General features: G+C 35.9%; 4 protein-coding genes across 8 annotated transcripts in view; 2 read left to right on the top strand and 2 right to left on the bottom strand.

The window, feature by feature from the left end:
* Positions 1–15,671: 15,671 nt before the first annotated feature.
* Positions 15,672–33,278, bottom strand: LOC113227800 (myb-like protein X). 4 transcript variants are annotated; one of them, XM_026460818.1, is made up of 9 exons: positions 33,213–33,278; positions 30,976–31,323; positions 30,606–30,866; positions 29,501–29,572; positions 25,236–25,419; positions 24,047–24,169; positions 20,841–21,035; positions 17,786–17,964; positions 15,672–15,950 (listed from the first exon to the last, which is right to left on the bottom strand). In XM_026460818.1, the coding sequence occupies exons 1-9, from the start codon at positions 33,261–33,263 to the stop codon at positions 15,801–15,803; spliced, it is 1,563 nt and encodes a 520-aa protein (XP_026316603.1). In that variant the 5' UTR covers positions 33,264–33,278; the 3' UTR covers positions 15,672–15,800. The 4 variants fall into 4 exon arrangements, with proteins under 4 accessions (XP_026316603.1, XP_026316606.1, XP_026316605.1 ...); XM_026460821.1 differs by having other exon boundaries at positions 30,750–30,866; XM_026460820.1 differs by lacking the exon at positions 24,047–24,169.
* A 2,506-nt stretch (positions 33,279–35,784) lies between these two features.
* Positions 35,785–37,887, top strand: LOC113227812 (piggyBac transposable element-derived protein 4-like). Its single transcript, XM_026460840.1, has 2 exons — positions 35,785–35,791; positions 36,014–37,887. The coding sequence occupies exons 1-2, from the start codon at positions 35,785–35,787 to the stop codon at positions 37,885–37,887; spliced, it is 1,881 nt and encodes a 626-aa protein (XP_026316625.1).
* Positions 37,888–60,083: 22,196 nt separating this feature from the next.
* On the top strand, positions 60,084–64,430 carry LOC113227817 (nucleolar protein 12). Its single transcript, XM_026460847.1, has 7 exons — positions 60,084–60,696; positions 60,751–61,412; positions 61,714–61,843; positions 62,788–63,001; positions 63,174–63,574; positions 63,737–63,841; positions 64,301–64,430. The coding sequence occupies exons 1-7, from the start codon at positions 60,136–60,138 to the stop codon at positions 64,370–64,372; spliced, it is 2,145 nt and encodes a 714-aa protein (XP_026316632.1). The 5' UTR covers positions 60,084–60,135; the 3' UTR covers positions 64,373–64,430.
* Positions 64,431–65,956: 1,526 nt separating this feature from the next.
* The window catches only part of LOC113227802 (ABC transporter G family member 23), a 148,498-nt gene continuing 142,365 nt past the window's right edge, over positions 65,957–72,089 (bottom strand). The window contains exons 8-15 of one of the 2 annotated variants that reach the window (XM_026460823.1): positions 71,439–71,617; positions 70,591–70,653; positions 70,200–70,355; positions 69,502–69,736; positions 68,219–68,343; positions 67,867–67,991; positions 67,527–67,771; positions 65,957–67,458 (exon numbers count right to left, since the gene is read on the bottom strand). In XM_026460823.1, coding sequence (XP_026316608.1) covers positions 67,136–67,458; positions 67,527–67,771; positions 67,867–67,991; positions 68,219–68,343; positions 69,502–69,736; positions 70,200–70,355; positions 70,591–70,653; positions 71,439–71,617 — 1,451 coding nt within the window. In that variant the 3' untranslated portion in view covers positions 65,957–67,135. The remainder of the gene's footprint in view (positions 67,459–67,526; positions 67,772–67,866; positions 67,992–68,218; positions 68,344–69,501; positions 69,737–70,199; positions 70,356–70,590; positions 70,654–71,438; positions 71,618–72,089) is intronic. The other variant, XM_026460824.1, reaches the window with a different exon arrangement.

Genomic DNA, 72,089 nt, shown 5'->3' with positions numbered 1-72,089 from the left:
GTACTTATGCCAAACGGGTGGAACAGCAATTACAAACGTTCGGACCATTAATGTCCCTCTGTTCATAATTGCCCACTTACCGCCCTTGCATTGTAACTTGTAACACAATGTGTTATAATGTAGTGCAGGGTTCGAAATTATGAAGATATTAATTTTCTTTGACAATTGTCGGATACATTTATCCGTTAATCGTCCATGCTATCCAAACCAAAAAACAGTCAAAAACTAAATAAAAATGTAAAAAAAACTTTCAGAAACCATTTTTTTTTCGACTTTTTTGAGATTTACATTTAGTTCATTTACAGTAGTATCTCGGATACAAACACATGGCATTGGTATATTGTTATTCTAAATAATTATTATGTGTATATAAATGTAATAATGTCATTATACGTAATATAAAGTAGGACGTACGAGTTGTTACCTGCAAATATACATCATTCCAATTAACATTTGTATGGGTGCAATAAGAAATAAATAGCAGTAGAGCTCCTTGTGAAAGCGTCCAGGGAAGTAGATATAAGGGATGTAGGGTATAGGGGGGCAAAATGGGGCACTTAACGTTTGAAGGTCAATAAAACTGACAATGATGTTTCTATATAAACTTATTAATATCATCTAATAATATACAATCACCTTTGAGAATTAGTCTTAAATAGTTAAGTGTTAGGTACATTTGTAACTTAATTAATACGTAAAAATCATAAACCAGAACAAGTAACATCACCCCATCTTGCCTCGCCCATGGGGTAAGATGGGGTACCCTTAAGGGGCAAGATGGGGTGTAAAACAACCATTATAATTTAATAATTAGTTAATAGTCAGTAATCTGACGAAACTCGCATGTGAACGTAGCATCTTCCTCTTCTTTGCCAGCACAACAGCCCATTTATAGCAAGCAGAACAAGCAGCCCAGCCTTGGTTTAAATTCAAATAGCGATCACTACAATACAAACAAGGAGTATTTTCAACACCACTGCCGTTGTTTTCCTTTAATGACATTGTTACTTTTTTCTTTTTGGGTACTCTTCTGGTTTTAGCCGCACATTTTTTTCCAAGTTTTTTAATATTTCAGACAGACAAACTAAGTTTTTCACGACTCGGTCATTCCTGTTACTAATAGCTGTCATGGCGGTACGACATCTGGCGTTAAAGCGATTGTGATTGGTCAATTTGTTTATAATTAAAACCGAGTGCCCCGGCTTGCCCCCCTTTCCCCTACGTTATTCGAGAGCATATGATCCGATAAAGATTGAATGTGTAATAAATGAAAAGTACGTTGGTTTTATTAATCTCAGGTACTATGGCACGGGGCCCCCTTAAGCTGGGGGACCCTAACAAATTGGCGGTTTTGTCACCCTATTGTTACGCCACTGAGTGACATAAGGATCTACTATGTAATATACTAGTTTCATACCTATTAAATAATATAACCGTAATTTCACATCTATTAAGCACACTAACAATTTTAAAGTTTTTATAGTTGTAGATTTGGTAAATACTAAAAAAAATGTTCAGACAGGTACGTACAGACTGTGAATGGTCCGTGAAATTGTTGAACATCACGCGGGACCGTCTACATTGTTCAGATTTTCTGAAAATAAGACTTTTAAGAAAAATGTAATTGAAAGCTATTGTCAAGTACGTTAGGTTCGTTTTTGACCCAGATAGTAACATTTGCTATGTGAAATTGTAAAAAATATATTACCTAAGTAGGTACAGTCAGCGTCAAGATGAATTATTTAATAGATTAATATAACCAAGGAGAACTAAACGTTTAAACTTTACGCCAATGGTTGTCGATCTGGAGCTCGAAGCCGTGAGAAGCTTTCAACATAAGGTCGTTTGTGACCACAAAAATAACCACCAAAAATACCACAAAATCATTAAATTATTTATTTCCAAACACAAAATCGCATTGCCACGCAAGAACAATTAGTTCGATATCTATTGTTATTTTCAACAGTTCTAACCAATAGTAGTCAAGATCAACAAGTTCGATATTTTAGATTTTGGACTGTTCTTATCGCATGCGGCAGAGTTGAACTTAAATCTTACGGAGCCACCAGACTTCAGCCGCGCCGAATAATCTTTAAATGGAATAATTGTAACTTTTTATAAAAAAAAACGAAAAACGAATCATCAAACTCGGTTTACAAATTTACGAGTCATTGCGTAAAATGTTATAAAAAAATTGTTAAATTGAGAACCTCCTTTTTTGAAGTCGGTTAAAAAAGGAAGACGTTGCTTGGGCGTATCGCTTCCGATCAGTTACAATTCCGTTACAAAAATTTGCTTTCTGCGTTTGCGTCCCTCAGAGCCTTAAGTTCAGTTCAAAGATGAAAACGAATGGCGTTAAACTTTAGGTCTCCAACCAAGTCTAATATACCTTCCAAGTCATCATAATATCTGTCGATATAACATAGATGCGCTCGGAATAGCTAACAACACCGATGCAACATCTGCACTGCTAATGCGTCACGCTTCAATTGATTCTTATTTCTCGCTCGGCGAAACTACGTTACGCTCGTAAGAACTTTGCAAGGTTATATCTGCTTTTACCTTTTTTTATGTATATATGTAAGTATGACCGCCAGATAAAATACGATCATTGCATTTGGCTACAGGCTTCAGCTTGTGCTTCATGAAAATTAAGTCTAGGGTTGTAAATTAAACATTTCCATCGATTCCAATGATTTATTAACAAAAAAATTATCATTTCGATATAATCATTCATTATAACTATTTATTCATTTTAGAACTAAATTACACTAAACTTATATCATTACAATAAAGAAATAAAACTATTTCTATTGCAATCGAAATAATATGATCATAAAGATAATACTTAAATTTTAAGTCGAAAGTTCCAATAGAACGTTTTTTTTTTATAAAAATATATCTTAAATGTATAAAATCAAAGGAAATTCAAATTAATATGTATAACGAAACCATTGCACTAAAGGAGATTTTTTAATACACAATTTATTAAGGTCGTATTTAATAGAGCGAAGTTTCTAAAATCCATAAGTATAACTAGTATGCTTCTGTTTTTTCTTAATATTCTTTTAGCCATATACAATCCCAATGTATTTTGTACGTTATTAAAATTCTTAGTTATTCATCATTTCATTACTCTATTTGGTGTCCATACCTTGTAGTTAATATTGAGTTTAGATACGAAATACATTACGTTACAGGTTTTTACAAAAGAAACAATAAACCTAAGTCTTACAGATCGTTCAACTTATCTGTCCTGTACTATGTGGCAAGAAAATGAAGCCATCACATAGATAAACCTATGTCAGTTATTAAGTGCACCATAAATTGATTAACATGTTAGCCGTGTTAGGCTAAATATTCGCCGCGAGCGTTTGCGTCTATAATAGACGAGGTTATAATCAATCTCAGTACAGAGTACTAAAAAAAACCGACGTCAAAAGTTATTCATCCCCTAGTTTGCCATCCTTAGATGTGGAATATTTTCTTCAAATTTAAATGGGACTACAGTCACTCCAATAAAATGGAGACCTACGTCAAAAGCGGTTCACAAATTAGGGCCGGAGTTATCACGTAACATTACAAAAAAATACAGTCGAATTGAGAGCCTCCTCCTTTTTTGAAGTCGGTTAACAAACATATTGAAGATACATAATACATTTATACACAAACTAAACTAGATGCAAACAAATTTTTGCACACATGGATTTAATAAGTCAGTTAATTATTTAAACGCGGTGATAGTTACCTCAAACAAACTTTCGATGTCCTTAAATAAGGTCAGGTCACAATGCAAGCAAAACAGTTGTACAATATAGCAGGGGTCTATAGCCTCTGCCTACAAAACACAGACGTGATGGCTGGCGTGTATGTAAATGTTGTTATGTCATTTGACATGTCAACTAACACGGTCAACGTGTTCGCTAATTTAATGTGTTATTGGCAACATTGTATAGATCATTGTATGTTTCTTGTTTTTTTATGCGACGAGGAACTAGCTCGTCTTATGTGCCCTTACTTAAACTACCGTTTTAGTAATATCCCGTGTAAGAACTAAATGTATTCTAAATGAAAGCTAGTGTCTATACTAGACCTAACTTCTAGATCCAGGTTATATAATAAAAGTTGCATATAACAGAAAACCTGATTTCAAACAAAGTTAATGGAGTTGGATCGGTGGTCAATATTGATTTTGTCATGAAATACCTATTTACCAATAATTATTGCTGCTTGACTTATAAGGTTTAACTATAAAGAACTAACTTCTAATGACGTGAACAGTGATGGCAAAAGTTATTCATAGCAGTACCATTTCAGGGTTACAATTAAACCTTTACTGATAATGTAACTAGTATGACGATCAAAATGAAAAATATTCTTGGCTACGTCATACATTTAAAAACACATATGTGCGTATGTGTTAGTGACAGTAAGGAAATGCAATTTTGAACTACATTTTGCGAAAGAAGTCACTGTTTTATTTAACTACTCAACTAAACAGTGTTTCGTGTATGTCTCGGCTTTCATACAAAAGTTATAGTATGTTCAAAAGTAAAATTTTTCTATAGTGTCTTTTTTGAAGATGTATTAAAATGACAGTTCATTACGCAAAAGTGTTGCCAGCTTGCAAGCAGCTAGTGGTTGCGGTCGATAAATATTCTATCGACTAACGATATAGTCACGCTTATGCAATAAATAGCCGAACTTGTTTCATTCTAAATACTGTATTTAGAACTACGTTTATGAAAAATACAAAGAGAAGACATATTTTAAAGTTTTTCATTTTAATTCAATATAGATAAACAAATCCAGCTATTCTTGTTAAAATGTATATGAATAAAAATTCATCTCGATACTAGTGCAACAACGTAATTAATCATTAGAACGTCGTAACATTCACAAATCAGTTTTTTTTTCACAATCTATCGATAAAACTATCGACAACAACTACATAACTATTTAAAATTTTATGAAAACTGGCAACCTCACAAATCGACCCCTCCTACGTAAAGTATCGTATGTCGAAATTGCCAAGTTTACAGGGCAGCATTTTAAAGTTTTGAATTCACTGAAACGAGCATAACACGTGACTTTGGCATTTCTCAGTTTTATTCGGCAAAGTTAGCTCCTTTAAAACTCGTTCTCGAATAAAACTGAGAAATGCTAAATACAATAAGTTATGCTCATTTCAGTGAATTCAGAACTTTGAAACGCCCCCCTGTAAACTTGGCAATTTCGACATACGATACTTTACATAGGAGGGGTCGAAATGTCCTTTTACTCCGTCTTCATAAAAGGCGAACAGAGTGTTAACATGTTAACACTACGATTAATCTTAAGTCTTCAAATTAGACGTTTGTAGAAACGCTGCAGCGCTTCAGTATTTTTAGTTTACTAAATGTGACTGCAAAAATGGTGCGCGTGAGTCACGCTTCTAAATACTGTATGAAATTAGTAGTGGTGCCACTCTACAGCACTTCTATAAACGTGTAATTTGAAGCCGCACTTAGATAGTACTTTAGTAGAAACAATAATGTCTACACAAAGTCATACGAACAATTTTGTATGAAATCAAGAGCGTGACATACCACCTTAAGCACACGTGATCAATCAAAACGGCAGTATTGGGCTAAATGTACTATGAACTACTTACTACGAACTATATTTTTATAAAATATTTTATTTCTTAAAATAACATTTCGCCCAACACTGTATACAGGGTGTAGCCAAGGGTCTGGCCATATTACAACAGGCATTCGGAGAATAATCAGAAAAAATCTGAACTGTTGTTAGAAAGAACGTTTGTATAATAAAAAGGATTGTTCAACGAATATTTTATACGTATACATTAGGTACTGAAAATTGCTATATTTTTAATCTGTTATGCAAACACTAACACTAATCAAAGAAACGTCACCGTTCGCGTATTAACCCTGTGTTTTTTCTTTTTAACAAAAAGCAAAAAATTTAGGATTGAGGACAGATTGACTACAATCTAAATGTAAAATTCTCACAAGTGCACCATTGACGGGTTTGTTTGCTTATCGATGACGTCATGCGTTGTTTGTTAACATGCAGTGCTCTTTAGGAGGCAATTTTCTTTTTTAAACATAGCTCTTCTTAAGGACTTAAAAACATTAATTATATGAAATAATATTTTTCTTGGCCGTAATACATGTGGGATTAGTTTTAGTTTACTTGCTAGCTGGCTGTATAATGTTACAACTTTTGCTTCTCATGTTCAATATTTAAAAAAAGAAGGTGTATGAAAAAAGACGTCAGAGTGTTAAGATTGTTACGAATTAAAATTAAAGTAAATCGCTAAGAACTTGGCTTGTTTATTGTCTACAATCCCACAAAATCTTGGGGGCTCGTCCGGGATTGTGATAAGCATCAAGTTTCAAGTGGTGAAAGAAGATTACGACGAAAGAATCATCGAAAATCGAAGACGTGAGTTCAATTTTGCAACCATCATTGCTGTGACAACAGTGCAGAAGTATATCGCCATCTTTGTCGCACTAATACGATTATACGCATTGACAGATCCGTCAAAAACAAGTTCATGCGCAGACGCATCGAATGCTGCGGGACGTAGATAAATTGCATTTTGTTAGAGTAATTTTGCACGAACGAATGCTGCGGGACGTAGATTGAAAATTCAATATTATTTTTAATATTTTGAAGACTTCGATATTTTTTTGAAAACTTTTTGTACGAATTACCTTTATCAAGATGCCACCAAAGAAAAACAAAGAAGAAGAAGAAGATATACCTGCACCAAGAATTTCGATTAACGACTTGGAAAAATCAATGACCCCTTTTAGTGGAGATAACGATTATGCTATCGATTCATGGATTGAAGAATTTGAAGAGATATCATCACTCATGCAGTGGACTGATGTTGAGAAATTAATCTACTCAAAGCGGCTTCTCGTTGGGACCGCTAAGTTATTCATAAGAACATCGAACTTCAAAAGCTGGGACACTTTAAAAGGGGAACTTAAGGACGAATTTGGAAATAAGTTGAACAGTGCCGCTATTCACAAAAGACTCATCGCACGGAAAATGAAACCACACGAGACTTGCCAGCAGTACTTTTTACACATGAAGGAGATATCGTTGCTCGGTGTGATTGAAGACGAAGCGTTAATGGAGTATGTTATTGATGGTATACGTGACGCAGAGACGAATAAATCCATTTTGTACGGAGCGAATACAATGAAAGAATTTCGGCGGAAGCTAGATCTGTATGCTGAAATAAGAAAGAAATTACCGTTGAAGAATCCTAATCAGTCACGGCACGATCCTATACCAAGCACAACTAAAGGACGTACAAACATACCAGTCAGACGATGTTACAACTGTGGAGATACAAACCATCAGTCGCCAGCTTGCACAAAGGGTATAAAATGCTTCAAGTGCAATAACTATGGACACAAATCTAACGAATGTCCGAACAACACTAAGAAAACCTTAAAGATAGAAGAAAATGGGAAAAAATGCAGTTTTACCCCTTATAAAGAAGTCACGATTAACAATGTTCGAGTTAAGGCTCTAGTAGATACTGGAAGCGACGTGAATTTGGTCAATGAAACATATTTTAACAAAGTCGATGGCGAGAAAATAGATTTTGATCCTAATTCTGTATTATGTCTTACTGGCATAAACGAGCATGAAGTCTACACTAAAGGTTCATTTACGGCAAAAATTCAAATAGACGAGAGTTATTTTGATGGAAAATTTTATATTGTTGATGATACGGCGATACCTACTGGTATAATTCTTGGCAACCCGATACTGAGGGAAGTTGAAGTGAGTTTTTCTGCTGAGGGCATTTGTGCAAAAAAGATACTGCATCTGACGACGGCAGAGGTTCATGAGGAAGAGACTTACGACGTTGGTGACTTAAGATTCGCAGAAAATATTAAAACGATGATTGAAGACTATAACCCGAAGAATATAAAGAAGGAATCCAAAGTCGAATTGAAGATTATCCTAGCAGATGAAGCTCCAATTTACCAAAGCCCTCGAAGACTTTCACCGTTAGAATTGAACGTTGTCACCGAGCAGATTAACGAATGGCTGGGTCAAGGTATTATTACGCCTAGTAAATCAGACTTCGCCAGCCCAGTAGTGTTGGCAAAGAAGAAAAACGGTAGTTATCGCTTATGTATAGACTACAGACGACTGAATAAGAAAATCATGAAGGAGAGATTTCCGTTGCCGCTGATCGAAGATCAGATCGATCGGTTGAGACACGCAAAACTATTTACTTCACTTGATCTGAAAAATGGTTTTCTTCATGTGAAAGTTAATGAGAATACTCGAAAGTACACTTCATTTGTCACCCCTCAAGGACAATACGAATTCACGAAGATGCCTTTTGGTCTCTGCACGGCCCCATCAGTTTTTCAAAGATTTATAAACGATGTTTTTCAAGATTTTATTCTGGATGGTACCGCGTTGGTTTATTTAGATGACCTAATTTTGCCCTCGAATACTGAAGAAGAAGCGCTGTCTAAACTGAAAAAGATCTTTGAAAGAGCTGAAGAATATGGACTAGAGTTCAACTGGAAAAAATGTCAATTCATGAAGAAGGAAATCTGCTATTTGGGTTACATAGTTCGTGAAGGAGAAATTAGCCCATCTAAAGATAAAATAGCGGCTGTTGCAAATTTTCAAATGCCAAACAATATAAAGACACTACAATCATTTTTAGGACTTACTGGCTATTTCAGAAAGTTTGTAAAAAACTATTCACTCATTGCTAGACCTCTTACCAACTTGCTTAAGAAAGGTGTGGAATTTAGCTTCGATCTAAATTGCGAGAAAGCTTTTGAAGAACTGAAGAGTATTTTGTGTCAGGCTCCAGTCTTGAAAATCTACGATCCAAATTTGGAAACAGAATTGCATACAGATGCGAGCGCCGATGGATATGGAGCTGTCCTATTCCAACGAAATTTGAAAGATAATCAAATGCATCCCGTACACTACATGAGTAAAAAAACCACCGCTACAGAACGGAAGTATCATAGTTATCATCTTGAGATATTGGCTATAGCCGAGGCAATTAAAAAGTTCAGAGTATACCTACTGGGGATTAAATTCAAGATCATTACTGACTGTTCAGCCTTAACAATGACGTTACAGAAAAAAGACTTACCTCCGAGAGTTGCACGATGGGCCCTGCTACTAGAAGAATATGATTATACCATCGAACACCGACCTGGAACCAGGCTCAGGCACGCTGACGCTCTTAGCAGACAACCTATAACAAATGTTAACGTACTTACCAATACCGCTGCACGCCTGGGTAAAGCACAAGACGAAGACCTGAAATTAAAGTTGCTGAAAAAGGTTTTAGAGAGTGAACCATTTGAAGATTACGTGTTAGAAAATCGTATACTATGGAAAGTGAAGGATGGAGCTAAACTAATGGTGGTACCTAAAAAAATGCAGAATGAAATTATTAGGAAGAATCACGAGAAAGGGCATTTTGGCATTAAAAAGACAGAGGAAATCATTAGTCGAGAATATTACATCGAACATCTAAATGAGAAAATCAAGTCAGTGATTGATAATTGTGTTGAATGCATCCTTATCACACATAAAAGAGGAAGGAAGGAAGGGTTTTTGCATACGATTGAGAAAGGAGAAGCTCCGCTAGCCACCTTTCATATCGATCATCTCGGTCCTCTCTCATCTACTAATAAGAATTACCGATACATCTTAACAGTTGTAGATGGTTTTACAAAATTTACATGGATTTATCCAACTAAGACTTTGGTGACAGAAGAAGTACTTGACAAACTGAGGTTACAACAACAGACGTTCGGCTCGCCATTTAGAATTATTACTGATCGGAACACATCATTTACCGCTAACGCTTTTAAGGAATACTGTGAAACCGAGAATATTACTCACCATACCATAACCACAGGACAACCAAGAGGAAACGGTCAGGTGGAGAGGATTCACCAAATAATAATTAATGTCTTGAGTAAACTGAGCGCAGATGATCCCACTAAGTGGTACAGGCACGTTAGTGCGGTCCAACGATGTATCAATAACACATATCAAAGGAGTGTTAAAATGAGTCCGTTCGAACTTCTAACAGGAGTCAAAATGCGAGATAAGAATGACAATATTTTGGAATTAATTGAAGAAGAGAATATTCAGAATTTTAATGAACAAAGAGAAGATCTCAGGAGAAAAGCTAAAGAAAGTATACAGAATATCCAAGAAGAAAATAGAAAAAGTTATAACAGAAAACGGAAGGCAGCTGTACAGTACAGGGTTGGAGATCTCGTTGCTATTAAACGAACCCAGTTTGTCCAAGGCTATAAACTATATCCTAAATTTCTCGGCCCTTATGAAATTGTTCGTAGGAAACGAAATGACCGATATGATGTACGGAAGATTGGTCAAGGTGAAGGCCCAGCCAGCACGTCTAGCTCTGCTGATATGATGAAACCATGGGCCACCACTACTTCAATCGATAATTCATCTGGGACAGATGAATAGCAGGAATGGCCGTGTGGGATTAGTTTTAGTTTACTTGCTAGCTGGCTGTATAATGTTACAACTTTTGCTTCTCATGTTCAATATTTAAAAAAAGAAGGTGTATGAAAAAAGACGTCAGAGTGTTAAGATTGTTACGAATTAAAATTAAAGTAAATCGCTAAGAACTTGGCTTGTTTATTGTCTACAATCCCACATACATGATAAATTTTAAAAACAAAAGTAATCCGATTGTGAGCTAAAATAAAGTACACCTCTTGGTTGCACCCTGTATATTGTATAATCTAGTAGCGATCTGCGCCCATGATATATTTTTTGAACGACAAATTGGGTGTTTCCAGATCACCAGACCAATAGTCCTATCAATCAACTGGACCAATCTTTCGTGTAAAGGTTGATCAACGTTTAAAAAATGAACCCTCATCTTTACTAAAATCTTTTGTTATTTATTGTTGCTTCTATCATGAGATTACAGTGATAGTTATCGCTAGCGACCGCGTAAAATGTTTCTATAGAATGTTGTTTCTTCTCGTGTCCGCTAGGGGCGCTGCATAACTTGCCATACAAAGTTGTGAAGTAACTTACGCAGTCGCTAGCGAATACTGACACAGTAAACTCGTGGTAGAGGCACAGATCCGTTTCAAATTGTGAACAGGATACGTAACAGGGTTTTTTTTGTCTCGTAGCTTTTGCGCACTACTTCTGATTCGTATCAATGTCACAGGGTTTTATCTGTACGTATTTTCTCGGATTGGAATCGGACTTAGTGCACAAGCGGCATTCGGAGTTTTCTAGATTTATATAGCCTCGGATTCGGAACAAATACGAATAGGATGCAGTGCAAACGCGCTTAGTTGTCGCTAGGGAACGCGTTAAATATTTATATGTTACAATATTAAGTTTATTGAACATCACGATGTTTTCCTACCATGATATTCAATTATTTTTGTGAAATTACTCCACTACTTTATTATAATTATTAATAGCATCCTTCCCAGGGTGAGGCGTTACTTCACACAGGAACTGTTGCTTCAGCTGTATGAAGCACAAGTCCGGTCGCGTATGGAGCATTGCTGCCACCTTTGGGATGGCTCTGCTATATACCAACTGGCCATCTTAGATTCAATTGACAAGCGTGCAAGAGACTTATAGGTAACTCGGAATTAGTAGAGGCGAAGCAGCCTTGAACACCGCCGTAAAGTTGCCTGCTTATCGGTATTTTACAGGAAATATAGTGTGCGATGGAATTACACGATTAATTCCGCCTTCCCCTGTCCATCATCGGCGGACTAGGCGTAGGCTTGTATTCCACCCCTATGTTGTGGATATTCCAAAGATTCGCACGAAGCGTTATGCTTCCACATTTATTTGGCGAACGGCTATGGAGTGAAATTCCATGCCTGCAGACTTGTTCCCTGAACGTTATAACTTGCACCTTTTTAAGGCGAGAGTGAATAGGCATTATTTAGATGTGACTTCATCGTCACTTTCCATCAGACGAGATGGAGGTCAAATGCACACTTGAATTAAAAAAAAGCAAAGATCGGACAGAAACAAAAATTCCTCCGATTCGACTGGACTCGAACTAGCGACCGCTAGGGGGCGCTGCATAATTTGTCGCACGAAATTTTAATGTATTTTACACTGTCAGTAGCGACTACTGTCACATTAAACGCGCGATGGAAGCACTTTACAATACGAAAGGTCACGTCGTACAAACGGTGGAAAAATTCTATAGAAGAGAGTGATTGAATTACCGATAGGACGAACGGGAAAATACCCGACACATTACACTATAATAAAACGCAAATATTCGCTTTACAATCACTAATAACAGTATTTTACACACAATTGCTATTTACTACATTAGTAGCTGAAAGACGTAGTCTTATATCTAGGAATATACAAGATTTGTGTTTCACTCAAATTTAGGGCGCGTTTAAATTAGACGCTTATAGACGCGCTACAGTGGCGCCATTGTGGTGCGCAAACGCGCCACTACTAGTTTTCATACAATATTTATTTAGAAGCGCAGTTACAGCGCCACTGTCGTGTCCCACGCGCGCCACTTTTGCATTCAGTTAGTGAACAAAAATTTCGAAGAAAGAAGTAAAACTAAAACGCTACAGACGCTTACAGACTACATCGCTCCAACAAGCGCCTAATTTGAAAGCGCCCTTAATCGTTAGTAACATTGGGCCCGATTCTTTTGTCGTAAATTTATATTGCACATAAATATTCAAGCGTTTAGCAACTTATTATGATATCTACTGTAGAATATGCCATTTAAATTCACATTTCATTTAAAAAATATTCGATTTTGGAAGTTACCACATATATTGAGTCGATCTGAAAAAGCGCTAAGCATTATAGCATTTCGCTTCAGCGGTCCGAACTATTTCTGACCGGATCAAGCAGATTCCTTGTCCATATGTGTGGTGACTCTTTAGTGTCATTTCCAAGTCCAATAGTAACTTGTCAGCCTTTACGATTGGATTTTGTTTATCAATACGACGGCAAGAAAATTAAAACATATACACCGTTAGTCCTACTAATAGGACTAGACGGTCACATCGATTTTATTTAAAAATAACAATGTAGTTGCAGGAGATAAATTAATGGCAAAGTAATTCACAATTTTGACAAGTGTCACCATTTTGGCGAATTTTGCAGAATAGTGAAAAAAAAATGGAACCGGCCCCAATTCAGAAAAATTAAAATAAGAACCAAAAAATTTATTTCCTTAACGTTTATTATTTGTAAATCTGAACAAAAAACACTTTTCGAACATGATGTGTTCAATTTGAAGTCCAATATTTAGAGCTTATGTTAATGGATAAAAACCGGACGAAGAAAAGAGTAAAATTTTAATACATTTTCTTTAATAAAATTTCACCCTATCTTTTGCATCCAGTGGAGATTTAACAGCAAATAACTGCTGCAAAATCTATAAAGTAAATTTCTCGTATTCATAGTCATACAGGATATTTTAAAAATATTTTTATACTACGTGGCCGCAGTTGGTACGAACCAAAAGGTGAACAATAGGTTACCAAATCTGTTTTGCATTATACTGTACAGCATTTCGTAATTAACAGTGATCAAAACGAAAAAGTAAAATATTTTCTAGAACACGATATTTCACATTATACTTGTACGATCAGGGCTTGGAACCAGATAAAAAAAACTGGTAATTTTTTTTCAGGCTGGTTTATTTAATTTTGATTGATATACTACCCTTAACCAAAACTGAAACAAATGAACCGGTTTAACACAAACGCTGGCCGCCAGTATTTTTAAATTTTCTTTCACTCACTCTCAGTTATGCTGTATTTGGTCCAGTGTGGCCGCTACGCACTTATTATAATAGAACGGTTGCCTTTGCTTACTTCACGCTTGTTTATACGTGTAAAGCGAGCGAGAGAAAGAGAGAAAAATTGGTGAAGCTGCAAGAAGGATATAATAGCGCGCAGCTGTAAATTTCAACTAGTCACTTTGAAAAAAAATTATTAATTTTACATACGATTATAAGCCACAAGGCAAGTTATTGACGACTTGAAGACTATCCATTTGTTATAAATTTCTAACGACTATAATCGAGAAATACAAAATGAGTGTGACGAGAAAAACTTCAATTCACCGATTTGTATGGGTCCCAGAGAGCGAAATGTGAAAAACCGGTTCAAAACCAAATAATCTAAACTGTAAAACAAACTAGTTCAGAAATATAAACCACTTCCGAGCCCTGTGGACGACTTTTAACATTTAGAACATCGTAAGCGCCAAAAATAACGAAATCACGGCCATGAACGTCAACAGCTGGCTTTATAAGACGTTCCTACAAAATTATCCACTTTTATAAACAGTATGGCATATCAATTGGTTGATTTATAACACGTCTTTTAAATTCTTCCTTAAGTAATTTGGACCCTGCACAAAATTTCCATTATAAAAATATTAAATTACCCTTTGTCGAAAACGTTTGGCGCTTACCACATTCTTGAAAAAGGTACATTTGAAAATACAATGTTTTAACACTATCTTAACAAGTAGAATAAACATTTTTGTCATAAAGTTAAAATCACGTTGTACCTAGAATTTGGTAAACGCTACAATATATTAAGTAATTCATATCTGCATAACACAAATTCTTTATCATTAGCATTTTGATAATAGTGAAAGAGAAACGGACATCTACGTAATAATTATTTTACAGACCTTCACAGTTTTAGAAGTTGCATTCTAGGTAATAACTACATAACGTTTCATTATTTCATTTACGATCGAAAACTAAACATACTTCCTCATAGACAGCCGTTATGTCTTTGCAACGATCACAATCAAAAGATTTTTGGATTTTCTTTGATTTAAAGGTACATAAACAATAAGTTACAGTGCACAATCTACGTGAAGACATAAACATTCTTCATACAGGCTATGTAAAGGAGGTATCAAATTTTAAAGAGCACCACCATATAACTAGCTCAACCATTCTAGAATTTGTCACGAGCAGTTGGCATTGTTGTCAATAGGTGTTACTGTTATTTAAATTCATTTAACTAATCGAAGAAATAATTATCAATTAAACAAAATTAATCAATCGAGTGCCATCGACTGGCAACTTAATTCTGTGTAATTTTTAAATGAAGCACTAATTTTATCATGTTTTCAAAACACGCTAGTCGCCTGTGCTACTGAGATGAGATTAGAACGTACGAGTGTAATTGATTTATTTTTCTTATGGCAACTTTATCTACCTCAGTTTAAAGACAATTTTGCCAGTATCGACTTTGATGATATGGACGAATTTTTGGAGCATGCTGTTGGAGTATCCAGGACGAACAACGTGATGTCGTCGCAGATATGGCTTTCGCAAGTGTGAGTAAGTACTTTGTAATAAAAAACAGTCAGTTCAACACAGGAACTAAATATTACGATAATAATTGTCCTTCCGTCAAGTGACGTTTTTGATATCGGTCCATTACATGTCACAAAAAATATTTTTCGGCGAACGAAGTTGCAAATTTATAGGTTACTGCTACAATAAACTTTAGCAATTTTTTCAGTATAGATATCGAAAACCGTGTAGAAAACTTCCATCAAATGTTAACAACGATCATTGTTGTGTTTTGGCAGCGACGTTTTACTTCGACGATTAATTAAATAAAAATTGAAGAAAAGAACGAAAAGCAGGGGAATTCGTAAGCGCTCTAAGTATAAGGAAAACAGCATTTGAAATTGTTACAATACACTAATGTCTCGAAGCGTCCGCCTTCGACCTACATGAGCACGCAGCGCTTGCCGGCCTCGGGCTCGGGCTGGGGCCCGGGCGGCGCCAGCGGCGCGGGCGTCTTCAGCGACTCCGGGTCGAAGGCGGCGGGCGACGACACCGGCGCCGTCAGCGGCAGGTCCGAGTTTATGCCCACGATCTGCCAACAGACGGAACGCTCTGTCCAGAGACGCCGCTTCGGAAATTCACTTCGATGCTCGGAGCAAACGCCCTTGCCTCGCCACTGCGGCTGCCCGCGCTCCAGGTGCAGGAAACCCGTCGCGAAGGTCAGACCGAAATGTTAAGGGCGCGTTCCCATTATGTCTTAACGTTTTATTTATCGTTGGACGACTGTCGCGCCTAGCCTGTTCCCATAGGGCTCTTAGACATAAACATGATACGACGTCGCGTCGTGCTATGACGCGGCATCGTTCCCGATGCGACGTTGTATCGTGGAAATCTACAACCAGTAACGTCAACGATGCCGTGCACGACGCGACGTCGTATCGTGTTTATGTGTAGCCCTTATGTAAAGCTCTTATCCCGACTATCTGTCGTAAGATCGTGACTGTGTCGTGAACGTTTATTTTATCGTTGAATTTGACTGTCGTGTCTAGCTGTTCCCACTAGATCGGTTCATGGCCTTGTCGTTTACACGACAGAATTTAACTGCCTCCGTGGCCGAACTGTTACCATGCTGGACTGCCACGCAGAGGGCCCGGGTTCGAGTCCCGGGCCGGGAGAAATATTTGTATGGCCATGGCGCCCGGGATACAAGGTTCGCCCAGGGCAGGGCTATGAGTGTGTGCGTTATTTATTTAGAATTATTTGAAGTTGCGATTATCTGTCGTCAAATTTTTATCGTGACGTTTTATTTGTCGCCGAACGATTGTCGTTCTAGCTGTCTGTCGTCGCAATGTCAAAATAATCATGACCGACAGTTAACTGTATTGTAGTATATGTGAACAACTTCATTTAAATATACAAGCCACAACACTTTAAACTACACGACAATCTGTTGTCACGACATAATGGGAACGCGCCTTAAGTATTTTTTTTAAATGCAAAATCGGGAGAACGGGCTTCGGGGAAACGTAGAAGATTTGGTATCTCATTTTCAGGTTGCATAATAAGCAAATACATACAGTAACAGATATAACCAGCACATACCGCTCAAGTTGCTTGAAGCGTACAAGTGAATAGTGTACGTTTAGCATTTTCTATCTGTCGTACCGTCACGGGTACAAGCTGTCAGAGCGAATTAGCGCAAATAATTTATTTTGAGTAGGTACAATATCTCAAGAGAGGTGAGAGATAATTCATTCTCTGAAACATGTTTGGAAATGCTTGCATTACTTAAATATGTTAGTGTTTGTAATTGCGAGAATTAAAAATACCTACGTGTACTGCTGACTAAAAAAAAATTAAAATAAACAAAAATGCTTTTTTAATACAGTTGCTCAAAACGTGGTATTTTTTGTAGTATAAATCATGCGAAAGTAGTGCTTTTTACTTTCCTTTTTTTTTAATTTACTGTTGTTTCAAGTCTTAAACATAGAACTAAAGAGGTTGCATATTTATTTAATATTTATGTGCTTTGTGACGTAAGTCATTCGTCATTAAAACTTATATTTACCAAGCATCTTATTTGTTTAAATTGCATAGGTGTCTAATAAGAGGACGGGTTACATTTAAAAATACCAAAACGTTTTCCATAAAGATGGCTGATGGAGTGCTAACATTACTAAAACATACTGCTTTATTTTACTTTCAACGTAGTTTTTTTGCAAATGTATTAAAAAAACGTCGTTTGATACACGTGCGGATTTGTCATTTTTACCAGTCTCGAGTCTCGAGTCTCGCCTCTGGCTCGGGCCAAGAAGCCCCGGGACTCGTGAATAATGACGAGCTTTCCGCACTTGTACCGAAATACCTAGAGCACTTCCTTGAAAGTTGTTCGCCTTCTGGTTCCGTTGCGCGAACGGGCATACGCACCTCGGCGGCGGCCAGCGAGCGGCGGAAGGGCTGCGCGATGCGCTCCAGCAGGCGCATGCGCTTGCTGAGCAGCGCGGCCGCGGCGCCGTCGGCGTCGGCGTCGGCGTCGGCCGGCGCGCCGTCCAGCGGCTTGCGCTTGCGCCCCACCACGGGCGCCGTGGGCCGCGAGCCGCTGTCCGCTGCGGGCAGGCGAGGTAAGCCAGGGCGCGCCAGCACTTCGGCCCGGTGTAAACGCAGGTGTGACGGGTACGTATTGTTCCGAGGTACGGCTCTTAAAGACGCGTCATATCGCAGGGGAGGCCTCTCGAATTAACTGACGATTATGTACGACGTTAGCGAACAATTTTAAAACTTGTTCCGCATAAAAATGTTTCGTAGTCCAAATATGAGCCATTCTTTTTATTCTGCCAAAAATGGAGTCTTTCTATGACTAAAAAAATTGTATAATGACTACAAAATTACTATCCCTGTACAAAACTGTGTATATCACACAATTTCGAACGATCAACAACGACATACTTTACTTACTTCCATTATGAAATCTTTTTATTTTTTCACACCGTACTTTTAAATATTTACGCTAGACGATTGCCTTAACTTTCTTTTACGCACACTAAAATTATTAGTAATGAATTAACTACTACCACAAATTATTGTACTTTTTTCTTTATCAGAACAAGAATGCAATTTTCAAGAAACGTTTCCTCTAAACATTTTCATTTCCTACGTTTTCCCTAAAATTATACGTACCTGGCACACCACCATGCTACTCCCATAGCGTTAATTAAAATTAAAAAAACCTCGAAAAAAAAAGGACAAGCCACAAAATTGAGTTTTATAAAACACTGTACCTCGACCGACTACACATTTTATAAAACTGATAGCAAATCCAAATTTCCGCAAATTCTAAATATAATGATATTTAGAATACTTTATTCTAATTACGAACGATTACAATTTTACTATATTTTACCTTCGAATAAAAAATACTTTTACGCAACATTACAAACGTAACTTTTGGCAACTAAAAAACTACCCTGTACGAGATGATAAAATAAATATTATCTTTTTAAAGATGGGGTAAAATAACAAACAGGTCATAGCACAAAAGTGTTGCCCGCTTACAAGCTGCTTGATTGCAATCTTCCGACTGAATATTGACCAAGCTTATGCAATAAATAACCGAATTCGTTACATTTCTATCATCATCGGCCCTTTATTCGTCAACTGCTGGGCACAGGTTCATTTGAATTGTCAATCTTTGTAAGTTTATACATGCATACACTGCATTTAGAACTGTCTATTAAAATACAAAGTGGAGACATATTTTAAAGTTTGTCATTTTAATTCAATATAGATAATCAAATCCGCAAGTTCTTGTTAAAATGTATGTGTACAAAAATTAATTTTGATACTAGACCTGTCAAAATAAGAATGAAGAAGGCAATTAGTGATCATTAGAACGTCGTAACATAAACAATTCAGACATTTTCACGATCCATCGATATAAGTATCGATAACAGCTACATCACTATTTAAAATTTTAAGAGATCTGACAACCTTACAAATGTCATTTTACTCCCGTCTTAAAAAATGAGAGACTATAAAATGTGCCCATAAATAAAATAAGTAAAAATGAGATAGATGTACAAAGCACAGCAGCATCATTTACTTTGAGTGCTTGTAGTGGGCGTGGCGCTCGTGTCGCCGATCTCCTTGGTCGTTTTGTAAGTGCGCCGACCGTGGATATCACGCAGTCCAATCAAATATGAACCGACAGGCGTGGGCGGAACTTTAACACGTTTAATAATTAGTATGGACCTTTGACAATTTCTTTACAAAGAACCTGTCTGTCAGTCTAAGTCACGTGTAAATTTACTTTGAAAAATAATATTGCCATGTTTATTGCATAGAGATAATATGTTTCTCAAGGAACTCACTATGAGTCAAAAATAAATTTGAAAATATTTTAGTCTCTTCACATTTCTATCATCTTGCTGTTGCCAATTTCTTGATATTTTAGATTTATACCTATTGACTTCCCCAGTGAAATAACTATGCTTGCTTTATCAAAAACTAGCAACACACTAAACGTCAACTTTAGCAGAATCCTGCCGAGATCGGCTGCGTGCAGTCAATCTGTTAGCAGCCTTATTATCCCAACATTGTGGAATAAAACGATATTTCTAAAGTTGTATGCTGAATGGGCCAAAGTTAAAGCGAGACGACCTGAATGTCGAAAAATATAATTGTAGATCATCGTCATTGCAGGTGAAAGACATGTTGGACATAGGCCTCCCTCAAACATCATCACAACGATCGGTCTTGTGTTCCTTTTTGTTTGCATCCAGCGAATTCCCATCATGACTATATTCCATCCAACGATTCCGAATCCGATATTTATCAAGCCGACAAATTATGTAACAAAGATTATTCATCTTGATTTCTCCGTTGTATATGTTTTGGTACCTGCCCAATAAATTATAATGAAAATAAATAAATTTGAAATAATTATAATGAATTCTAATGGTTTAAAGTTCCACCGAGAAAGCACATTACCCCATTTCTTAATACCCTAATATAAAATCGATCGTTATAAGAAATCGAATTAGAACATCACTAATTGATTAGTAGTCGAGATGTCAAAAGTTAGATAAATGGTTGAACGGACTATAATGCTCTGAGTTTTTAACTATTTAGAATTTTTATTATGTACAATTAACAGCACATCAAGCTATGCACTTTTGTTCGACTATCGCCTCTTGCAAAACCCACGGCGGTGATGTCTTTGCCCTTTTACGAAGTGCACTCTAGACAATTTCAATTAGTCTATTACTGTGCGCGGAACATACCTTTTGAAGCATTTTATAGTTTTTATAACTTTTGATGTTATGTTTATGATATTTTGTTGCTGTCATAAAAATAGTTGGAGAAATATGTTGCTAAAAATCCCAAAGGATTCTTTAAATACTTCGCCCTTCTCCCCCTTCCTAAAACTACTTGGCAAGCGTCTCGCCAACATTCATATACTTTAATATCTGCATTATTTGTTTACCTGTGATGGTGGTGGTCGTGGTAGACCTCAAACTCCTGTCGACCTTCTTAATGGTCATCTCCTTAAGCGGCTTGTACGAGCGCCGGCCGCGGATGTTGCGAAGTCCGCTGAGGTAGGAGCTGTCGTTCATCGATGGCTCTTCCGACATGAACGAGGAACTTTCTGTGATGTCCATCTCCATAGTTGTGTTGTTACCTGGAAGACATATAGCACTAAAGTTATATCAGATTCTTTATAACTTGCATCTGTTAAGTATTGTACTTTTATCCAGTAACAAGATAAATTAGTCATTACTATTACTAAGCGGGGTGTTAGTTTTTTGCCGAAGCGCAGCGGTCATTCTTAGTTTTTTTTCCACAGTTTTATACGTTTGCACGAGCAAAAGATTTAGCAATTGACTTCAATCATCTCAGCAGGTCGATTCAGAACCTTACGACAACTCCGTTGTGGACCGATTAGATTAGATATCGTACGATTTATTTTAATTTTTATTCACAATAACCGGATCGAACGTGAAACTGTCGTATTCGAAACCGAACCGAAATGACGTCACACCCGTACGATTACTCGTACCGGCGCCTTCTCGACCGGCAAAGGCTACAAACGTTATTCAGAACACAGTTATCGAATGAAAGTTACCGAACGTCCTATTGTTTACAAAGCAAGAATGTAATATGAAAATCTTTTATTATTTTAAATAAAATCTGGACTTTTGGATTGCGAGACTATATTTTAGGCCTTTAAAGTCTTAAAAATGTATATGAAAGGATTTCATTTTTCTTATAATCTATATTCGCCGACTAACTCCATAAACGTTGTTGGATAACGATATCGTATCCGAATCCGAATCGAACGTTTTAACTCGAGTGTTCTGAATAGGTCTGAAAGCGCCCTTCGAGATAAGATATCTAAGGGGTCGTATTCTAGAACTCTACTCAATGTTCAAGTCACGATTGCACTGGAAACACAAGCACTGGAAATACGACCCTAATGGCAGGGACTTGAGTATGATTTTGAGTGCTTTAAACCATACTCAAATCCTGACTTGAGCATTGAGTAGAGTTCTAGAATACGACCCTATGAGTTCCGAATCGGGGTCCAGGTCTGAGAGCGAAATTCGAATTTTGATATTCGTTACGACCTGCAGAATTGTATTTTTTGTTTTTGCTACTTCAAAGAAGGATGGCGACATTCCGTGTATTTAGTGACCCAGTATTTTTGACGACGTGCATAGACTACTTGTGATTCATTATTATAGCATCAAAAAAGCTAATTGAGTACAGTCTGTAGAAGCTGGTATTATAAAGTTGATTTAGGTTATGTTTATAACATCGACTCCTCCTACGTAAAGTATCGTATGTCGAAATTGCCAAGTTTACAGGGGAGCGTTTCAAAGTTCTGAATTCACTGAAAGAGTGATCACCATAGAGCATCTAACCGATATCTAGGATTTTATAATACTCTATGTGAGTAATGAGCTTTGCCGAATAAAACTGAGAAATGCTAAAATCACGTGTTATGTTTGTTTCAGTGAATTCAGAACTTTAAAACGCTTCCCTGTAAACTTGGCAATTTCGACATACGATACTTTACGTCTGAGGGGTCGACATTATCCTGTATTTCGCTTCATAATGTTTGTTCGCAGTAGCAGTAAACAACAAGTTTTCAGTTTGTTCCAAAAAATAATAAAGAACTTGCTGAATATTCCCAAATCTGCCAAACACGTTAACACGTTCTGCCGCAATGAAAATTAATAAAAATTAAATCTGCCCAAATGTCAGAAATCTGCGACAAATGATCACATTGTTTTCAATCTTAATGTGACATTGACAATGACAAGAGGCTCTTGTCAAAATGTTCCTTTGCTAACTTTCTTCTCTATCATTTAAATATTGTCTAAACATTTCTGTTACACTGTCTTTTATGTTTTATTTTATATCATTACTGTTTAATTGATTAATGATTAGGTATTTCATAACTAATGTTTTCATTATTTTTATAATTATTATTTGAATCAATTGCGTTGTGTTCTTGCATTTATTCTAAAATACATTGTTTTACAATTTCTTCTTCGTTGACTTTAATTATTATTAGGTTAGCTTTCGCCATCCTTCTTTCATGCATATCGGTTGTGGAATGGCCGGGTGATTCCGGTGGTAGATTGCGTAATTGCGTTTCGATTATTCGAAATCCTCTTTGACAGCCAAGGGTAAGAAAAAATGATGGTTTTCTACTTAGATTGTTAGAGTATTAGACTTGTTAGCAATATGTTTTGCGCTCCTTATCGTAACCATGGGCCAATAACTCAAGGGGATTGCTAATCGCGAAATAAGAGAGAGTAGTCGAGTATTTAGTACCTATTGGTACACCAGATGTCGCGACGAATTCCAAATAGCAATTTTTGTAACTAATTTGTTTTACATTGATGAGTTGCAATTTATCAAAGCTACTTTAATTTCTAGCGATAACACACAAATCAACTAGATGGCGCTTATTGCACAGATTTTTGTGGATAGTGCTCTTCTTTTATTTTGTCTAGGATTAGCGCCATCTACCCATATTAGGAAGCGTTAATTTATAAATTAGTTCGTAACACACAATGACCTCTATTGACATGCATATTCAAAGTTCAGAAATTTCAATGAAAAAAAACGACTTCTTATATTTCAAATTAAAGAGGAATTCATTGATATCCACGGCCATTTACTACTTGCGGGCTATTGATCAGCGCCATCTAGCGATATAAGACGGAACTTGACCTTTTTCAGAGTTACTTTCTCGATACCTTCAACATTTTTTAATGTAAACAGCCTTATTTATTTACAAATATTAAACTCCTCGAATTTTGTGAAAAAAGAAACAAAAAAATTGAGGAGCATAATATTAGTGAATAAATAAGGGTGTTTATATTAAAAACAGAAAATGCCCAAGAATTAAGTTGGCGTAGTGTTCATTGGAGGTATCGGTCTGTAGTATGGAGATTAGCAGTCGTCTTGACTTATAGGTCCATGTTACTACAACTAACGTCATCGAATTTTTAGCGAAATTCAGTTACTAACATGTAAGGGATCAATCAAACGAGATCTACACCCTGACTGACATTTTTCAGGTGACAATAAAACTTCAGGTGCCAATACCCATAAAGTTACCGAAATGCAAATGCGTCAGTTACGACAAGCAGGAGCAGGAGGGCAGAAGCCACCGACCTGTGTAGTTGGCCAGCAAGGAGGTCTGCGTGTGGTCGGCGGCCGCGTGGCGCAGCGAGCGCCGGTACGGGGACACCTTCACGCGCGACTTCGAGAAGTTCGTGTCCGTCTTGCGCGGCTCCTCTGCAGCGGCACCGTAACAGCGGAAAACGTCACTTGCAAGCTTCCAGAGTTTGCTTATATGAGTACACATCTCGATCAGATCGAGAATGGCTTTTTAAAAGTACCGCGAATAAACGAGCGTAATTGAGAGACCGATGAGTCAGTAGCATAGCCAAAGGAGGTTCATTGTCTCTACTTTGGCAGAAAGCGTGATGGTATGTACGTATTTATGTACCTGACAACCACATCAATGACCTGATCAAAAACGAAGGAATTCCCTGTGCTATGAGTACCAGAGCCACAAAATTAACTCTGAAGCAATACCCAAGACTCAGAACACCCAGACTAGAAACAATTTAGAAAAGTTCGTTTTCCAAATAGATCTTACCGGGAATTGAACCGGACACCTCTTCATCTAAAGGTTGAATTCCGATGTCGACGACCGCGACCGGCGACGGCAACCCACTGTTTAGTATGAAGTTATATCGAACGCAGACGAACGCATGCGTATATATATGCACGACTTGTGGGGGTGGCTAGCTATCGATTATGTTGATGACGAATGATGAATAGATTTAGTGTCTAAAACCCTATATGATTTAAGACTCACTACAAGACGGTGGGTCTTGAGTCCTATACGATAGCAAGGATAACAAATGAGCGTAACATCGTCTTCTTCTTCCCGCAATAGCTACTGTAAAACTCTTTTTCTTGTTGTGGATAAATAGTTCGACATAGTTGTATTAAGCGCCAGCATCAGAACACAACCGATCGCAATCAAAAGTGCGGGAAGATTGGTCGTCAATCGCAGTCGCTTGGAACCGTAAGCTACTGGTCACCAGGCGACAGGCGACCAGGTATGGGGTCGCCAATCGCCGTGGTCGCCAACATCGGAATGCTACCTTAACGTAGATATTTGCTAATCATATTTATTTATATCGATTACGAGATTGGTACTACGTTCAGCTAAAGGTTTTATCATAAATTGTCGGCATATACTCACCATGCTATAGACCAAATTCCTATAGCATCCTCTCATAGGAAGTATTTCCCAAAACGATATAAACAATAGAAACAAACTACTCACCATCCTGATCCAAATCAATAATTTCAATATCCCTCTCCCCGTTCTCCTGTTTGTCCTTGTCATCTTTCTCCTTCTCCTGTTTCTTGGTTTCCTTCTCCTTTTTGCTCTCCGGTCTAGGCGAATCAGCCGAACGCAGCTTGCGGTCCGTTGAAGCCGGCGTCTCAGCTAGTTTTAGAACTTTTGACTGAAAAATTAAATGAATTATTCATTGCAAAATGTAAAGAATAAATAGTGATAATATATTATGAAGAATAAAAGCAATGAAATAATAGTGGTAAATTTGCAAGCATCTGTTGGACATTTTAAGATATACAAAGAAAAGGCTAGCTTATTAGGTTGAGACCCTGTGCGAGATCAGTAATACAAGGTTAAGTTGCAGTTAGGTACCAATATGGAAGGTACAATGCTGGAGCACTGCAAGAATATTTTTTTATAATGCTGTTATTGTTCCGCGACAGCTTAGCTTCCGTTAAGTCATTGACATACCTACAAGTTACTTTTGATTGTAAAATTAACCAGAGACAAGCAGCTCGATGTCATTTCGAAACAACACTGTGCTCTTGTTTATCAAAAATTTACGTCCACATTTTCTTTTCGTGAAACAAGATAATATACATGAGATTATATATATTATCTGGTTTATAATATATATAGATATAATATAAGATATTCGTATTTTTTTTTGAAAGCGTGATTTCTCTATTCCATCATTTTTAAGGTACGACTATATTTGGATTCATGTGCTACACTTATCGCACATGAATCAATGTAATGTAATGTAACATGTTGCTACTTCAATCAGAAAAAGAGGTAATTAAAAAACTGATAAAATAGATTTAAAAAATATAACATACATGGCACCAGCCAAATGTGACAAAGTTTCTATTTGGTATGGAAAACGTTACATTAATTCTATTTCATAAGCTATTTTTTATTTCATTTAGTCAAAATCAGAAAAATTTTACGTTCCGGATTCGAAAACCCAGTTGGGTCACTTTATTATTCAGATAATTGAGATATGTAACACTAATTAAATTTTTTATTGAATTGATATTCAATTATTTTTTGTGAACTACTCCACTAGTTTGTTATAATTATTAATACAAAGATCGAACACTGAGAAAAAACACTCAGAAAAAATTCCTTCGATCCGGTCGGATTCGAACCGAATGAATAAGTATGCAAGAAGACGTCGGTTCGAATCCGACCGGATCGAAGGAATTTTTTCTGAGTGTTTTTTCTCAGTGTTCGATCTTTGTATTAATAATTGATCTTTGTATTAATAATTATATGTAACACTTCTAAAAGTTTTTTTAAATGGTGTATTCTGTGGAATACCAAATTAAATTTAAAAGATGCTGAAAATATAACAACTTTGAATAGCATAATAAATATGCTTTGAGGACATGTATACATAATGAGATCGACGGTTACTACAATTGAGTGCAGTTGTGCCTAAACTATACCAAATTTATGTGAACAGGTGAACTTGTTATATCTATCATAATAAGATATTGTTTAGCAATTTCAGGATGTTTTGTACGTGACATTTTCAAATAATTATTGTAAATTATAAATTTTATCTATTTACAACGAGCAACCCCCAGTTTCTTAAAAGTTCTTCTTCTCAGTGGAATCTGAATGAATCGTAGTTCAAAAAGGAGAGGACTATGATCGAGGCGTTCTTTATTGGACCTACCTAGTCCGTGTCCACAATAATTGACTTTATGGGATAAACAAAAGAACAGTCGTAGACAATCAGGTAATTTTTCGGGGAGTTTACAACGAGCGTTGCCACTAGATGGCGCCACTTGTATGTAGAAACGCGCAAGCGCTTTGTTTGTTTTATGTATGTATTTTCGGTGATTTGTTCGGATTTTAATAAACATTGATTATACGTGATTTGGTGTCGTATATGTATTACCCAGCACAGTAAGTGACTGTTCAAGAGTAGTGTTTCGGCAATTTGAAGGCTTGAAATGTAGTTCGTTTGGCTTTGATTGTACAGTATGGAATACTTAATGGAACGGTATGGAATATTTAAAAATACAGTACTGTATTAAAACTTTCAAAGAATTGGCTACCAAAGACTATCATTACCATTGAATTTGTAAAAACGCATTTTAAACATAGTGTAAGATTCTTTATTTCTTTTATTACTAGCAAGAAAGGGACTTCTATATAATTTTGACAGCTCATCCATTTAGTCTGAATTCAAAAGTCTAACGTCTAAAATAAAACACAACGAAAAAGTATGCCGTATTGACGTTACAATAATATTAATTTTCATTATATTATTATAAAATATTTATGGCAATTATAATTATATATAATATATAATTTGAAAGTGGGACATACTTATAGAGTGCGTTATATTCCTGATTCTGAACCCAAAGAAATAATAAACTAACGAACTTAAACTTTACAAAAAATATTTTTTTTATTTTTTTTTTATCGACTACTACTTGTGAACAACATTAGTTATCGAAATCTATGCACATCACTATTATTGCTCCGACGCAATGGTGAGCTGCGGCATGGCGGCGAAAATCAAAGCAGAAATCGGGGATGGGGACGCGGGCGCATAGAAACAGTGCGCACGCGCGACTTTGGCCTAGCGAAGGTACGTAAATTATTTGTACTTCCGCCCGCTCGCGCAAAATACATATTTATTCTAACGTTGAATTGACGGAGATGGTGCGACTTTACGCAATAAGTAGTGATAGTGTGAGACGAGCTATTGAAATATTCCCAAATCGGAGTTTTACCCGGAGGAGGTGAACAGTGTCGAAGTGTTGCATGAGAGGATTATCTCAACATTTTATACTGTGAGACAAAATGTGTTTGTGTTGAACAATTTAAAACAAAATTTACTATGACGTGCTAGAATATGCATTGTGGAAAATGGTGGACATTTTGAACACTTGCTCCGTACCAAGTAAGTGTAAATAAACTGTAAATAACTAAAAAATTAAATATTTTGATTTCACATTTTTAACTACGCCAAAAATTTTAACTTCTTATATATATCTTTCTTATATATCTTATATTTTATATATCTTATATTTCTTATATATATTATATTCTTATATATCTTATATATATTTTTAAATTCTTATTAAATGATAACTAGTTACTAAATCATAAATTTATCTTTTTTAGTACGTAAAACATTTCGACGATAGTTCAGAAGTAAAAAATAATTAGCATAAGTTAAAACGTAATCATTTCGATAACAGTTTTTTTCATCATAACTTAAATATGTGTAGGTGAGTAATTAAGTTTTTTATTTTCTAGAAAAAAGAGGTGCTTTTAGTAGGAAGGGAGATGTGAAATCTTTGTTATTGTTGCTGTCTCACTCGGCGCTCGCTTAGCAGTATTCCCATTGCACTCGAAATCAAGCGTAATGGGAATATAGGTTTATTCGTATGTACATTCCAAAACAAATTTGTTGATTTAGTTTTTGTTCTATCCCATATACTAATTTTATTTTAGTCTATATTAAGTGGTAACATGATTTACTATGACATGTATGAATATGTCTCACTTTCAAATATACAACCTGTATAAAGAATTCAAGTGATCAATTCCCATCACCTGTACCTACAACATAACTGAAGAGGTATTCGTAGTAAATACGTCAAATTAAAAATATATTAGGGACTCGATGTCCGTGTTTTAGTACACGTGTACAAAACATACACATTCTTATAATTTTATGGGTGAAAGGTGAAGAACCTTAAGTTCCAAATAGTTACTAGAGAGCGTTTTAAAGAAATTGAAGCTCTTAATTAGGCATTTAAAATCAATCTTAAGGATGGTTAAAATATTATATTAAATAAAAAACAAACGATTATACTTAATGTCTTTTACCATTGGATGATTTTTAGCATTCTAATGCAATGTTTGTAAAAACATCGCAATTCCAAAATATGGAATTTCGATCAACAAGTACAAGGTTCATATTAATTTCACTAAGATCGCGTAACATACATACAAAAAAAAAATAGTCGAATTGAGAACCTCCTCGTTTTTTAGAAGTCGGTTAATAAAATATTTATTCGATTGTGTGTGCAGGTTCTTATAAACAGTGACGAAGTCAACACACTGTAAGATTTAAAAACATGCAGGGGCGCGTTTTGCGTTTGCAAATGTCATATATTTGACTATCCAATTTAAACGTACTAGAAATTTCGAAATGCGAAAATCAACACCTATATACAAGTGACTTGCAATTAGCAACGCGAGCCGCAAGGATCGCTCACCTCATCGTCTTTGGCGTCGGTCTGTTTGTCGGAGGCGGGGCGCGGCGTCTCCGGCGTTCGCGTCGCCTTCGCCTACCGCCACAACGTTAGTATGTTAGTACATTACGAGCTATGGACGAACACGAACATGTGCGGGACGCGATGTTCGGTGTTCTTTAACACACACAGGCGAAATTAATTATCGACTATTAAATTTGTAGATAAATTATTAACGTTTTATATATTATGCTCGTTTTCGTACACGTGCACAACGCTATTTGTTCGACTGTGTGTGTAGGTTCTTACATATAGGGATGAAGTTCGAACTTTAAATTTAGGGCGTTATAAATGTTAAGAATCACCTTCTTGATGTCTCTGCTCAAAAAAAGTATTAATTAATTACAGTTTCGTTTTCATTGTTCGCTGTTGTTTAAGCAATGGAAAATGCCCCCTTCTCCATGATAAGTTGTGTAAGACACAATTGCCGGCACATCAAATCTTTGTATCCTTCTTCCATTAATTTTGCGCGTACGTATGCATGACCGTTTTTAGTGTCAGTATCACGCAAATCAAACCTTATTTCCTTACGCTAACCTCCACCTCTCATAAAACAAACATACAACCAGGTACCTGCTATATTCCATTTATCAATTTTGTTCAACTGACGTCATGGGCTAGTTCCGGGAAGAAAAATAGTCTTGCCGTCAATGATATACAACAATGGCACCAAAACCTCTCCTTGGGGTAGACCCGTATCCAGGGTGCCGACGTGTTCACGTTGAACCTAAATTATCGCTAACCATTCGCTGTAACGGTGATAACGCGAAGTAAATTGAATGGTGGAAGTGTATTATGCATCAAATATAGCTACTGGCTTTGTCACAAGGTTCACAATCCTACGAAAACATTAGAAGTCCCTAATCCGCATTGGCTCGATTATGGCAATAAACATCTCCTAAAGGAGACCGTGAGACGTAGTGTTAATGATGAATATTGTCACTATTTGATGTGCCGTTTATAGTATCAATATCATGCAAAACCGAGTACCAACCTACCTTACCCAGACCAACCAACCCTCAGAGCCTAACCCTTAGAACAAACACACACACAATCAGGTACCAAGTACCTGCGATCGTCGAGTCAGACTGCGACTGGGCCCGTCCGGTGTGGCTGGATCGAACTCGGGGTCTGAGTCGTCATATGCCAGTTCGGGGAATAGCTCATCGTGCAGTCCATCGTCTATGAGGTCCTGGTCCTCCTCTTCACTCACCGTTGCACCGTTGAGGAGCTCTTCGGACCCGTTGCTGGTCAGCATCACGTCTGACACGCCATTGTGCACTTTTGAACCGTTCTGCTTTGGTTTCTCGACGGATTTTTTGTCCTGCAACTATTAAACAAATGAATTAAATCGAGATTTGTTGATTGCGTCTCTCTCCACAATAAAATTGGTTGATCTCGAATCTCGTCTAAAAAATAAGAATTAAAGTAACTATTACCTTCCCGCTCTTCTCTCCTTTGTCGTCTTTCTTTTCCTGTTCTTTTTCTTTACTGTCTTTCTGCTCTGGTTTCTTCTCCACTCCATTCTTTTCCACTTTATCTGTCTTGTCTGCTTTCTTATCCTTCTCAGTCTGTTTATCAGTCTGCTTCTCGACTCGCTTCTCTGTCGGCTTCTGCTTCTCATTAGGTTTCTCTGCTGGCTTCTGCTTATCATTAGGTTTCTCCGTCGATTTCTGCTTTTCGATTTTTTCAGCAGGTTTCTCTATGCTTTTCTCCGCTGCTTGTTTTTCTTTCTCCGCGTTGGCGGCCATTTTCTTTTTCATGTCTTTTACAGGACTCTCTGTTCCCTGTAAATATTGTTTTATTACCGACGTATAAATTTTAAGTTACAAATATAGACAACAACCATAACCATTTTTAAATTTGTTACAAATTTTACGAAACATTATAGCAGTGACTATCGTCTACTAAATTCGAAAACCTCGTAACCTTAATATGAACTTTTAAGTAGGCACAAATAACCTAGATTTAATTATATAACAAGCTATGATTATACCTTTATTTTATAACTAAAAGAAGGTGTACAAATTATATTTTAAGCTTTAATTGACAGATTTTATATTATATTACTATTATATTTATATTTTTACGCCGGAAGAGTAAAAAAGGTATATCGACCAGAACGGAGTTACAAAGCTTTCCGTTAACATCAACTTTAATTAAAATTTGAAATCCTCTAAGCCCACTACTAATTTTGTATTTCTTGTTTTGTTGTGTTTGTTTAAAAGGCTTCAATAATAATTTATGTCATTGTAGTTAACTATTTTGGCCTAACTTATTTAAGACAAATGTTGTTCTTTGTAAGATGTATTTAAGTTGGCCGAGTTATTTCGTAATAATAAAAATAAAAAATAAAAATATATGTGGATTAAGCTTTAACTGACTGCAAAAAAATATTACGTTAAGCTACCGATATAAATTCTAGAAGTAGAAATGCGATAGACTACACTTATTTTAACCACCTTTGACGGATAAATATAAATAATAACAAAGAAAAGAGAAAGTTCATTATAGTGTAAATATGTTTTTGCCATAATTACTATTATAAAATGTTTACAATCAATTTAAATAGGTATTAACAATTTACTTTAATCATGTGACGACCAATTATTGCATCTTTTGCCTATCTTACTATTGTTATCTAGCCCAACGTGTTTCTTGCATATAACAGTATCAATTTGATTTGATTAATGAGATATGAACGGTACAAAACGATACGATTTTCAAAAATAGATAAAAAGGAATCGTGAATGCTTTATAAATAGAGTTGCAATGAATATTTGGTTACTATTCGGTATCGGCTTGTTCGACCGAATGTTGAATCACTATTCGGCTGAATACCCAAAGACAGGAGTAAAAAATAAATTATCATGTAAGATAAGATAAATTTATTTCAATATAACTTAATTTAATACAATATAAATAAAACTAATGCAAATAAAGCTATTATAGTATTCAACTAAGAATTAGCATGGCAATCTAGATTATACATTCTTCATTTCTTCATAGTAAAGCTATTATACATTTTAATATAAGCATCTAATGTGTAATTGCGATTGTTACTAATATTAGTGCCGAGCATACATTTTAAGTTCGAGAAAGCACAATTTTTCTCTTATTTATATAAAAAAACACAACAAGTTATTTTTATAAGTTCTAAGAAATTAAAAAGAAACGAATGAAATGAAAACTACCTACTTTCTATATAGTTTAGTCATGACTCAGTAAACTCTAAGAAAACCAACCAAGTACTTATTATTTGCAAATCTAAATAAAATTATTTCTTTTAAAGTTAATCAAACTGAAGTGAAATAAGCAATTACTTTCTTTATTAAAGATGTTATAAATTTAAATTGAAACTTAAATTACCTTTTTCGTTTCATTGAACTAAATTATTTATTATAACTGAAGTTAATACTTATTAACTTCAGGTATTATTCGTGCCAAATTTCGTACATGCGTTAATCAGGCCGAATATAATATTTCCTTGCAACTCTAGTTATAAATATTTATTTTTGAACGCTGCAAAACGAACATTTTGAGATTTTATTTTAAGTCTTAATTACGGTCGTCAGGATTATTTCAATTTTACAACGGATATAAATTTTCAATCGGTCGCAACTTCAAAATTTGCGAGTTCAAAGTGGGCGTTGTCGTTTTAAAATTTAGTAGTTACCTTTTCCTTTTCTTTTTCTTCACCACTCTTCCGTGTCACCATTTGACTCATTTTTTACAAGCTTTTTATCTGTAACAATAAAAAATACGAAAATCACAAAAACTATCAAGTTTCGTCTTTTACATCACTTGATATAGTCTAGAAGGTAGGTACAACAGCTGAGTTTTTTTTTCAATATGTGCCAGACAAACACCAATTGCCAGGTCTCAAACTAGGAAATTTCCTGTACTATGAGTAACAGAGCAGACGGTATTCACTCTGGGGCACTTCCCAGGAGAAAGGATTTTTCAGGTTATGAAAAAGAAACTTCCTTTATAACTAATTTCATATTAATTATAATTTAGAACACGGGACAAATGCAATAGAAAACGGGGTTGAAATATTGCTCGTATGATTTTTTTTTTATGGGATGAACAAGTCGTGCGTCTGGAGATAAGAACACACCTACCCTAAGCAGTTGCAGTGCCACTCGGGGCTTCAAATCGCAAAGATCTGAGGGGCACTGCACCCATCACCCTAAGATAAAGTTGACAAGTCCCATGTGCCTAACCATGTGTCCCATGTGCATGTAACTTCACCAGCACCCTTTTGTTACATTTAAAACCGGGACGCAGTAATGCTCACATCACTACATGGCGGCAGAAATAGGGTGGTGGCAGTAAAAAAGCTGTAAAGTGACGTAATGTTTTGTATGAATGATTGTCAGGCGCGTGTTCGTGCACTGTAATTGTCCCTAGCTAGTCTAAACGAGTCTCCTAAATACATAATTGTAGCTACTTCATTCACAAAACACGCTTTGAGTCTATTCTTGTACACATGCTTTCTCGTATTTGCTTTATTGTTATAGGTTCAATTATAGAACGGTGAAAACGGCGTATTGGAGTACACGTTTAAATATACGTAAAGTATAATAAACTTAGACGGGTCACTGACCCCTGCGCGTACGCACACACCGTAGGAGCTGTGTATGGTGCGAGTCATTGCGGTTTGATCTGCTTAATGTTGGTAATGTTAAACGGGCACAGGAGAGTGATGATCTTTACACCGAAGAATTATTAACATACTTTTATTGACGATACTATACAAATCTATTTTACTTCAAACAAAAAAAAGAAAAAAAAATCTATAGGTGCCATTTTCGCAAAACTATGATCATCTGGTTGACACAATTAAGCAGCAGTAGAGATCCTTGTGAAAGAGTTCGTCCAGGGAATTGCTGCCACCTTACCTATTTCTGCCGCCAAGCAGTAATGTTAACATTACTGCGTTCCGGTTTAAGGGTAAGGGTGCTTGTGAAATTATAGGCACATGGGATTTGTCAACTTATGTCTCAGGGTGACGGGCGGAGCGGCAGTGCCACTCACATCTTTGCGATTTAAAGCTCTGAGTGGCACTGCAATTGTTATGGACAGGCGTGTAGCATACCATCAGGCGCACGACTTGTTGGTCCTGTCACTTGACATTATAAAAAAAAACATTATGTTTAGTTTAAAAAATATTTTAAACCAACCCCTAATAAAAAAAATGTACAAAAATAGTTCGGAAAAAATTATCTATTACACATTAACACTTAACTACTCGCATGAGGTCTACTTACCTTTACGCGCTATAAAATAATGCTTCGGTCTATCGGAATGCGAACGCTCTCACCAACAATTTATATTTTAGTGACAAATAGGATGTCAAACTAAAGAGTATATATAGCACACGTTACTGCACTCTTCCCCGTGCGAGTAGTTATGTAGGTAACATTTTTAGATCGAAGTAAATCTATAATGGTTTATGGTTGTATTTTTGAGTAGTATCTCGTATTATTTGTTACGGAGTTTGTAAAATAAAACTTTTGAATAAATTTTTGCATTAAAATTACTGGTATTTGTGTAATATTTACAAATATATGTATATAAAAAAAAACAATTATCTACGATGTACCACGCAGCCAACATTGACTCGCATGCGAGTAGTTGTGTGATTTTCTTGTGCGAGTAACTAAGGGTTAAAGAAATCGGCAGTTTTCCCCCGCGATTTGTCATTATTTCCACTAGTTGAATTGTAGATAATTGCTGTTGACAGAACTACTGGTACTTCTTTTCAGATTTGTTCAGTTATTAAATAAACCGTTTTTGCATGTCGCTATCCGCCACTCGCTTAAACTAGCGCCGCGTTTTGTGCTAGAAAGGTCGCGCTCTCGTCGAGGGCCGAGAAGAGATGATGCTTTGGTGTAATAAATATATTTACAGAGTGCTTAGTTAATACTTCACTATAGAGTCAGTGTTTATTTGGATAAGGTTTTAACCCTTAAATGCATTGTGTATCGAAAACGATACATTGCATTCATCGACTTTTTTTGTCCATATTTTTTTATTTATGGCTTTGGAAGAATATCGTAATGTACCTTTGCCTATTTTTGAACTGAAAAAAGTGAATAATGACAAGTTACAGATGTCAAATTTTATAACGAGTTCCCGCTCAAAGTTCATTGTCGACAAAGTTTGCTAGTTGCAAAAACACTGATTTTCAATCTGTTTGAAAAGTAGAAATATATAATATTGCAGTTTGAAAAAAATATAAAATGAATGGTAAGTACAGAAACAAGCTTAGCATGTTTAGATTTGTGAGGTTTTTTTACTTTGGTGTATACAAAACTAACTACTTGTTCATGTATCGATTTCGATACATCATGCACTAACGTTGCTTTCTATGGTCTTGTACTGACTTGTAACCTATTGAGTTTCGGTGTGATTTGGTTATGGTTTGAGCTTGGTTTGAGTATGGTTTGCATGCATTGTTGTGTTTTTTAGATCATGCGATAGCAGAACTACTTAGCCGATTAGAAAATGGCGAAATTTCGGAGGATGGTATGGAATCGGACGAGGATGACCTACCCTACTACACAACGCATAAAGAGTTGGTAAAAGATCTTGAAAATTACTATGAAGAGAACCTTTTCGAAGAAGTTCCAGCTGCTGAAGATGATGAAGAGCCGCCGTTGATACAAGATGATGCTGAATCCAATATTCCATCGCCATTACCAGGTATAAGTTCTCAAATTCCAGTTTTTAGCATGAACAGCACAAGGAACTTAGTTTGGAAGAAGCAATCACTTGTGTTTGATGAAAATAACATCAAATTTGGAGGAAGCGAAGAACTTACTTCTGAAGTAACAGATCTGCAAAGTCCATTTCAATTTTTCACCTACTTCTTTACAAATGAATTGTTGGAAAATATTATAATTGAAACAACCAGATATGCTGTACAAAAAGAACCAGCTAGACCAGAATCTGTAACGATTACTGACCTACGTAAATATTTAGGTATTCTAATATTTATGTCTGTATACCACTACCCCAGTACCAGATCTTTCTGGTCCAATAAGTTTGGCTTCGCGCCAATCAAGGAAGCAATGACGGTCAACAAGTTTGAGAAAATTCGAAAGATACTACATTTCAACAATAACGAGAACCATCTACCTATCAGTCACCCCCAGCATGACAAATTATATAAACTAAGACCAATAATAGACCACCTCAACCAGCAATTTTCTAGCGTAACAATAGAACAGAGGTTATCAATAGATGAGCAAATGTGTGCAACCAAAATAGGTCATTTTCTCAAACAGTACCTTCCAAACAAACCCCACAAATGGGGGTTCAAACTATTTGTTCTTTGCAATTTGATGGGTTATGCTTACAGATTTCAAATCTATGCTGGCAAAGAGGTCGATGATCGATTGCCTAATGAGCCAGATGTTGGAGTAGTGGGACAAACTGTACTGAAGCTCCTGAGGATGGTTCCGAGACATCGTAACCACATCGTATACTTTGACAATTACTATACATCCTTGCCGCTAATGTACACTTTAGCAAAAGAAGGGATTCACACTTTGGGGACTATACAGAGAAACCGCTTGGGAAAATCATGTAAGCTACCAACAAAACAGGATGTCATGAAAAGTTCAGTACCAAGAGGTTCATTTGACGAATATACGACTAACTTTGAAGGAGTGGACATAACAACTGTCAGTTGGAAAGATAATAAGCAAGTTGTGTTGGCTTCTACGTATGTCGGTGCTCAACCTGTGGAAAACATAGACAGATTCGATAAGAAAGAAAGAAAAAGGATCCCAATTACATGTCCTAGATTAATCAAAGAGTACAATGCCCACATGGGTGGGGTTGACTTAATGGATTCCTATTTGGGTAGATACAGAATACGGATGAAGAGCAGGAAATGGTATATCCGAATCTTCTATCATCTTTTAGATTTGTCTGTGATCAACTCTTGGATTGTCTATAAGAAGGTATCGACTCAAAGAGGTGCTTTACCGAAGAACATTCTGAGCCTGGCCGATTTTAGAGCAGAACTTGCAGACACGTTGTGCAAATATGCTCCAACTGCTTCCAGAGGCCGCCCACGAACTGGCAGCCCAGCCTGTATAGCAGATGGGCCAGCTCCAAAACTCCGAAGAGGCATACAATGCCAAACATTACCTCCGCTAGAAATCAGACTGGATAAGAATGATCACAACCAGATTAGAACTGATTCTCGTGGTCGATGCATGTTGCCTTCTTGCCATTTACTCAGCATAATAAAGTGTGATAAATGTAATGTACATTTATGCTCTAAAAAGTCGAAAGATTGCTTCAAAGTCTTTCACAACTGTACCAATATTTAGTTATAAGTAATTGAATAAATAATGCTATTAATGCATATTGTATCGAAAACGATACATAAGGTTTTTTTTTTCAAAAATACACTTAATACCATTTTTTATTTTTTTTATTATTTTTCCTAATATCCAGATATTTTATCTTAACACATATATTTTTCCTGAGCAAAAATACGCTGTCATGCATTTAAGGGTTAAGTTGTTATTTTGTTAAACAACTATTATAGTGCATATTGTGACCGATACCGGCTGTCGGACTGACGAATGTAGACTGACAGATGACGAGTTTTGTGCTCTTTACTTGTTTTGTATATTTTTATAAGAAAAACCAGGTGACGGGACAAACATTGTGCGTGCGCCTGGTTTTTAGTTAGTTAGTAGTGTCACTCAAAAGTCTTAAAACGCTAAGATCTGAGACCTAAGACCCTGAGACATAAGTTGACAATTCCGTTGACAACTGCTTGTGAATGTGACCGTTACTGCTTGCCGGCAGAAATATGTAAGGTGGCATTACTTCCCTGGACAAATTATTCCACAAGGAGCTCCATTACTACTTTATCTAAAGAGTACCAATGAACAAACGAGTTTGAAATTGGGCGTCAAATCATAGCTTATTAGGAATGTTAGGAGTGACTTCGCCTTATTGGAAAATTGCCCAATGCTAGAACTAAACTTCGTTCCAATAGAACACAAACGAGTATAGTGTATCTATATGTATTATATGTATTTATTTATTGAAAATAGAAAATCGACAGACTAAAGCACTTGGGTAAAAAATTCTTAACTTTTTTAATACACCAATAAACACTAAACTTTAGTAGCATTAGAGCACATGGGAATTGTCAACTTCTGTCCAGGGCAACGGGCGCAGTAGCTGAGGACACTGCAACTGTTATGGATAGGCGAGTAGCTTACCGTCAGGCGCACGACATGCTCGTCCCGTCACTTGATATTGTAAAAAAAAATAGTTTGTTGTTCCGTGTTGGAAAATATGAAGACATCACTAAAATTTAAGTTGAAACAAATTAAATTAATTAATGATGTTGCGAATTACAGTTGATCACAAATACAGTGACAAAGTACGAGATTCAGTGAATTTATTTTAAAAACAAAAAAAAACAGGTAAACAAATCAGTACAATACAAAAATGTTCCGCAATATTTTGTAAAAAGCTACTAATTATACTAGAGTGACACAAATTTACAATAGGGCTACGCAATTTTCCGGTACGTACCAGAAGTGGCATAATCCAAGTAAATAACAGAATCACGAAGCTTTTAAAAACACGACCTATTAGAATATTACGATATTGCAAAGAAAGTAGGAAGAAAATCGATGGAATCCGGTTCTATCCAGGTTACATAGCGGCGTTTAGATTCTACAGGTTATTACTCTCTGTATTAGTGTCCTAGTGTAGATAAGAATCAATGATGGCAATGGATGGAGATATTATTCAAGGGCCTCTGTTATCTTTATGATGGCAAAATTTCGGTGAGAAAAGATTGTAATGAATTTATATACTCAAAATGTAGACTCAATTTATATTACATACCGCCTATAGTATAAGAAAATATATGTCAATTTTATAATGTATAAATTAGATACGAGACGGTAAATGCAAGAATTACCGAGATCGCGCGAAAATACTATGTTTAAAGAAGTCAATTTGCTTGCGTTTCCTAATATGTTTTCAGGTCAAATTGTTTTAATTAATATAATAATAGTGTACAAATATACACAAAATTTACTCAGTTTTAAAAATAAGTATCTAAATGTTATCTCTTAGTTTTGAGACCCAACATAAAACTAAAAACAACGTTAATTTATACAAATCAAATATTTTTGCGTAGCCCAAAATCGATTATCGAAATATCGATTGTTTTAATTTATTTTATGTCTCAAAGAAAGAGGATTAATCATATTAAAAAAGATTGCCGTTTCGGCCTATTCTGCCTGCTGCATTTGCAAATTCAAAAAGACCATTTAAATACATGCCGTTAGTTATTTGATACGAAAACACACAACATAAAAGCTGAAACATATCAAGGTACGTGTGTAATTTATTTTCGCGTCGACAACCGTCATAGACACGCTCCTGATTAATCGTATCTAGCATTAAACAAGTTATTCAGGGCAACCTATTTTCGGTATAGCATTTCACGTCCTGAACTGCAATTGGTGACGACTCTCGATCTATCAATAAGTAAAGACTCTCATATACGGGACAATTTGTCTTCACGACCCGTCGTTTCAGACTGATCGACACGATGAATCGAAGTGAATGTTTATGTCGTTGACAATAAGGGCCAGTGCAAACCCGACGGCGGGGGAGAGCATCGAAGAGGATCTTTTGTCCCTGTCTACTTAGACTACGGGCTCGACGGCAAGACCAGGATACAGCGGGCGTCCGAGCCAAGCCCTCCGCCAGTGACACGTCTCTGGTGGATCCGGACTTGGGTATGGACTCGCTGGGGTTTGTGGTTAGCTGCAGAGACGGACATGTTTGTCTACCGCAGTTGGGTGTGGCAGGAGCGTCTGTCTCGTGAGCAGCTAGCGCGTCTTAGTAGCGGTCTATTTGAGGGCCTGAAGCGAGGAGACGTGAGGGCCACGTGAGTTGCCCTTCAAGTTGGAAGCTATGTCCGGACATTGTCGCAGAACACTGCGACTGGCATCTCCGGCACTAGCCCGGAGAGCTAGTAGAGGATAAGCTAGATATCCTTCCTAGCGACTGCGCAGTCAAAAAGACCCCAGCGCATCAGGCAGACTCCGGTAAACACTGGTAGATTCTCTTTCAATACTGCAGAGAGAAATGGGCTACGATGCTCGGAGTTTGGTCTCAGAGCGTCGAAATTTATACCTTATTTCAATTGAAAATGGCACAAAAATTGGAATTGAGAAAACACGATTTGAAAATTAAAAAAACAAAAGAAAATACAAACTCAATTCTACAATGTTGAGCTACGACAGTATTTGGTTTTACGTGCGATATACATACATTGATATCAGTCCGCCGGTTGGCACTGGTCCTAACTTGAACGCCACGGGAGTAGCGACGAATAGATACAATTATTGTGACGATTGATCGAAACGAAGAATCGTCTGTGTATGGGGAGCCTTTAGTATATAATCATAATACGTAAAGTTCCTCTAACGATGATTAGTGAACAATCTTTTGTGAAGAACTTTTTGAAAGCTAAATAAGATCGTACATTTAGGACAAAAATAAATGATATTATTATGATCTGAATCTGAAATGAATTAACTTTCGCATTGTGTAATTTCGTGGTACAATCGGATAAAGAAGGATGGCGATATCATCGTGTATTTTGTGACACGGTGTTTTTGACGACGTGCATTTAGGAGACCTACCAATACTTGTGATTCATTGTCAAAGCATCAAAAAAGCCAATTGAGCCTGTCAAAGCTGGGGTTATAAAGTTGATACAGGTTATGTTTATAACATTGTCCTGTATTTCGCTTCATAATGTTTGTTTGTTAGTAGCAGAAAACAACAAGTTTTCAGGTTGTTCCCAAAAATAATAAAGAATTTCCCGAGTATTCCCAAATCTGCCAAACTCTGCCCAAGTGGCAGAAATCTGCCACAAATGGTCACACTGCTCTCAATATCAATGTGACATTGACATTGGCAAGAGGTCTCTTGTCAACGTTCCTTTGCCACTTTCATTATCTCTCATATAAATATTGTCTAAATATTTTTGCCATATTGTGTTTTATTTTTTGCTTCATATCATTACTGGTTAATTGAATATTTCATTAGGTATTTCATAGCTTTAATGTTTTATGTGTGTATTCAATCATGCTTAAAATGAAATGTACGTACAAGAAACTTACCTAATCTATGGTCGAAGTGAACCAATTGCGTTGTGTTCTTGCATCTAGTATTCTAAAATACAACGTTTTACAATTTTTTTATTTTCGACTTCTAAAAATATATTTATAACTAGGCATGAACTAAAACGCAAAATTATACTAGCAAAGTCCAAGAGCGGCTCTTCGTCTTTATTGGGCAGCTTTCGCCATCCTTCGTGCTTAGGTTTATATTTCGATACTATAGTTCCATACTATTTTTAGGCTAAACAAGTTGGAACATGCTATTGGAGACAAAGAGCTGTATCTAATAGAAGATTAGACCTTGATGCCGGCAAGGTTATCACAGGCTTTTAAATTTGCTTTGAAATGATAGCTACGTAGATGGTCTTTTTTTGCGCTAAACAACTTCAACATGACAATTACCTGGTTTTAAATTAGAGAATTACCTGTATTATTAAATTAGTACTAAGAAAACAAAATTAAATCCGGGGCACAAATATAATAATAAAATAAGAAAGACCGTGCACTACGTTTCAGTCAGGGAATCGACATTCCTCCTAGTAAATACCTAATTAATTAACTACTAACGTAATGTGTAAGGAAAACTAATTCACAGCGAATAGAATAGTGATACCTGAAATAAACAATATTTTTAACCGACTTTAAAAAGAGGATGTTCTCACTTCAAATGTTTTTTCTTTGTACGCGGTAACTCCGGCGGCATTGGTGAACCAATTTTGATGATTCTTTTTTGTTGGAAAGAGAGTACCTCACAAATTGTCCCATTTAAATTTGAAGAAAATATTATACATCTAAGGGTAGCAAACTAGGGAATTAAGGACTTTTGAGGTTGGTTTTTAAGTTTTTATTGCATAAGTACAGACACGCATATAAACAAAACAATATAGGAACAATAATAAAAACAACTATATCAAAACTATTCACATAATTATGCAGCCACCAATTCACCACCACGCGTATCGCGGCTCTGGTACAATCGGGACTTGCTCAGCTTTAGACACAATCGGTTTTTTTTTAAACCGTTTCGTGGCACTGATAAATGAAATAATTATTTACATTGTAATTTCACTACGTCCTTGCTCTAAAAACACGTGACAAGCCTATTTGTAACGCATAACCTAACTGCTTGTCATATAAGATAGTTAATTTCATAACGAACCGAATACCAGCGATCCTATGATATATAAGTTTACTGCAAGTTGCAACGGTACTCCGTCAAGACGGCGTTAATATAATTACACGATCTAATAAACAGGTTTTCTTACATTCCAACGTGAATCACGCCCTACCGTTCCCTTCGTATACTCCAAATATTAACACCTGTTCCAAAGCTCTCGGCAGACTCGCCTACGTGCATATCTTCATAGACAAAAAATTAACTAGCGAGAGACAGACGCATTATCATTGTGCAATGTGGCCCCTTGGCCACATTGAATAATGCCTACTACCTATGGTCTACTGCCGTCAAATAAATAATACTCGACCTAATCAATAATCTCAGTATAGAGTACTGAAAAACCGACTTCAAAAGTTAGTGGAATTACATCTATTTGCCAGTTTCATCGGTTACTGGATAATGCGGGAAACCGGATTCATCCCCCAGTTTGCCACCCTTAGGCGTGAAATATTTTCTTCAAATTCCGTGTGAGGCCAAACGAGCGTAATTTTGTGAGGTCTCAGATGCGAGTTGCGTTTTTTTTTGCGCTCGACCGAAATTCGGTTGGAGCGTCAGACTCAGTTGCTTTTAAGCGTTTATACGGGGTATTTGTGTCGTAATAGTGTAATGGATCCATTAAAAATAGTATGCATTTGTACGATGTTCGGAAAAGAAAAGGAAGCTGAGTACATCCACTCAATATGAAACGATTAAAGTGTGGGCAGTTTCATATGTTATATACAAGTTTATGTGAACTTCCAGATCAATTTGTTAAGTACTACCACATGCCAATAAATGTTTTTCAAGAATTATTGAGCCTAGTAAAACCTTTTAATGCTAAGTCAGATACAAAAATGAGACAAGCTGGACTGATTCCAGAGGAAAGACTAATAATAACAATCAAGTAAGTTGTTCAATTATTTAAATTTTAATATCCGTATCGAACATTTTCGCAAGAAACGTCTATATTCACGCGCATCCTATACCAATGTGACCCCTTCCCTCACCCCTACCTCCACCCGCGCCAGCCCGACACACGATTCGGCCGAAAGTCAGTCGTCATTACGCCCGGAGTCGGCAGATACCTCAGTTTGCGTCGTCGTGTGAAACAAACCGTACTTTTATATGAAACCAAATGCAGCGCAAACTGCGCAACTCAAAAAACGCAACTCACAAAATTACGCTCGTCTGGCCTTACACTTAAATGGGAACCACTACCTGTTTCAAAAAAAAGAATCATCAAAATCGGTTCACAAAATGAGTTGTAGCGCAACACACATTCAAAAAAAAAACAGTCGAACTGAGAACCCCCTTTTTTGAAGTCGGTTAAAAGATAATGTAAGTATGAAGCTTCATTCGCATCATGCTTCTTTTAATTTGGTGGCCTATTACTTATTATTACAGCAATTGTTTTGGATGGATGTCGGACAGAGAACGAGAGAACACCCTGGCTCCGAGACAGTGGGAATGGCTGTGTATTTAAAGTATTTATTGCCACATTTGCGTAACTTCTACATCTACTTCTGAAAGGAGAGGGATTATGCTGGCCCAATGCGATTTGGGAACTTGGACTTCACACGTTCTCCAAGCATTATGAACCTTATACGACGTGCAGGTTTCATTGGAAATGAAGGTTACATGACATGCCGTTACAGGGACTCGAGCCGTCGACCTCGATTTGAGAAAGTTCTTCCACTGGGTTGCCAAAGCTATCAGTCTGACGCCATACAAATACATGGAACCAAGTGCATTGTCACGCGGGACACGTACTTGAACGAATCAAGTACCAGTATTTGAATAGGCCTCGTTTCCTGTACAACGTTTTATAAAGCCCTTTGGGTTTACTTGTGTTATATTCCTATACAGGAGTAGGCTAGCTTGTTGATTATTATTATTTTATAAGTTAACTTTCCTTGTTCTATTCGAAACGCTTTACGTCGTAATTATGTTACGTTTTTGTTGTGGTTAAAGTATAAAGATCTCTATAAAGAAAAATCCCGTCTTGAGTCTGTGTCAAGAGCGGTGACCCTGGTTTGGCACAAACGCAGGTTCGAAAACTGTTACGTTGAAGGTGTTATTTTTCTTTGCGTTCGATCTTTGTATTAATGATTATAAGAGTAGTATTCGAGGGGCTGAAAAGTAATCTTTTGACTATTTCATATTCCAAATCGTAAAGTAATACTGGTCGTTAATTCGTTGCTTATTCTATTTTCAACATTAGTGACCCTTTTTTGTTTACATGTTGCAAACATGGATAAAATGGCGGGAGAAAAAACAAAACTTTAAAAAGGAAGAACTTTTTTTTAATAGACTAACGAATAATGAAAAGGCATTTCCTATGCATACTTCAAATTGAAAAAAATAAGTACCCATAGTCGTCTTTTATTTCATACTTGGATTACTTTTCAGCCACCATTTGAATGGTTATAGAAGTGAACGGTGGTAACCTAATGAGAGAGCGAATGCTTCTGAATTGCAAGGTTAACGTTTGGAATTCCTATAGCGGCAGGATATACTTATGACTTCAATATGTGCGTATATTTGTGAATATTTAGTAGCTATACCTCCCGCTAACGTTGAAGGAAAATATCGCGATGTTATTTGTGTTAATAAAGGTACACAAGCCTTTAAAAAGGTGTAAGTCCACAATTCCATTAGGCTAGCGTGTGGCGGACTAAGTCCTAAAACAGTCTTATTAGAGGAGACTGGCTCCAAACGATGTCGACTTATAATGACGATAAGGGTTGAAATATCTTTGAGATTCCGTTATAGATCTTAATAACCATAACAAAAGGTATTGTACATTTTGTAGTTTGCAGCTAAGTAATGCCAATCTATTTTTGTTGTGCGGTTCAACTGTCTAGTCACCAGAATGTAGTGTAAAATGTCCCGAGCTTGAACGAAAAACCAATTTGTTTATTTCTAAAATATATGGTACAAAAGCTTACGTAGATTTTTAACCGACTTCAAAAAAGGAGAAGGTTCTCGATTCGACACTTTTTTTGTGTATGTTACGTTTTTTGTTGGAAAGAGGGTACCTCAATATTGGTCCCATTTAAATTTGAAGAAAATATTCCATCTCTAAGGGTGGCAAACTAAGGGATGAATCCGGTTTTGCGCATTTTCCGGTAACCGATTTCAATAAAACTTAGCAAATAGGTGTCATTTCACGAACTTTTGAGGTCGGTTTTTTTATAAAACAGTTATAATCTATGACAAAAATAATTATCTTTTACTCTCTATATCGTTTTGGATGCTGACTGTTCACAGACCTTTTTTATGAGACCCCCTAAGTAAACATACTAATTAAAATAAGTTTCGAGAACAGACAATGGTTGATTGAAGAAGTAGTTTTGGTCCGATGCCACGGGTCGATGACCTCGAGCCGCTATACATAGAGTCATTAGACGGAGTGATGCCGTCGGTCGCATTAGAGATGAAAAAATATCATTACAGAATATTCCGTAACGGAAAATTGTATGGATTCATTTTGTAATTGAAGATAATGGCAACGGCATTTCATGATAATATGCGCTTTGCAGACACTGAGGCTTAATACTTTTAAGGAGGCACCCAACCAACGACTTCAATCTATAGACAAAAACATTCACAGCAGCATCTAAATCATGTGTATTTGTTTTTCTAATAAACCAATGTTCCGGTCTCTTGATCTTAGGTTCCATAATAAGGGCTGGCTGAGATGGCATTAGTAATCAACCAGTTATGTCTAATTTTAATGCAAACCACTGTATTCTGAACTACAGTTCAATTTACTATCTTAGTTTTAATTTACCAAAGAGCATATCCCAATACATTATAATATGATTTTCACTCTAAAGTTAATCTATCAAAGTGAGTGTTAGCTGTCAAAAACACATTTGAAGTTGATGATTTTAGAAACTACGAAGTGTGTGATAATTTGATCTTCGGGATTGATGTACACAATACACAATAAATTGACGACTTTCTAAGTTTTTAACTAGGTGTATATTTTGGTCACATTAAATGAAATTTAAGAACTCTATAAAAAAGATGAACTGTTGTCACTTCGTCGGTAGTTATCGCGTCTAATGATCTTTTCATGACGTTGCTATACCGAACTGAAAGGAAGGGGGGTCTACCGAAAACAGAAAAAAATGGCACGTGGTTTACGAGATAAAAAAGTTTGGGAAGCTCTGATTTAAAGTTGAATTGTGGACATTATTATCGGTTGACGAACGATAAGTGAGCAAATACTCAAATGATAAATTTTATCTTATGGGATTGGTTGAACGCCCAATTTACATGATTTCAAAATAGGTCAAGTAAACATACCGGTCATTTTATAGCAATAAATACGTTATAAAAAAATTACGATGCCTCAAAACATTAGCAGTATTTTATGGTTTTGATAGACTGCTAAATTGAGAGAGTTAGCCTAGTTAGCGTGCCTCCCATGCAGATGGCTAAAGTCTGAGTAATTTTGAATCTTGAGCCGTTTAGTCAGCTTTAATATCTCCTGCGTTTACAAAAAAAGAAATATTATAACGATACCTCCAATGAACACTCATTATCAACATCAACAGCCTATCGCAAGCCACTGCTGGACATAGGACTCTCGCTATGCGCGCCACTTGTCTCGGTCCTCAGCTCGTCGCATCCATCTGCTGCCAGCAGCCTTTCGCAAGTCGTCACTCCATCTGGCCAGAGGACGTCCTGCACTACGTTTGCCGCGCCGTGGTCTCCACTCAAGAACTCGCTTCCCCCATCGGCCAGCCCACTGCCTCTTCAGCTTGCTTATTCTACCAGCTATGTCGACGACCCTCAAAGAAACTCCGAGCTTAGCTCGTTCTATAACTTGCTGGTGAACGAATGAATTAACACTACGCTAACTTAATTTTTGGACCTGCTCTGTATTTATTTTGTTTTTTAGAAAATTCGGTTTCTTGCTTTTTTCGAATTTTGTATTTCATTCATTCTTCTATTCTCATTATATTGTTTCGCTAAATGTGCAGGTGTTTGTATAATATAATAAATACTGATACAAGCGTAAATAATGCACAAACTCTCTTAAAAATTAAAAGTAACTAACTCGAAAGGAATTCTCTAATAACACTAGTGGGTTCACAACGTAAAGAGGTATTTTGCAAGTTAAATTGAAGGCTCTAAGATGTGACCCGTCAGGCCATTAGAGAAACTAACGTGTCCGTTTTGCTGCTGCCTTTCACTTGAACGTTAGTCGTATGTTTTGACTTGCAATAACTAGCCACTCATTGTTAAAAAGAAAGATTAGTAATTATTAATTTGATCCGTATTGTCAAAGCCATCCCATTGGTACGTCCCGCTGCTGAGCCCGGGAGTCTTTTAAGGAACCCTAATGTGTTGGATTGGGGCAACCTTCTTGGACATGCCGGTTACGATGTTTTCCTATATTGCTAACCGATATGTATTGCTACGAAAGATTCAGGAAGGTACGAAAATTAGGAATTAAAGTTATTGGCAAGTGTCACCAAAAGGATCTCCCATTTGAAAACCACTCTCATTCCCCCCACTAGATTACTACCGCTCTCGGACTCTATTAAATTGATGGTTTTAAAAGTGTATTTATTGCACCTACAACGACTTTTGTATCAAAGTAAAAAAATTATACATAATTTTTTTTACCTGGGAGTCGGAAAAACGGAGGGAGGTTCTAATTTCGACTGTTTTTTTTTGGATGTATGTTACGCGATAACTCGCAATAACATTTGTGAACCGTAAAATAAATACATAAATAAACAATAGACAACATTACATAAGTTGCTCTGCAGCTTGATTTTGATTACCTCTCCCGATCAGATACTGCGCCTTTTCCGAGTCGTGGCGATTGCGATTTACAACTGCCCGATCCGAATCTCTTGACATTTCAAATCGGACCAATAAACGTTATCGGAACAATAGTTATTTAACTCACAAATTAGGAAGATACAGTAGGAATCAGGTTCATCTTCTCGCTCGGAAACCCATCTCATTTCGAGACTACCCGGTCGGCTCGAATCCGATTTAAATAAAAATCAGCACGCTTATCCCAAAATAAGTAACTAAACACTCGTGTTATGGAAATCGGAAACAACGACGGTATCACAAATATCCAGAGCCGAGACAATATAGAAAAGTTTTACTATATTGACCCGGCCGGGGATTGAAACCGGGACTTCAGAGATGGCGACACCATGAAAACCGGTGTACAAGCCACTCGACCACGAAGGTAGTCAAATGTACTTAGCCATTTAAGTCGAGTTGTAGTTAGCAATTGCAATGTGAGTCTTAGTTCCGATCAAGATTATCCTATTTTATGAAATGCTTAAGTTGTTTTACTTGTAAGGATTCATAAATCGTAAGAACGTATCACATTTCCTATAGTCGGAAAGTCTATTCCTTACCAAAGTGCAGAAGTTTTCAGTCAGTCTCTAATTTTTTTTTCCAGTGTTCTGTACATTTGAGAATTTTATTATTGATTAATTTTCCACATGGAAGTGTAATAAAACCACATTTGTAAAACGAGACTTTTTTTACAAGGCCTTTAACACTATTTTATACTATATTTCATAGGGAATCTCAAATTGCGTGGTCAGTTAGGGGTATTTTTGAATTTAATGCAATAGGTTGCGTTACGTAACTTGTTGTTACTTTATTATTGGCTAATTTATATACAATATTTATGTCTCCTTTACGTCCAATCTCCTCTTTTTCTTTTCACAAAAATTTTGAATATTCTACGAATTAAGTTTGTCGATAACTTTTTAACCTTAAAACAGGAGTTTAAAAATGTCACATACGAACTACACACAACAAATTATAATATAAATAATTTGTTGCATTATTTTTATGACTTTTATGTGATAAAAGCATTTTTGACAAATGTATGACGTATGTGGTTTTATTACACCAAAGGTACGATTAGAGCCTCGTTTCCTGTAAGAGTACATTGTGTGTTAAGGGCGGTAAATAAGGAATTACGAACGAGACTCTATTAAATCGAGGTTCGTAATTCTCGTATCGCCCATGGTACATAAAATATTTTTTATTACACTTGCACGTAAATACTACGATTGCATGCAGGCTAACTTAACCATAATACCCTTCTCATTACAGCCGCAATCGGTGTAATGAGAAGAAAAAAGGCCCGAGGGTTTTATAGTCAAGTTAGCTTGCTTGCAATCGTACTATTTACGTGTAAGTGTAATGAAAAATTGTATTTTTATGCTAGTTTCACAATTCGAATGAGGAACCGGAATTGGTTAAGGGCCCGCTGAGTAATTCCGTTCATAAATTATACAATTTTAGTGGATGCCAAGAAAGCTTCGCTCGCCGCGCATCAATTAAGATGTACAGTCTACTGCACATCGAGATATACACTTTTGTTCAAATATCGCCTCCAATCCGATAGAAAAAAGAACTGTCAATGTGTAACTTGATGTCCTGTCGTTTGTATGTACATATATCATACGCGATTAATCTTTATTTTACGAACAACTAAACGATAAACACGTACCGTATACATCAAACAGGTACGTATGTAACAATAATACAACAAAACAACCAAGGAAACAAAACTTTTATATGTATTATGTAGTTACAAAAAGTGCCAAAGATTCACTAATTTCACTTCCGTCATTATACGCACTACTTACGCCATATGATATTTAAATTTGGAATAATGCCGCCGATATTAATAGTATCTTTTTCTTGCAAAAACGTGCTTTTAGGGCAATTTGCCATCTAAGCACCAGAGTGTCTCTGAGAAGTTCATTTAGAATGCAATGTATACAGTTATTGTAAGATGCAGGTTAATATTCAAAATTCGACATTATGAAATTTAAATGCAGTGATACTGAAGGTTGTTTTACAAGACGTGTTTACTAGGATGACAATAATCCATGGTTGTGATCCGTTTATAGTACCGTTTATAGTTTATAGTAAATATCATAAATAGCTAGAATAAAGTAAATGATATTACAAATTTCTATTATGCAAAGAGACTCCTAGTGTTTGTGACTCAATGATCACGAAGGAATTTGCCTTTACGAATGAGAAGATTTGATTTTATAATTTTGATTTATTTAAATATTTTTTTTATACACACGAGAGAACACAAACGGTTTGAGAGGCAGGGCATGTACTTCAGTGAACAAACAGATAACCCACATTCTATTTGGTTCCAGTTATGTTGATTACGAACATCAAGTTACATTCCACAGATAACCAAGACTCTCTAGAATGGGAGATGTTTGGTTCAAGTTGATTAGATTCCGCCTGCATTTTTCACAGCCAAGATTTTTAATGATTACAATGGCTATACCCGCGCCCGGCTACGATATGTATTGTATAGGTCGATGATGACAAAGGCATCACAGAGAAATGTAATTTTTTGTTTTATTACAATATTTAATTTCATTTTTATAAAACAGGAAGCTTAAAACTCTACCCATCTACAAATCGAAACTCTTATACTAATTAACCATACTAACAATACAGTGTGTTGTTTTGCATTCTAGTCATATTTAAGAAATTAATAATAGAAATAAGGCTAAATCATCTAAACACATAAAAAAAACATTCTGTTCAACATTCTGACTAATTGTATCTAGTAAAGGTTTGCAAAATTGTCCCTAAGTCGTATGAACCGCGCGAGGGCAGTGACCCCGCCACCCGCTTCACCGAGGGATATGTGTAATCTTTCTCGATCTATTTTATTAAATTATGATTATGTACTAGTATTGTAATAATTTACCAATTATTTTCATTAATCAGAAAGCAGTAGAGCTCCTTGTGAAAAAGATCGTCCAGGAAAGTACCTTACATATTTCTGTCGCCAAGCAGTAATCCGAGCGTTACTACGTTCCGGTTTTGAAGACTAGGATACTGGTGAAATTACAGGCACATGGAACTTGTCAACCTCAAGTCTCAGGGCGACGGGCGCAATAGCGGTGCCCCACAGATCCTAGCGATTTAAAACTGTGAGTAGCACTGCAACTGCTTCGGACAACGTGTCGCTTACCACGACTGGTTCGTCCCATTACTTGATACCATAAATAAAAAAAACAATATTGCACAACTTACAAAGAGTACAAAGTAAAAGTGAAACATTTGAATTCGAAAATTCAGAACTCTACTGCTGGGAACTTTTTAGAAGACTTAAAATTTTAATAACTGCTGTTCCAATACACCACACTTAAATCCGATATAAAACCGTAAACTTTTCATTATAAAAAAAAGAGTCCACATTATAACAAACGTCAGTAAATCCGTTTTGCATGAGCGACTTCTACACTTCGCTGGTCACGACTTGAAGGGCCGACCAGTAACAATGGCTTTTTTAACATGGGAGGCACAACTTTATGATTTTTTCGACAGTAATTTGTACCATGTTAGCCGTAGACAGGCACGCGCAACCGTGGAAAGGAGTAAGGCTACCGCGGATGTCTAGTTCTATTAGAAGGTGGAACAACGATTTTGACAATTTTCACTTACAATTAAATGTTAATAGGACATGCCAAAGAGCTAACAGACATGGGATAAGCATTTACCCAGTATTGGAACACAAAGTTGCACTAAAATACGTCATAAACCAATGCCTGCTCGAAAACACTTTTAATACGTAACTATAGTGCAAGAGGACAATAATGTTGTACAAAAGTACTCACAGTGGAAAACCGGTGCCTTAGGGAACTTAGGCATATGCTGAGTCAGCACCCTTTCACTGCTACAAAAATAATAGTTTATTTTTCTTCTTGCAGATTATACAGATTGAATCTGTACTTTCTATAAATCTATCTATAACTTTTAGGTACAATATTATATCCATAAAGGCTTGGATAACACTTAGATCATAAGACGCATCTCAAGTTCCCATAAATTAGTAGACTGTATATATATATATATATGTATGTATATTTCAGGATATTAAAGACAACATTCAGCACAACCCATGAAATAGTGTAAACGAGTTTAAGTATACTTTAAATCGATGTCGGCACCTTGGCTGACCAAGACCCTGCACTACATTTATTAATAAGTGGAACAACTCTCAACTGATGCATAATCTATTAGGAATAGTTGATTTGCACTCAAGTAAAATTTATGTGGCCCTAGTGAAAAGGGGTACAAGTAAAAAATGCCAAGTTTACAAGAAAACGCGAAAAACACTTTATGCTTAATATCATATTAAGCTTTTAACTGTTTTTTTGCGTCTCCTTGTAAAGTTTACTTTCTTCAGTTGTACTCCTTACTTGACTTTGAAGTTACTTGTTAGCCGACTTCAAAAAAGGAGAGGACTCTCAATTTGACCGTATTTTTTTGTATGTATATTACGCGATAACTCTGGTGTTATTTGTGAATCGATTTCAATGATTCTTTTTAGTTGGAAAGAGGGTAGGAGGGAAAGGGTGGAGGAAGTGGTCCCATTTAAATTTGAAGAAAATATTCCACCTCTAAAGGTGGCAAACCAGGGGATGAATCCGGTATCGCGCACTTTCCGGTAACCGATTTCAATAAAACTTGGCAAATAGATGTAATTACACGAACTTTTGAGATCGGTTTTTTTTATACATAAGATACGAACATCCATAACTTGAAGTGGATTTGTTTATTACAGGATTAGAATAGGTTTTGCATCAAATTGTTGAAAACACCTATGTGGGCAAAGAACTGGAAACAATTAAGATACGTAAAATTTAGTTTAATAACACATATATCACGCCCTTTCAGGGTAGACGAGCTAACAGCCTCTACTTAGTAAGATCCTGACACACATCTTCCGCCACATCAATGTGCATCAGTGCTTTCACACTTGGCCTTTCTAAATGATGTCCCCAATTTGGTCAGGGTAAATTCACCTTTGTCGGCCCTTACCAACTAGAGAAAAGATATAAAATGTCATTGAATATCAAGTACCCAGATATTTCAAAAGAATGTGCAACAAGTCAGACGGAATTCCGCACTTGGCCAAAAAAATAGAAAATATATGGCAACTAAAAATAAACAAGATGCCTGTTTTCTGTGTATTAACAGATGACGAATCGAATCTACATCAAAATTTACTTCCTAAAAGTTTAACACAATGAAATGTGGAATAATTGTCAACATTGTATAAATACAAAACTGTTCAAATGAGGTTAATTGTGTTTAGTACTAATATACTGTGACATTATAATTACAAATGGCTTTGTTGCTAAGTTTATAAAGCAACATTAAGCTTATTGACACTTTAACCAGCTTTTCTAGTTTGACCTGTGACAGGGCTCAGCTAAATCCTTCAATTGTCATGAATGGAAAACAATTGGAGGGTATTATTAGTAGGGTGGCTTCATTCGGGGCATATGTAACCCCTCATCACTGCGACCATCAGCTGATCTATTGTGATCACCACCAATTAGAGTTCGGAGCCAAGGTCTATAGCATTGAAGAGCTGAAGAACTTTCCTGGCTCCGACAGATTTAATGTCCTCTGGTTGTGGCATGTGCCTTCCCAGTAAGGAGCTTCATACGCCCATCAGGGGGTAACATTGGGTGATAAGATGAACAGGGGTTTCATCCGCCTCATGGCAGAATCTACTCTCTATTCTCACTCTGCCCAATATTTAACATGTGCTTGTTCAAGCCACAGTATCCTGCTAAGACTCTAGTGAGCATTCTGATGCCATTGCTAACTGGAGCGTGTAAATAAAGACTAAATTGTTTTTCAAAGCAGTACATGGCCAGTTTCTGTTAGAGTATGTCAGGTTAAATGTTGCAAGTAACCCATTAGCCAAGAGAGCTAAAACTGAACTCCTACGTAAGTCTTACCTGGCAACACCCCCAGATAATATAGAGTAATCCATTGTAATGTCAATGGATTACTCTATATTATCTGGGCCGTTATTGACAACAGAATGACACAGGCCATGTTAAAAACAAGATAATAAAAAAGTAGTGCACAGGTCACATAGGTGTGAGATAAGGCAATAATATTATAAGCCTTATTGACATACAACAAAGATAAAAGTTAACTTATCATTTATAAATAAAAATAAGCAAATAATAGTAAACAGCAAAAACAAACATTATAGATTGATTAAACTGTTATAGAGATCAGAATAGATAGGAAGTAATACACATAGAGTGAGTATTGTTTTCTATATTTTTGATGATTCAAAAGAAAGCTTTGGATTGTATTATCAATTACTCCTACATAATGTGTAACATTTATAATAATGGTTGGGTCAGTCCAGCGAAAATGACACAGAGGTTCAAAAAAAATTAATTACACAATTTGGTTTTAATTGTATGACTAGAATACGCCCAATAAATCAAATCATTAGAAATAAATGATATTTTTCGGATATTTCACAATTATTGTATTTTTTTGTCTTCATTAACGCAGCCATAGTGCTGTTGTCTATAGTGAAGCATTTTTTCCTATAATGTTAACAACAATTTTCGCGTTCAACAATTTTTTTAAAAGTTATTACTGTCGAAGAAAATACAATTTACAAATTTTAAAACAGTGATAAATAAATATATATAATAAATACTAATTTCAAGTCCCACCCATCACAATGAAAAATATATATTTTTATTTTAACCAATAAATATACAATCTATTGGCATTTGCTTTAGTAAAAGTAACAATTATGCTAAGGGTCATTATTTTGGCTTGGTTGGTTATTGTACACATAAATAGGAATGTAAATATTAAGATTTGAAAGCGTGTCACAGCGATGGGTGGGACACACTTCTAAACGTTTTTACTTTGAATAAATGTTTGTATTTTCTTGGATTCCAGTTTTTACAATGTTTACTAGGTGTTGCTTTAATTTTTGAGTTTAACATTTGATGTGTTAAATTGTGACGATTGGGACACCATTTTGTGACAGGTGGGACAAGTTACGTTTGAATACAAAGAAATTTAAAAAATACACTGTTTATATGAAGAACCATCATTTGTAAGCAAATTCTTATAATTAAGACATTATAACACATAAAAAAAGACAATTAAAAAGTGATATTTTTTCTGATGATTTTTAGGATCAGTATATTTTGACATATTTTGATATGATACAGAATCTTCAAGGATGCGGCAGGATTTTTCAAATTTATTAACGCATTTTACATGCGTGACTTTGATTTCATGTCGTCATAGATAGTATTTCAAATTACTTTATCAGTTCTTTAATTCTATTATTTTGTTATGTTAAAATGTCTTAATAAGAGAAAAATTAAAAAAAAGTATTTGCTTACTAACAATGGATCTCTTTTTAATAAGTGTGATTTTATTAATTCTGTGTATTCAATTGTAACTTGTCCCACCCATCACAACAAAACATATTAATGGCCTTAAAATTTATCAAAGTTATTAATTAAGTGTATATATAAAATAGAACTTTAACATAAGTTATTTCATATGAAAAACTTGCTGAACAAAATATTAATAGCTTGTCTTGATCTTGGCAATGAAGCCATCAACTCAAACTGGCGGGTATTGTGAGTGTCCCACCCGTCACACTTAGAAATTTAAAAGTTTTGAGTGTAATGTCATAAATTTATGTAAATAAATAGTCTCAGTTGAATTGCATATCTGGCTTCATGATATTGTCATTTTAAGTCTAATTAACCAATGGTTAGGGAGAAATTACTTAAAGCTCAAGAAAAAAGGAGTCAACAGTCACTCGTCACTTTGGAATGGCCATTTTTTTTTTTTTCATAAACAACTTCATTTTTATATAAATCAATTATAATAGAAACAAAATTATAAAACACGAAAACTAATGTGCATGTATCAAATTTCCATTGCAACACCTCAGGAATCTCAAGTGTTAACCTCACTCATTTTCATTCTTTCAATACATTGAAACATTTCCCTGTAAAGTTGAGAATTTGGGTGTACGGATCTTTACATAGAAGGGATTGTTTTGTTCTGATTTATTCAGTTTTATTCCTAATAACCCAGGAATTAGGTATTATGCACTCTATGTGTATTAAAATGAAGTTTATTTAGTTGATAACTTTTCTAACTTTTCTTGGAGGAGAGGTATATAAAAAAAAATTAGTCTTAACATAAGTTTAGTATTAATTTCATGTAAGTTGGTGTTATTTTGATGACTTTTGTGTGATTAACGCACTTTAGACACAATTGTAATCACATGTGACTTTATTTTATATTGATTAGATTCGAGAAAGTATATTTCACAATACTGAATCCACACTTTGGAACTGGTTTTAGAACATTTACAACCAGGTTTAGAAGCTCTGTTCTGTAGAGGTATTTGTCTAATAATTTTTAAATCGGAAATCTGTAATTAACATCCTAAAGACTTTAAAAATATATGTACGCTTTCGACGCGTAAAACAAACACCTAGACCGAGTTTAAGGTCACGGAAACCTAAAAAACCGGCATATTGAGGACACTTTCTAGTTTCTTTGTACTAAATAAATCGTTTAAAAAATCACGTTAGTGACCGACAGTGTCTATATAACCTGCTGTAATGCGATACGAGACCGTGTACTGCACACAAGTTGTGTTGTAAGCGATAATATCGAATTACTCAAGGAATACACAGACGCGTAAAAACGAGCCGTGAAAGAAATTTTATTATAACCTAAATCACAGGAAAACTTACAATAACTTGTAAAAACTAAAAGGAAAAGCAGATAATGACTTAAAAATAAAATGCTAAGTAATAAAAAATCAAAGTATTGGGATAAAAACAAATAAAAATAAATAAATTAAAAGAATGGCGGGCGGCATAACATGGCGCGCGACGAACAATCCTACTAACAAAATAATTACACATGGAGTTGCTGAAAAATACTCACAACCAATGTCGGAAAACAATCCACACACACGAAATAACACCACAGAACTTAATTATCACTAAAAATGAACGAAACGTTAAACAAAACGAACAATAAACGTGAAAGCGTCGTTTACGTTCATAGTTTTCGGGAAACAATATGTGTTGCCATTTCTTATCACATCTTCATAGCTGCAGTTTTATATGGAATTAATATTTCTATAGTGTTTTAGTATAGTTGTTATATTCATATAGGTGTCAGTAATAATTCAGAAACTAGTAAATTAGATAGATCGGTTCATTTATAAAATTTAATTTAAGCTAAATCTAAATATAATCTAAATCTTCATGTATTGAACATTTTTGTTCGTTCAAATGTTATACGCGAAGACCAAACAAAATTCAGAAAATTCAATTAGAGCTCACTTATTATTCATATGAATAATAACGTTTGTCTCTATAATAATTGCTTTAAGTTTCATCTCATTAGGTACATAAAAGTTATGAAAAAAAACAGAAGAATTTATTATGGCAATCTTAACTTGATACCTCCCGGTTAATAGGATTAAACTCTTTTGATACTTTATTCATTATTTGTAGTCATATTTTACATTAATGATATAAATATTGATAGTGTAGATAGATCAGAAGCTCATAGCACAGGTTTTATGAATCAGACGAAGTGTAAGCTGACTGTGTTTTATTTACTCACAGTTTTATTTATCCTGTCACCGAATTAAAATTCCAATTCTTTAAATATGTTTAATCTTTGGTGTTATAGGCCACAAAACACTGCAAAAAACGCAATATAGTTTCTCCGTTCAAAATAAGCAAAGCAACATACATAACAAATACAACAAATACATTATTACTTAAATATCATTGAACAGAATTTTTTAAATACCTTATTTACACAAGAGCTAGAGCGAGACCTCTACATATTTACTTACATTACAACGTTCATATATTGCTTATTTGGTGCTACACTGACGCAATTGTATTTCTTGTAATGTTACAGAAAATGGATATGAATCGATTTTTAAATTTTATTTTAAAATACGTTTAAACGACGTTTGAAGAAACTTTGCGTGTTTTACAATTTATGTTCATAAATTGTAAATTACTACCGATTTTTCTTCAAACGAAATCACTTTTTATGTTACAGATGTGTCAACACTTTAATTTAATTTTGCCAAAACGTCAATGTGTCAATGCATCCAAATGAGCGATATGGCAAAAGTTAAAAACTTGAAACTATCAAGAACGTTTTATTCCAATCTCAGTGTTGCTAGTAACAATTTCATAATCATTTCCCTATTTATTTTTAGACTGATTAAACTGTTATAAATAAAATAACCTACAATTTTATTCCGTTAAATACTACCAGGGTAAATTTTTAATTATGGATGGCAATTATTATCTACAATCCAAGGTCATGAAATTAAATGTCAAAATATATTCAATAGTGATGTGATCAACCGAATCTTAGATTTTTTTTTCCATCCTCTAAGGACCGAATCAACACTAAGTTACTCAAGAATTTATGTTACCGATTCGATCTTCACAGGACATTGGCGAAATCGCCATTTTTTTGTATAATTTTTATAATATTATTAAACTACCGTACATAGTTATTTTTACTTGACATTGGCCTAATCATTGATTATTTCGATGGAGCCATAACATTTAAAAGAAGAAGAAGTTACCGATACTAATTTTTTTTTTCATTTAGACAAGTAACAATGAAATCTAATAGCAAATATGTAATGTGTGTGAATGCGTTGGTTTCTTCTATCCTTCAATCAGAAATAAAGCAATGTGGTTCTGCTGTAGAAATGTATTTATTTAGCAAATTTTCTATTGCTTTTTTTGTGAACTATCATTTATAGAAATGAGATGCAATAGTTTTACCTCGTCCTGAATATAGGTAAAATAAAATGTACAAATAAGTTTTTATTTAACATAGGTACGGACAAAGGTAAATCAGACTACACATTTTTGTACGAAAATCGCCTCCAGTGCAACGGAACAAGATACGTCAATGTGTAGCTTGATGTGCTGGCGTGTGTACCTAATAGAAAATATACTAATAACTAATTACAACATGCTATACTTAAAGTACTACTCAAATTTGTAATACTAATATACGGGTAAAAAGGAAAGAGCCAGTATTTTGTAATTTTTCAGCCTTAGCCTATGATACCTACCGAATATTGTCGAAACACAATATACAGTTTTACAAAAAAATCACAGTTGTTGGGCTAACCTGTTACCTATTTCTTATTGTAAATACAAATTATTTCTAATACTAGTTTTATCATTTTTACCAGAATAGCAGCGTTCGCATATTAGCAACAGTACATCCCTATTACGTCAAAACAATATATTCTATTCAAAATACCCATGTGCGTATTGCGGTTATCGTTAGTACAGGTAAATAATTTTTAAAACGAAATGGATTACGTAGTGGGAAGTGTGGCAGCTTTAATAACTGGAGCCGGGAATACTACTCCGAATAGGCCTAGACTCGTGAAAAGGGCTCTTACACCCACAAAACATCAACCTTCTCCTAATGTTACTCCGAAAAGCGAGTTAGTCGACGATAGGTCAATTTTTCTATCCCCTACTCTGCAGAAAAAGAAGGCTATAGTGAAGAAATCACCTAAAAGAATCTTTCAGAACCCTGACTTGGATATAACGAACGATGGTGAAGGTAAATCGAGTTTAGTCAGTCCAAAAGCGGACAAAGCTAAAAAGCATTTGAAAGACGATTTAGAAGCGAATACAACGCCTAACAATGATGTTGGAAAAGTGAATTCTCCTAAAAAGGCTAAGAATAATGTAGATTTGGCGTTGAACAAAAAAGAAATTAAAACAAATGACAATGACGAAAAATTAAGTCAAACATTGCAGGTTAATAACGAAAGCACGCCTAAAAAGAAAAAGAAGCAACGAAATTTCGTTACATTACCTTCTGAACGCGAAATAATTGATGAAAAGGAAAATTTGACCAGTGTTAGCATTGAAATTGGTAATAAAAGCCCTAAGAAAGGTAAACGTAAGTCAGAGTCAGAGTGTAACGAAGTTGCAAGTAATGAAACTGCAACAGTGAGTACAGAAAATGATACTCCTAAGAAAAAGAAAAGTAAATTGCAGGATATTGAAAAATCAGTATCCAATAACAATGAAATTTTAAAGAAACTTGACGATAATGACAAGAAAAGTCTTAAGAAAAATAAAAAACTAAAGAAATCTGGATCGCAAGAAATTGTTGTAGGAAATGAAGATCAAAACGGAAAGGAACCTACTCTGGTTAACACAGGAAATTCACCTGCAAAGAAAAAAAATAAAAAACGTAAAAAGAAATTGAAGAAAAACCAAAACATTGATACTCAGAGTCAACAACTGATGTCAAATAAAGAAAAAAAGTTGAAGGTGAATCCAAATGCAATAACAAATATGGATACAGACTCGGAACACGATTCAGATGACGAAATAAATTCAGATACAGAGCAGACCAATAAAGATATTTTAGACACTGGCCCCGCCTCTTCAGATGATGAACAAGAAAATGAGGAAGTGAAGAAACCTGAGAAGAATGCTGAAAAGGACTTTGATGATGCTGAAGTCATTAAAAGGACTTTGTTTGTAGGCAATGTTCCGTTCAGTAAGAAATGTAAGAAAGAAATTAAAAAGATGTTTAGTAAATATGGACATATAGAGAATGTCCGGTAAGTCTTTTTTCATAATACGATTTCTCGTTCATCTAACAGGTAGAATGGTGGTGCAATATGACATACAGAACATAGTGTAACACAAAGAAGTCTTACAAACCAATCAAATAAATATATCTTCCTAATGTATCTGTGCCTACCAAATAGAAAAATACTAACCAAGTATGTTCTAAAAATTTTACGGCCCTTTGTTTTCTAGACATCAAAAAGAATAAGTTTTGTTCAAGACTTCAATATTTTATTTCTAAGTTAATGTTAACCTAACATTGTAATGGCACATTTTTCCCACAAACCACAGAATCCGCGGCATCCCAGTAAAGGACGCGCGCACGACACCTAAACTGGCAGTCATCAAGTCGGAGCTGCACCCAGAAAGGACATCTGTAAACTTATACATTAAGTTCACAAACCCACAGTCTGTTGACAAGGTAACTGCAGTAATGTCACCATAAGGTATTTTTGGACTATGGACATAAGGAGACCTGTGTGGCCTAATGGTGGATGATGTTAATTACAATCAAACCATAGCTATAATAGTTGTGTCATTTCCATTAATGATATGTGTACTTTTGAGGGTGGTGTTATATTGCAATATCTCAGTTCAACCTTGAAGCTGTAAAGGTTCACTAGGTGTAAGATAAATAATGCAACATACATAAACCTGTTCCTAGTGTAGTTTTCGATTAGAAGAGTTTCTTAGTCCATACTACATCAGTATATAACACTGCTTATATATATTTTAATAATACAAGTGACATGACAAACAAGTCGTGTGCCTGATGGTTAGCGACACGCCTTTCCCTAACAGTTGCAGTTACACTCAGAGCTTTAAACCATAAAGTTCTCAGGGGCACCGCCACTGCGCCCGACACCTTGGGACATAAGTTGACAAGTCCCATGTGCCTTAATTTCACCAGCTTACTTACCCTTCGAGACCGGAATGCCGTAGTGCTCACATTACTGCTGTGCGGCAGAAATAGGCACTGCGGCAGTACTTTCCTGATTGAACTCTAATAGGAGCTGTACTGCTACTGATCATTTTTCGGTGCCAAGTTCTTTTTTATTATGTTTTGGGGATCGATTTTGTAATAGCAACACAGCTGAGGCACAAAGGGTGCAATGATACCCAAATCAACCAGTAGCAAACAAGAAAGTGATTTTGGATGTACATACTTTAGTGAGAATGGTGGTAGTTGAATGCAGACAAAGTGATGCTTGCGGACTTGGCATTTTTGTACCTGAGGAGGTACAGTAGCTTGATCTTGTATGAGTAGGCCCTGCTACACATTTAAGGCAGCGTTAGCGATGTGCCACTGCTATAATCATCCACAACCGATGACTGTGCTATTCTAATCGCCTGTCACTATTCCAGGCGTTAGCAGAAAACAACACAGTCCTAAACGGCTACCACCTGCGAGTGTCTCGCAGCGACACCACCGGCTTCACTCACGATCCGAAGCTGTCCGTGTTCGTTGGGAACCTGCCATTCGCAATTGAAGACGAAGGGCTTAGAGCCAAGTTTGAGAGCTGTGGTGATATTGAGTCCGTCAGAATTGTGAGGGATAAACAGACTAGTGTTGGGAAAGGTATGTTTCTTATTATTAATATTTATACATGTTTTATTCTGTTTATAGATTGGCCAAATTGTTAATTTGTTATGGATAAATCTGTAAGGCAGCAAAGGGGACTCCAATTTGTTTTTGTGACTTCTTGGGCCTGTTTCGTTTAATTGACTATTTGAATTTATTATTATTCCAGGTTTCGGTTTTGTAAACTTTAAAACAAAAGACAGTGTAGAGTTAGCTCTCGCTTTAACTGAAGAAGATTTGACAATTAAAAACAGAATATTGCGTGTCCAACGATGCACACTAACACAGAAAGGCCAAGGACATAAAAATGAAGGACTGAGAAACCACGGTCAAAGAGATCAAGGACAAGGTCAGAGGAACCAGGGACAGAGAAATTGGGGACAAAGAAATCAGGGACAAAATCAAATGGGACAAAGAAATAGGAATCAAATGGGTCAAGGTCATAGAAATCGGGGTCAAATGCAACAAGGCCAAAGAAATCAAGGCCAAATGGGCCAAGGACAGAGACATGTTAATTTTAAAGAACAAGGCGCGTACAGGCGAGTTATGAATAAACGACCACGTGAGGAGGTTTGTACCTTTGGTTGAATTCACATGCATTTATTTATTAGCTTCAAATTGGATAGACTCTGTTATCAAAAGCCAATAGTAGCACTATTGTTTAAGATTCCCAACATGTCCTTAAGGTCAGCAAAATAACGGAAAGTTTAACAAAGTTCTCTCGTCTTGCAGAGTGATGTAGGGGGACCACCGAATAAGAAATCGAAGGACTTTCATACAGGCAAAGAGAAGAAACCACGGCAGGAGTTTGTTGGTATGACTGCGGAGAAAAAGAAGGTAAATAGAAAGTGTCCAAATTACCTACTTTACTGGGCGAGAATATAAGCTAATAGTCAGCTGACCTAGTTCTTAAGAGACCGTTTTTAAGTGCTGGAAGTTACTATGACCTGCGTCTATATTAAATTAAATTATTAAATAAAATAATTAAATTTGAAGGCACATCTTCATTACAATGTTTCCTCTAAGAAAGGGTTTATAGGCTATAGTCATCGACGCTGCCGTAATTCGGGGACTTCGTTTCGTTTTCCACCACTGTTTTGAACCTTCATCATGACGGTTTCAATATGTCAAATAAGCAAACATTTTCTTACTTTGCTGCCGCATAACTTTAATTCTCTTGTTTCTTTAACAGTGTCAATCAATTTAAAAAGCCCAAGTAGTCTTCATGCTGATCAAAAGCGCATGGAATACTAAACGTATCAGAAATCGCAGACACATTTCTTTTTCTTATTTCAGAAACGCAAGTTCGACAAAGGTCAAAAGAAGAAGAAAGCCATCAGCGAAATTCTTTCGAAGAAAGCAAATTAATGGACACACGAGTTCAAATAATAATGATTATTCGTATTTATTGAACAAAGACCCGATTTACTTTTATTTACATACGATAATTCACGAATCGATATTGAATCGATATTGTAGGAATTTTAATTGGGTTAATTCCCGCATGAAATTAAAAGTGCGTAAAGCTCGCAATGTAAGTACAGGTAACTCAAAAGTACTGTATTGCACCCTCAACAATAGATTGACCTAATTGTAAGAGTTAAAAAAACTTAAAAAAATAAAAAACAATTTATTTTTGGGGAAATTGGCAAATTTGAAAAAAATACTCACGTGGCACCAGCCATATTTGCCGTTTCGCAAAATATAAAATTTTGACAGAATATGTTAGTTTTAATTTGTACCTTTTTGCAGAAAAACGTTATTTTTTTGAATTAAGTACGTCACTTTATTATTGCGGGTGCGATATATAATTTTAATTTGCAAATAACGATAAGTGACAGTTTGTAGTGTGTTCGTGGGCGTGTTTCGTTAGAACGGTCATGTTTCAGAATGAAATCTAAATTCAAAATCAAAAAGTAATTAGTCAATCTTTATGTGATTTCAATGTTATGTTTACACAACTTAAATTATTGGCCTAACTGTTGACCGTATCTTATAAGAATATCAGCTCTACTTATATTTGTCATTACTTGGATTCTTATTATGTTTAATGGAAAAACCCAGTATATTTTGAGCCTTCTTTTAAAAACTTTCAATGTGATGAAGAGATGTGATGTGTGCAGTTGTTAGTTAATTGTGTTTTTAATATTTGTGGCATTAAACTATTGTTAATTTTAGATTAACTCGTTGTTTATTTATTACAAAAATCCTTTTTTTTTATTACCATCAAAGATTAATATCACTTAAAAACTTTGTGAACAATTTCGAGTTCAGCATTTCGATGCCTTACTTTATTTTTTAGTCATTTTCTGTTACTTTTGTAAATAGTCATATTTATTTAGTAGCATTATACTTTCCGAATTTTGTGAAAAAAAAACGAAAAATTGAAAAAGAAACAAGAAACTAAATTTGTGAAAATAAAAATAAAGAAAAAAAAAACAAAACAAAAACCGTCCAAAAATTGAGTTGACGAAGTGTTCATTGGAGGTATCGATTTGAAGACAATGTTAATAAAAATCTAAGTAAATTAATTTGCTAATTCGCGAAACCAGTGAAGGTTAAATCGTATAAAATAGCTGCGTTTGTGTTTAATATTTTTTTCATGCAATTAATTTTCCCACCTCCCCGCATTAAGTTAGCTCGCGTAGCCCTTTTTGTTTGTTTTCATACATCTTTTCGTATCGGGAACTAAGCTATCTGTCAGGTTTGATACGTAGGTAGACAATAGTCCCATGTGTCTGTAATTTCACCAACACCCTTACTCACCAAACCCAAAACACAATATGCTGACATGCTTCAGAAATAGGTAAGGTGGCAGTACTTCCCTGGACGAACTATAAACTAGGTAACTTTTTGGTAAAAGAAAAACGCAGTTCATTTGGTACAGTATTATTGTAGAATTGTCATTTATTACAAAACATGTCAATGTTAGCAAATATAATCACAGTCGGTCGACACTTCTATTCTATACAACTATATATATAAGTGGTAAAACACTAGATGTATTCTTAAAGTCGGCGATAACCTCAACATGGCCGATTTCAAGGAAAATCTAAAGTTTTATACGCCATTATTATTACAAACTTAAGTCTAACGTTGTCCACGAGTCCTAAATAACTAGTTTCCAAAATACATGACCTAACTTACTGTACATTCCTAATTGGTCTAAAACCTACTTCTGTCAAAAAATAGTTTTAAAAACCCATCGATTATAAAGTAATATTGTTCGATTTTTAAATATAGATTTTTGTTAAAAACTACAATATTGTCCACCCTTATATAAAAAAAAATTCAAGATGGCGCAAGTTTGTGATTTGTCACAGAAAAAATTGGTGCCTTTAAAATGTCAGATTTGATCAATAAACAAACAGAAACGTACAAAATTTGAAAAAAAAGGACTTAATATTTGTTGTCTATGGCACCATCTTACTCTATGGTAACTCTTTTAATCAGGTATCTCAAAAAGCCTTACATTTAAAAATTCCTCTACCAGAGAAAAAACACCGTAAAAGCGCTGGACCAATCATAGTTGCTAACACTCCCCATACCTTAATTAATAAGTACATTATGTACTTTATATAAATACTACTATTTATATACTTTCGACTACAGTCATTCATCTTTAAGTACTTAGAATATACTTTAATCTGGATTGAGCAATAAAAAGAATCGATGTGCACATAACTAAAGTAAGTATCGTTTACGTAATTTCACCTATATTTTGAATTTACTGATGAAAATAAGACTTTGTGTAAATTTAAATAACATTATGACATAAAGAAGTCTTATCAATATCAGTAATTTTACTATTCTAATCTAAACAACCGGTTCTGCCCAGAAAACGGCAGGTATTAAAAACAGGTTTCTAGAATAATCTACATTCGGCGAGGGTAACTGCGTTCCGAGTTCGAAACTTAAAAAAGTTCGCTTACAATTTGAACCCGAGCAACTCCGGAAAGAAACGTGATCATTAGCGAAACTACTTTTGGAAGGAAAAGGTTATTCGAAAGACGTCGCCAGTTTAGAAAAGTACCATCAAATATACAGCTACCCTCCGATCGTCGGCACCGTCACCTTACAGAATTTTGACTACAAGTCGATTGAGCGAGAGATTCCAAACGGGACGACGCGTTAACCTCGTTTGAATCTTAAAATCGTTATCGTGACGACCAGGAACAGCGCGATCCAGATGACGGTGGACACGAAGCCCATGTAGACCTCGGGGTCCGTGATCGGCCAGCCCCGGGTGAGGATGGACCGCAGCGAGGTGGTGGCCAGCGTGAGCGGCAGGCACAGCGACACGTAGCGCAGCACCCAGGGCATGCCCTCGATGGGCCAGATGACGCCGCTGAGCAGCAGCGTGGGGTAGAACGAGCCCAGCGCCAGCTGGATGGCGTTGCGCTCCAGCTCGCAGGCGGCCGAGATCACGAAGCCGAAGCACATGCCGCACAGCCCTGCATGAGGGATGCCCTTCAGTCGCGGTCGCGGCCGGGCCGGGTGGAAGGGACGGGCGGATACTTACCCTGCATGAGCGTGAGCATGATGACGAAGACCACGTTCCCGTTGCACTTGACGCCGAACACGAGGATCATGAAGACGAGCACCAGCGCCGTCTGGCCGCACATGACCACGAACTGCGTGACGACGTGCGAGAACAGGATCTCGCCGGGCGACACGCCGGCCACCCACGACCGGTCCAGCAGCCCCTCCGTGCGTTCCACGATCAGCGCCGACGACGTCAGCGCCACGGCCAGGAAGAACACGATCCTGCGGCGGGAAAGCGAGTTAGCTGCTGCAGTGGCTGCGAAGAAGCGAAGAAGCGGTTTCGCTCTCGCGCTCGGACGGTGCAGAGGGGAACTCACGTCAGGATCACGCCGGGAGCGACGAAGTCCGTGAACGAGGGGTTGGTGTCGCCGTAGATGGGCTCCATGAAGTCGATGGGTATGTCGCCGATCTTCGGGTTGTAGTCGCAACTTTTCAGTAAGTCCTGAAAACGAGAAAAATATTTTGCTCGATAAGAATTGTTTAATTTCTAAAGGTTCATAAATTAGCATAAATGACTCTTTATTATGGCACTAATTTGGAACCGAGTTTATTGTAATTATCTAATGCAATATGAAGACACAATAGGCCGTGCACAGGACGTATCCCAATCGAATAAATTAATTCGTAATCGTCCGTATAATAAGAACAAAACTGGCCCCAAGAACGTACCTGCGCGAAGTCCCTGTATGAAAACGATATATCTCTGTTCAACATAAGACCGATTTGCTGATTGGACATATCGAGCCACACTTGCACTTCTGAAGATTCAATGGTTTCATCGTCGGCTGTGTCCGCTGTGGAAAATAAAAATAGTAAAATAAAAAAATAAAAAATAAAAATAAAAATATTAAAAATATTTTATTACTTCACTGTACATGGCATAATTCAGGGGCTGATGTTTCCTTTTAAGCTTGATAAGGCCTGTGTTAGGAAACATCGCTCTTCTTTACAATTAATAATTAAACATTGCTCTTACATTAACCTTAATAAACTAAGACTAATTTAACGTATGTGTTACTTTGTGTGAGTGCATGTCCGTGTATATGTATATGCATTAAGTGTGTGTGAATGAGTGTTTGTGTGTGTGTGTGTGTGTGTGTGTGTGTGTGTGTGTGTGTGTGTGTGTGTGTGTGTGAGCGCACATATTTCTGTTCAGTTTTGATTTCATTTAATTACTATATATATTATATTATATCAACTAATACCTCGCTTTTATGTTTACTTATTTATTTATATATTTATTTATTTATTTCAAACTAGTAGTAATTGCTCAATCTCCTCATACGACTTAGTTTCGAGCCATTTTGTAATGGCTAATTTGCAGTCATAAACTATTTTGTTGTATATATCAAGTTCTTTGTTAAGAGTGTTATACAGATATGAGGCCCTGTATTTGTACTGTCTACTAGCCGCAGTAGTTTTTATTTTTGGTACTAATGCAATTTTATAACATGTTCTTCTACCTGTAACCCTAGGTTTATATAGTAAATTTTTATGTTGTTTTATTACTGTGTAGAGTATATAGAGTTTTCTAACAGAAGTCAGCTTTGTCAGTTTATACAATTTTTCTGTGGAGTAAATTCTTTTTTTAAAATACATCATTTTGATCAAACCACGTTGAGCTCGTTCTATTTCAATAAATTTTGACTTAGCTGCACCACCCCAGACCGGAATGCAGTATGTAATAATAGACTCCATAAGAGAAACATAGATCTGTTTAAGAAGATCCCTAGTAGAGACCACGTTAACTGCCATATCAGCGCCTCTATTCGGTACGACATATCTCAGTGTTTGTGTTAATAGTTGAAAGATACTCTGTCAAAAGCCTTATAAAAGTCTATTGCTATAATATTTGTGAATTGCATTTCAAAATGAAGGACTTCTGTTCTGTATTATTGATACTATACAAAAAGTAACTCTTTAAACAAAATATAGGTAAGTGTAATACTTGCCTAAAGCCAATCTCGCAAAAAGAGAGTCCGTATAATTCTCATTAAAATACAGGGCTCCCCAAGCATCTCCCTCTTTGACAGCGTTAAGTGCTGATGTCAAATCGGCATAGTATTCTTTGATTATGGAATTATTCCTGAGATGGTCAAGATATCGACAGGAGAGATTCTTCATTGAACAGGACTGATTGTAGGGACAGTAGCCGTCGAGGATGGTTACGTCGTTGTTAACGATTGCCTGGAAAGAACACAATTAAATAGTATTAATAGATGAATAATAGGTGTAAGATTAAAAGATTGAGAAAACGATGAAATTTAATCTATGTATAAAGAGTGTAAAGCACGAAAGGAATAGGATATTATGGTCTTTGTTCAAGAACCGATGTTTTATATTCTAGTTCTTCCACATAACTAAAATTGAGTTGATCTTCTTAATCAGACTCGGAATCACAGTTATCAACATTTAACAATTTGGTTCCATCGATTTCTTTTTTGGTTCAGCAGTAGGTAATAGTTGGTCAGGAAATACTTCAAAATATCGAGTTCTTATAACAAAATTTGTTATTATTTTGTTATTAAACAAACAAAACAATGGTTGCGCGCTCTTTGCATGTTCATCGTTCCATTGTCTCTTTTATAAGCTAGACATGAACTTATTTTTTTTCTCCCTTATTTTATTTTACTTTTACAAATACACTTACTAATTTAAGTCCAACGGGATCCCTGCCAATGGCCATACAGAAAAGAATGACTTGCATTACAGGCAGCACGAAGATGAAGAGCATAACGCCGATGTTACGCCACATTCGGAGGAAATTCTTCTGGATCAATGCCTTTATCTTGCCTCGGGATGTCAGCTAGAATTGAAATATCGTAGTTGTTAGATAGATTCTAATCATATTGACCAAAAATATAGAATAAGTGATACACGATTTGTGTGAAAATAACAAAATATATTTGAAGCTGTAATTGAACTGTATTGGTACTTATTTTGCAGAAAATGACAGTGTATGAGGTAAAACAAAAACCGTGGTATTGGCCATTTGATTCAAGTTCACATAATACCGAAAAGGATAACAAAAATATACTCACATTGAAGCAGTCTCCACAGTCCTCACATTCGCTAGTTACTGCACCGGTCACCTTTCCAGGGAGCTGGAACCAACAAAATCACATATACCCTTAGTAAATAGCGATTAAATTCAGGTTAAGTTTGCTATTTAATTAATTTATATGCCTTGTTACAAAAAATTGTCACACTTGGCAAGTCAGAAATGACGAAAACACCTTATCACCTATTACTATTTCATGAAATAAAAAACAGTCAAAATTAATTAACGAAAAAATGTCATTTAAAAAAAACGGCAATAATATCAAAACCATAAATGCATGAAAATAATAATATGCGTAATATAATTCAGTCTTAAAAATCAAAGATAAATTATTTTAGAAATCCTTCAAATAATTATAAAAATTCGGTCTTCCTTCAGACTCAGTTCTAGGAATTTGTCAATTTTCTGAATTGGATTATTTTAAAAAGCTTTAATTTATTCTTGAAACTTATATAAATAGAAGAAGAAAATGTGAGGGCAAATGTGGGTAATTATTATGTAAAAAATTGTAAATATATTGTAATTATAATCTCGAAAATAAACAGTCTCAAATAACTGGGAATCTCCCAGACAAGAGGCTTTATATTCGGGGTTTTAGCCACCGCACAAACGTGTGCCTTGTATCCAACGGAAGACCACGTTTGTGCGGTTTCTTATAAGATGAAAAGACTAGCAGTGTTCTCTATACCACAGTACATTCACTGATGTCTTACATTCAGTACTGAAATAGAAGAAAATATGTTTTGTGTTGTAACCAAAACTTGATGAGAAGGAAAAATCGTTCAAGTTCCTTAAATTCTTAAAACTTCTCAAGGAACCATAACTCACGTCTCCATTACTGCCAGCGCCGTTATGGTCCACAATGAGCACCTCCTTGCTTTGGTGGAAGTTCAGGCCGACGACTTGGGCGTCCTCGGCCGCGTACGGCGCCTCCTCGCGCTTCGACATCTTATTCAGTCCGAGCGCTCCTCCAGTCACGTTTAGTTCTACTACTTGATTTGCTTGACCTGGAATTTTAATTTCAATATACAATTAATTGGACAATAATAATTGAACCGTGAGATATTGCAGAATTTTTAAGAACTTATTTATCCAGGAATATTGAGGTCAAATGTCAATGTTCTTCTCTCTCACCATTTCAGGGCCCACAAGCAACTTATTAAGATTCACTGGAAGATACAGAGGATACAAATATCGAACTTCACAAAGAAAAATTCCTTCTATCTGACTGGACTAGAACCACCTTCTGGTGCCACACCGGGGCCACCGCTCTTACCAACAGAGCTAAATAAACAGATTGGAGTATTTTCACATAAAATAATATAATATAATGTAATGTACAAGTCAAAGTCAAATAATCATTTATTCCAGAGGTAAAATTTTTATACTTGAAAACGCCGTTTTTAAGCTACTGCTCGTTCGCTACGCTGACCTCCCTGAGAAGAACGAGCAAGAAACTCTAGGGATTGCTCTTGTCAA

This window comes from Hyposmocoma kahamanoa, unplaced genomic scaffold (assembly GCF_003589595.1).
Source record: "Hyposmocoma kahamanoa isolate Upper Pololo Valley unplaced genomic scaffold, ASM358959v1 217, whole genome shotgun sequence".
NCBI lineage: Eukaryota > Metazoa > Arthropoda > Insecta > Lepidoptera > Cosmopterigidae > Hyposmocoma > Hyposmocoma kahamanoa.
This window is presented reverse-complemented; position numbering and strand designations above follow the sequence as displayed.

Excerpts from the sequence above, each read along its gene's own strand:
- LOC113227817 (XM_026460847.1), top strand. The coding sequence starts at position 60,136 with ATGGATTACGTAGTGGGAAGTGTGGCAGCTTTAATAACTGGAGCCGGG. Across the intron at positions 61,844-62,787 it reads ACCCACAGTCTGTTGACAAG|GCGTTAGCAGAAAACAACAC; the intron begins GTAACTGCAGTA and ends TCACTATTCCAG. Across the intron at positions 63,842-64,300 it reads TGACTGCGGAGAAAAAGAAG|AAACGCAAGTTCGACAAAGG; the intron begins GTAAATAGAAAG and ends TTCTTATTTCAG.
- LOC113227800 (XM_026460818.1), bottom strand. The coding sequence starts at position 33,263 with ATGAGTCAAATGGTGACACGGAAGAGTGGTGAAGAAAAAGAAAAGGAA. Across the intron at positions 31,324-33,212 it reads AAGAAAAAGAAAAGGAAAAG|GGAACAGAGAGTCCTGTAAA; the intron begins GTAACTACTAAA and ends CAATATTTACAG. Across the intron at positions 17,965-20,840 it reads CACGACCACCACCATCACAG|CGGACAGCGGCTCGCGGCCC; the intron begins GTAAACAAATAA and ends GCCTGCCCGCAG.